This window comes from Parasteatoda tepidariorum, chromosome 7, assembly GCF_043381705.1.
Source record: "Parasteatoda tepidariorum isolate YZ-2023 chromosome 7, CAS_Ptep_4.0, whole genome shotgun sequence".
In the NCBI taxonomy this organism is placed as follows: Eukaryota; Metazoa; Arthropoda; class Arachnida; order Araneae; family Theridiidae; genus Parasteatoda; species Parasteatoda tepidariorum.
In genome coordinates, this window is record NC_092210.1 from 25054220 (window position 1) to 25126308 (window position 72089).

At 27.6% G+C, this 72089-nt stretch overlaps 2 protein-coding genes, 1 long non-coding RNA gene and 1 other non-coding gene across 5 annotated transcripts in view; 1 reads left to right on the forward strand and 3 right to left on the reverse strand.

The window, feature by feature from the left end:
• Window positions 1-246: 246 nt before the first annotated feature.
• LOC107450555 (pescadillo homolog) lies at window positions 247-27339 on the reverse strand. Its single transcript, XM_043046434.2, has 15 exons — window positions 27186-27339; window positions 26111-26190; window positions 23857-24010; window positions 18100-18209; window positions 16834-16961; window positions 15195-15328; window positions 14024-14140; window positions 11121-11177; window positions 9618-9701; window positions 9403-9536; window positions 9183-9308; window positions 6961-7145; window positions 5408-5491; window positions 2500-2738; window positions 247-457 (listed from the first exon to the last, which is right to left on the reverse strand). The coding sequence occupies exons 1-15, from the start codon at window positions 27207-27209 to the stop codon at window positions 380-382; spliced, it is 1734 nt and encodes a 577-aa protein (XP_042902368.1). The 5' UTR covers window positions 27210-27339; the 3' UTR covers window positions 247-379.
• A 4237-nt stretch (window positions 27340-31576) lies between these two features.
• LOC107450554 (zinc finger protein 850-like) lies at window positions 31577-39181 on the forward strand. The gene has a single exon (XM_016066378.4). The coding sequence runs from the start codon at window positions 33892-33894 to the stop codon at window positions 36181-36183; it is 2292 nt and encodes a 763-aa protein (XP_015921864.2). The 5' UTR covers window positions 31577-33891; the 3' UTR covers window positions 36184-39181.
• A 20428-nt stretch (window positions 39182-59609) lies between these two features.
• Window positions 59610-61882, reverse strand: LOC139425998 (uncharacterized). The gene is made up of 2 exons (XR_011637231.1): window positions 61576-61882; window positions 59610-60135 (listed from the first exon to the last, which is right to left on the reverse strand). It is a non-coding gene; the product is annotated as an uncharacterized lncRNA (long non-coding RNA).
• Window positions 61883-67531: 5649 nt separating this feature from the next.
• The window catches only part of LOC107450549 (uncharacterized), a 6054-nt gene continuing 1496 nt past the window's right edge, over window positions 67532-72089 (reverse strand). Inside the window, exons 1-3 of one of the 2 annotated variants that reach the window (XR_006225629.2) lie at window positions 71548-72089; window positions 71238-71343; window positions 67532-70454 (exon numbers count right to left, since the gene is read on the reverse strand). The exon at window positions 71548-72089 is cut by the window's right edge and continues 1496 nt beyond it. This is a non-coding gene — a transcript (uncharacterized protein). Of the gene's footprint in view, window positions 71344-71547 lie in introns of both variants that reach the window. The other variant, XR_006225630.2, reaches the window with a different exon arrangement.

Sequence of the window (72089 nt, forward strand, 5' to 3'; positions counted from 1 at the left end):
TTAAAAATTTTACAACTGAAAGTGTTTTATTCAATTTACTAATTTTATATAAATTTCTTCAGAACCCTTTAAAATAGCAGAAAAATATACATCGCAGTGTCAGAAAAAAAATAATAAAATGGTGCATTTACGCACTTTTGGTAGAAAAAATGGTTTAACTAATAAGTGATTTTTTCAAAGAATTGGGCTGGGTTTTTCCAGGTTGAGTTCAAATCTGAAAGCAACAATGGACACCTAAGACAAATGTAAAAACGTTTTCAGTTTATTTTAACATGAATTAGTCCACTATTGTTCCCAGAGTTACATATAATGACACAAAAAATTTGTCTTAACAGCATTAATATAATACATTTTTATTATACATGAAATAATAACAATTTTAAAGATGCTTTGCAAGTTTTTTCTGTAGTCTCTGTTGCTTTTCATATTCTTGACGCTTTTCTTTCAATTTCAATACCTAAAAGTACAACATTTTATTTAAAAACAGATTAATATAGATGTGTACACTATTTCAGAAAACTTTCAATTCCATGAAAAGTATATAAATAAGCATATGTAATAAAAGTAAGGAGAGTTAATGTGTTCTTAAATTTTCATGGTTATCAGTAGGCTATTTCAGGATTATTAATGTGGTGTTCACATTTAAAATTATATTCTTTAATATCTTAATATTTTATCATCACAAATTTTACCAGAAATACGTAATTTTTTAGATTAAATAGATAACAGCCCATGGTGGGTCTTGGCCTACTGTGCCCACACCAATTTTCTTGACCTTGGATTCTGGGGTTCAGGTACAGATGACACAGTTAGGAAACTAAACAGAAACCTCTAGTGTTTAGTACCAAAGCATGCTTACTCATTCAAAGTACTCATTTTATTGACCCACTGAAGGTATAAAAGGCTGAGTCAACCAACACTTAAGAGTAGGCAAAAATTTAAGATGTAAGCAAAATAAATAAATGAAATTTTATATTATGTACCCAAAGATTCAGTTCAACTGGTTAAGCAAATTGCATTTTACAATTTTAACTTAATTATAGCTAGTAACATATATGTGAATATAAACGTAAAAATTTCAAGATGTAAAAGTAAATTGATGAAGAAAATAAAAATCTTTACTTAAATAAATCAACTATATAGCTATATAATTAAATCAATTATTGCTCATTTACGTTTAGTCAAATGAAACTAATCTTTCATTAGTCGATGTTAAGTTGCCATCTCAAACCTTAAAGTCATTAAATAATTACCTATTTAAAAAAAAAAATTACATTAAAATATTTATACTGCCCTAAATTGTGTTTCAAGGGGCAACTTCCTAGAAGTTCTTAAAGCATTAGCAATAAATAATGATTACAGATAATTTAAAACATTAATTTGCTTTATTTACTAGGCATTAAATTTTTTTTTCTTCCAAACTAGTCACCAGCTTACTAAAGTTAAAAGTGTTATTTTTTCCCATTTTATATAATTCAAATGAATAATTATGCTGTTATTTATTTTTGATATTAATCCCACGGGGTGAGGTTTTGCCCTCTATTTCTCGCTCCAGTGATATTTCCGTGTTGGAGTGTTCAGTAGTAATGCGCCAATAAGAATAAAACTAATTCATTTCTTTTGCCTGAAAAACAATTTTTTTCTTATTTTACACACTAAATAGCAGTACCAGGATATTTTTAAGGTAATTGTAAATAGTTTATTTTATTTTAAACTAGATGCCAGCATTAATAAAAAAAAATCGGCATTTTTATGACCGTTTTCTTGAAAATTAACCAATCATTAAGGGGTTAAATTAACAAATATAATATATTCACTGATAAGTAAACTAATTATAATTTGCAAAAAACTTAAATGTTTGTTTAAAACGGTTAATAATTTTTTAAATCAATCAATTCAAGTGTTTAATTAAGTTACTATCAATATTTAGTACCGATATTACAATAAATTTCCTAATTACATGTTATTTTACTATGCTATAATAGTTTAACATTCTAANAAAAAAGAGAATAATCACAAATTTTCCAATCAATAATGTTTTAAACTACTAAAATGATATATTATTACATTATCATTTAATTATGATTTAATAATAATTTTGTTAATTTTTCTGTAATTATTTATATTTATAGTATATATTTCAATTTTAGGAATAATTTTGTACCGAAAATGTGTTTTTGTCCTCTCATCTTGGAAAATATAGGCTTTTGCCAATTTGCTTGGCAAAAACCTGTTTTTGCCAGGACGGTTTTTACCGGTATTTACCACCTGCGGCAAAATCTTGCCAACCCTGTTTAAAACCAATTCATGAATTGACCACTCTATTTCCTCTTCATAATCTTAAGGAATATATATTTAAATTTAGAAATTACAATTAAATTTGTGCAAATTTATACAAAATTAGGTATATTAATAATTTTTTCTCTAGAAATTTTAGGGAATTTCGTTTTATCAGAAGAGTGACAACCCTGAATTGCAGCATAACAAATCTGTACTTACTTCCTTATTTTTTCTCTTTTGACCAAAGATAATTTTTTGATAAAGGTGCTTATCTTTCTTGGACATGGCCATGATTGCCAACCTTTTTTCTTCTGTAGCCTCTTTCTGTGCAATTTTAGCAGGATCTTCTTTCAGTGACACTCCCTGTGACACTTTCATTTTTGATTTTTTACTTTCAGAGTTCATGTCTTGAGCTTTCCTTTTTTTAGAATCTTTTCTGTTCTGGTTTTTATCTGGGGCTGAAAATTAAAAATGTAATTTGATTTTTATAATGAGAACTAGAAATTTTTTCTAAAAAAAGTATATTCTTTTTTTCATTCATGTACATTTGCATGCACAATGAAACTTGTAGATTTTTTTTTTACCCGTTTAAATAGTTTAAATCCTTAATACTATTTCATCCACTATTTGAATAATACTAAACTAACCCTTATAAGAAATCTTACTATGAAATTTTTCTAAAAAAGACTAAATTTTTCTTCTTCATAACATGGAAAATCATGCTCATAAAAATAAAATCTTTAGAAATAAAACTCTTTGCGGCAAAAATCTCTGGACTCCTTGAAATTTTTTTTTAGGTAGTCTTGAACTTTCAACTTGAGAAAAAAAAGATTAATTAGTTTTGTACATACTATTAATATTTAAATCTTAAAATGACTGAGTTATATTTCAATCAGCATAACTTAATGTGTGCATGATATAATGTAAACAAGAACTTTTACAAACCAACCTTAAAATGTACACTTATATATATATTTAAATTTTAGCCGATCTACTAACAAAATTCTATCATTTCGGAAATTTTATACTTACTTTTCCATGAAAAATTTCTAAATGGCACGCACCATAAAGAGTGCCCAAAAATTCACTCAAATAGTATAAATAAAAAATACAGGTTTTTAATTAAACATAGTGAATGGGGATTTGCTGTAACATGTAAATTTTTTGTTAAAATATTCAAAGTCAGTGTTTCATAAATGTGACAGAATTATAATGAAACAGCATTCAGTTTTGTTGATCAAAGTATCGGTGGTAGTGGGCTTGTTAGGAGAGAATTTAAAGTTTATGCTAATCCAGCATTAACTTTGGATCCTTCTCTAAATGTTTAACAGGCACTCAATCATGTTCATCAGAACAAAAAATTACAGGAGCAAAGTCTTAATGGTAGTGAGTGAATAAAGGCTTGATTAGAACTCTACGTTTAATAACCCTGAATTATAATATATCTTTTACGGTTGGCTACATTTCACAAAACAAATGGTATAAAATTCAAATCAAATTTTGCATGAACTTTGGAATGCCATTCATAAACCTTAATATAATATTTTACTTCAAAAAAAAATCATTAACAGATAATAAAATTATATAATCTGTCAAGATAATTGGACCATTTTGTCACAAAAATCTATTTTAAACAGCATTTTCTCTGTGGAAGACATAAAACAAAATTAACTGAGCATGAAAGCCGTCAGAGCCTAAACTGAATTTTGGGATCAACAATTAAAGTTAAAAAATAATTATCCTTGTAATTTATATCAAGAGAATTAGTAGATTTTACACGTGTTCACAAAAATCAAAGTGCAAAGTTTATTTTATTCAGGGTGCATAGCTCAATCTTTCACCTTATAAGTACTTTTTAAGCATTATATACATTAACAAAATGCAAAATAACTTAACAAGACCTTACATGATATCATGATAAAATAAACAGTTTCTGACAAAGAACTTTTTTCTTGATTATATTAGCCAAAATAAAAAGATCGAGAGATTTTTCGGTTCAATTTCAGAGAGTGGAAAATGAAGCCTGAAATTGAGATTATCTTGCAAAAAGTAGCTGAGTTACACATGAGAATGCACCACTGAACCCAGCTCAGTATGCGCATGCGGACCCCAAAGTATTTCGTATTTCATCAAAAATTTAAAATGATTGGCACTTTTATACGCTACGGAAAGATGGAACGCCGAAATGCATTGTGTTTGAATGAATTGTAAAAACGTTAAATAAAACAATGTGAAAACCACGCTATTGCATAATGCAAGGCAAAAATTTACATGGTAAAGAAAAAACCTTTTTCGAAAAGGGAAAATTAAGCACCTTTTAAAAACATTCAATAAAAAAAAGTACCCTGAAAAAATTAAAAATAAGCCCTTTTTAAAAACGTTGCGCACCATGTTATTTATTGCCTTAAGGTTGTTGATAGTGATACTATTAATTAATCAAAAATTACCTGTATGAAAAAAAGAGAAAAATTTATAATTTAATAACACCACAGGACAATGCAAGTAATAAATAATGAAAAAAAAAACTGAGTCATGTTATTCAAATATCTGAGTGTTTAGAAACTGATAAAAGTTTTTAAAGGTTAATAAAACATCAAGAGACAACTATTGGTAATTATGTAGATAAGAAGTTAAATTAACATAAAACTTATATGATAATCAATTAAATTTATAGAATCAACTATAAAAAAAAAATGAAGAAAATGTACAAAAATTTTTCTTAGACAACTATAATTTTTGTCCTCAACATAAAAAATTCCATTAAAAAAACTTTTCTAAAAACCTTGGAATGTATGTTTTAAAATACAGACTTAATTCACACATTATTTGACACAAAATTCTAATTGTATGTGTGACAGGGGTAAAATAAGAAGAAAAATCAGTTTGCTGAGCATAAAAGTAAGCAGTTAGATATGGCAATGACAGCTGGCTATTCATAAAATTGTAAAAACTTTTGAAACAGAAGTATTGGTAACCATGAATATAAAAATTTATATTCAAGAAAAAAGTTGACATGACAAAATGACTCAATATAAAAAAATTATAATAAGAGAAAAAAAAGTAATTTATAAATAAACAAAAAAAAGTATACAACAATCATCAAAATAGTAAAAGCCACTACTCTTACATTCCGATTTCTCTTCCACTGTTTCTTTATCTGATTCGGAATCCGATTCGTCTTCATCATTGAAATCTTCAACACGTGAAAGAGCTAAAGAAAAACAAGATTTATACATTAATAAATTTTTATGAAAATGCGATTTTTATTTTTTGTAATTAATGAACAATTAAACAATATAAACAATGAACAATATAAACAATTTTATTAGTGTAATTGTCCTTTGTAGTTTAGTTTGTAATTTAAATGAATATTAAATATTACAAAATTTATTTTTATTATCCTAATCTAGGTTACGTTATGAAAAACTGAATACTAAATATACTCTTTCGATTTTTTAACAAATAAATAATATAAAATGCAAAATAAATAAATAACAGATAGTTTGAAGACATTTATAGCAAAAATTTAAAATAAAAGGTATAACATACAATGACAGAAATAAAAAAAATATTGAAGATAAGAACCCCCCCCCCNCCCCCCCCCCCCCGAGATATAATACAAGTATGAATTTAAAAACTATATGAACTATGCAACCAAAAAGTTACTTAAGGTTTCAAAAAGAGAATAAGATGTTTTCTTTTGAAAATGTTCTTTTTATAAATATGCATTTTAAATGCTTTAATTTCTAATTGAAAATAATAAAATTTAAAAATAATACATAAAAATAAAATAAAAAAAACAGCAACATTGCATTGGTTATGAAAAACTTTTCCAAAGTTTTTATTGATATCTTTTCATCAAATAACTTTACCACAATCTAAATTTTTATTAAAATAGTATTTAACCGAGCAAGTGAAAAATGTATAAGAAATATCAGAGATGCCAGCAGGTATTAAGATAATTGGTTTTATTTTTAANCTAAAAAAGTTCACTACATCCGAGTGTTCACTATATCCCAGGTTCACTATAGCGGGGTTCGACTGTAGTTGTAAAATACATTTCTCGCATTAAAAAAGTGAAATAAAAATCAACCTATAAGGGAACCTGACATTGGTAAACTGTTTTGAAACTAGGGTCTGTTTAGATATAGATTTACTTTCTTTTTAAATATCAAAACCTAAAAAATTCTAATCAATCTTTGCATACCTGCCAACATTGGAGAAATAAAATAATGGAGATTTTACCAGCGACATATTTTAGGCTCATCACATATAATCAAGTAAGTCAAAAAGATAAATTAAAAATTGGAAATATTATAAGCACTTACAGTTAGTGAAGTAAAAAATATGTATATAATTCTTAATCTCTAAATAAGATTTTTTTAAAGCTTTATTTATAATTACTTAAAATATAAACACTCAATATACTGCCTGGCAATAGCACCATCTGTTGAGGAATAAGAGAAGTATTTTTGCCATTATTTTATCAGCAAAATTTTTTTTTAAAAATTTCTTCAACAAATACAGAGAAATTTGAGAATATACAGGTAAACAGGAGATAGTTGCAAAATACAGGATTCTTTGTTAAAAAAAAACAGGAGACTTGGCAGGTATGATCTTTGGCTACAGAGATAAATTAAAAAATTTCACTAAACATAGTAAAATAAAAAAAGAACATACTTCGAGTTCTTCCACTCTGGAAATCTAATAGAGCCTGTTTTTCAGGAGGAATGTAATCACCCTCTTTCTCCTCAACAAATGGTGAGAGATGAGGTGGAAGTAATTCCCCAGGAAAGTAGAGTTCAACAGGAAGAAGCATCTGGGCATTGACTGAATCATAAATCCACTGGGGCTGAACATAGTACCTAATTTATAAATGATTCATTAATCGAAAGGAGAAATCAGAAATATATGTTAGGTACAATGATAACTACTATGTTAGGTACTATTGGAGCATAGCTCACTTTGAAAACCACACTTTTAGCAAGCAATATTTTTGTGATTCACAAAATTTACAATTAGTCCCACCACTCCAGTTCATCCTTTCATAGTGAAAAATGCATAAAAATATCTCTTTGATGTTTACTTGGGTTGATGAATTCGCTCAATGTTTTTTGGGTTGTGAGCCTTATTCAAAGAACAATAACACAACAAAGAGAGAGCACAAAGCCAATTAACTATTTAAACAAAAAATAATAAAACAATTGTATTTGTTTGCATGCGTGAACTTTTAAGATTTTTCATGAACCCACTTTTTACAAACACTCAGATGTGATAAGCAAATATTGTGGTCTCTTTGCACTTATTATAAGCAAGTTTAAATGTACATGCTAGGTAAATAGTAAAACGACTACAAAATCTAGGTCATAATTATATCAGCATGAAAATGCATGTTAAAGATTAAAACAAGATAATGAAAAACAAAGTAATAATATACAAATTATGAGTCGTCGACATTAAGATTACATGTTGTCATCACTAAAAAGCAATATAGGAAAATAAAATTAAATCACTATCAACAATTCAAAACACAATTTTTTTTTGCAAATATTCAACAAAAGATTATTATGAGATATTAAGATATTATAAATCCTGTAGATTCCTTTACCAAATAATTGGAAAAATTTAATTATGTATATTATATAGTTTATAAGACCACTTTAAAAAATTATCGAGATCACTTAAAAAAATTATTTTTTTTGTTCACTAATAAAAGTGAATTTTGAAACAAAAAGAAAATATCAACCTAGTTAAATTATAAGCAAATAACACTAAACATAAATCAAAATCACTAAAAAAGCATACAATTTTTCAATATAAATTATATTGATTTTTGTGTATTATGGTAGAAGAGCCAAAAGGAGCATTGTGGTGCAAAACCTAAATGATACAGCAATTTACCACAATGATGTACATGAAGTAAAGAAATATGTAAAGCAAAGGAATAGAGTCGAAAGAGAGCATGAAAAAATAACAAATAGATAAAAGTGGAGATCACTGGGAATTGTTATGGTGGAAACTATATTTATCTGAAGAAAGTGAAACCCCTTAAAGGTTATTTTATTTTATAACCGTCGTTGAACAGCCGACCCAATTTCATGGGTTTACGACTACTTACGTTCAACTCCGTAGCCTTGCAATTTTGAACCAATCCAGAAGACAAGGAAACTCCTGGATCAGTACCCCCAGAGGTATTGATTTGTTGTGGGAACATGGAGGACTTTGAGACTCGACAGATTTAACGTGCATCAGTCACCATTTACTACACGGGGAGTCTTCGGCCGGCGAGGATCGAACCCACGACCTCTTGGATATGGGCCCAGCGCCCTACCGACCAGGCTATCCCGGCCCCCCTTAAAGGTTAGTATAACTTAGACTTTTACAACAAAGATAAAAGTATTCAGAGGAAAAGGAACAGGATAGCCTGGTTGGTAGAGTGCTGGGCCTACGCCCAAAAGGCTGTGAAATCGAAAACTCTACGTGTAGGAAATGGTGACTGATGCATGTTAAATCTGTTGGGTCACAAAGTCCTCCATGTCACCTCAACAAATCATACCCCTCGGGGTACTGAATAAGAAATTGATTGTTTTCTGGATTATGTCAAAATTACAACATGTAAAAGAATGGGTCCGCGATAATAACAGGCTGAGACCTGTGCGCGGCTGAAGTCATATTCTTGGCCATAAATGGCGCCACTGTAAAACACAGCCTATGCCTAACATTTGCTCGGTCCAACCAAGCAGGCTCGCCGCTATTGGTAAGTGGCCTTAGAAGCAACAACACAAACAGAACAACAAAAATTACAAATATAATATTCAAGCAGTTAAAAATAAATATGATGTTACAAATTTTAAAGTAGGATAATGTGTGAGTAAAATTCTGACTTAAAAGATCAGTTTTACCTATTAATGTACTGTTTGGTTCCTAATGGCCTGTCAATAATATGATGTGTAATTGTCAGATCATTTTCATCAAATGTTGCACCAAGTGATATTGTTTTATCAAAAGACACTTCTCCTCCGAAACATCTAAAACAAAAGTAAAGGCAGTAGTGCAATTAAAATAAATAAGTTAAAGTGGGGGGAAAAACGAATATATCTGTTTGAAAAATCCAATGCAAACCTTATAATAAACAGAAGAGATTCCTTAGGAACTTCCCGGTTGAGGAAAATTTTGCAACCACTAAAAAGGTTTTTGAATTTTTTAATTTCTTCAGATTTAGCTTTTTGTTCCTGAATATTTTCATCGTTGGACATCTACAGTGAAAATAATATTTAGAAATACAATTCAGTGTAAATGAATTAAAATGCAATTTAAAATAAAGAAAAATAAGTTACTTCAGGGAATTCGTCAATTTCCTCCTCTTCTTCCACATTGTTGCCCAAAGTGGATTTAAGACTTAAATTGAGAGCAGCAATAAACTATAAATAAACACAAGCAATTATTAAAAAAGAAAACAATTATAAAAGCAACTTAAAAAAAACAAACTCCATGAGGTGTATAGTGATCTACGTTGAAATATTAGATAAATAGAACCTGCTTTATTTATATTTCTTGACAGAAACTCTGATAGAATCTAACAATGAAATTATGCAAACAGTTGAACTATTTGTCGACAAAATTTTTTGACTCTTAAATTGAATACTTTTCCAGGCATTAAATGGCCAGGTATAATTCAAATTGTAGTTTATAAATAAAGAAGCAATTATATCATGTTACTAATGGCACTAGCAATAACTTCATACACACACATCAAGAAAGTTCCCACACATAATTTAACTTGAAAATGTTTGAATTGAAATGCTTGGATTGAACTGAATTGAAATAGAATTAAACAGTTACGAATCAGTATACGATGCAAGAAAATTCCCAAACTGATAACTCCACACTTTGGAGGGAAAAAAATGGTAAGATGACTAGCAATCACTATACTTGCCAACATTGGAGAAATAAAATAAGGGAGATTTTACTAGCGAGATTTTTTAGGCTACAAGTAAAGTTTTGATACATCATGCATATAAGAGAAATTCGAAATATTATAAACACTTACATTTAATTAAGTAAAAAAATATGTATATACATAAATCTTAATTTGAAGAAGTTTCCTTAAAACCATTATCTATAATTCAGGGGTCTGTCCAGGCCGAATTTACTACCGGTACCTTCACAAATTCAACTTTAGGAAAAACGGTAGTTTTACAAATTCAACTTTAGGAAAAATGGTAGTTTCACAAAATACATTTTCTTAAAATTTTATTTTTGTATCCCTTAAGAAACGGTAAATCCATATTTTGAGCATATTTTTGTGTTGATTTTTTAATATAATTTTTCACAAATTATTCAAAATTTTCAAAAAATAGGTACCTCTCTGAAAAACCTAGACAGATCCATGTAATTACTCAAACAATTAACACTCAACATACTGCTGTACTGGCAATGGCACTATCTGTTGAGGAATAAGAGAAGAATTTTTGCCATCAGAGGATATTTTATCGGCAAAAATTTTCATTATTTTTAATTTCTTCAACAAATACGGAGAAACGTGAGAATAAACGAGTAAACAGGAATAGTCATAAAATACGGGAGTCTTCGTTAAAAAAACAGGATACTTGGCAGGTATGCAACACCTGCAGAGTTTCCAAAACAAGACAAAAGAGGTAGATACAAGCGTAAAAAACAAGTCCAAAGATAGCTGCAATGTTATGAATTTTAAAACTAATATTTTAAAGCAAGATCATATTTCCCCATTCAAGAATAACCATTTTTTTCAATTATCTGGAACAGGTTGGATCTCAATTTAATTTCAATAATTGACTAAATAACATAAAGACATATCTTACCTCCGTGCTGTCCTCTTCCCCATTCATCAATTCTTCAGACGAACAACTAACAGCAAGCTATGTGAAATAAAACATTATGCGTAAGTATAACAAATAATTAATAAAATAGCTTTAAACCCTTTACTACCTTATATTACAGATCAATTACTACCTCATATTAACAACTGGTCAGGTCAACTGGTCAGATTTCCTTGATATAATCAGGAATGTCAACTATATAATATTACTATGATAAAGTATTAAAAACTATGTTTTGCAGGCTTCTGCAAAGTTTTACCAATATCTTATTAGTTAAAATTCTTAGTGGTCGATGGATCGTGGATTAGAGTCCCCTTACCGTCAGGCTAACCGTTGGAGGTTTCTGTAATTTTCCTCTCCAACCAAAGCAAATTCGGGTTAGTTTCGATAAAAAGGCCTCGAAGTCGTAAACTCAGAATTAGGTCTGATGTACAAAGTTCTAGATAAAAATAGTTATAGATAAAGTTTTGAATTAAAATTATCCACGATGACGGCTGTTCAATGTTGGTTACTTATAAAATAAAATATTTTAATATGGTCAATCCAAGATAACTGGAACAAAGTTGCATTTTATATGAACTTTAGAATTAATTTTAAAGCTTTGTGGGCTGAATAACTTTAATTCGAGTCCACTAAATCAAAAATCATACTTTAAAATAAGACTTTTGCTTCTGCTAGAAAAATCACCCCCTAAAGAGGAGCAAGTTGTCATTCCTTCATAATTATATGAATTCATCTTTAAATTTTTTTAGAGGGTAGTACATGGAATTAAAATATAATTTATACCTTTGACAATGCATTATTTTTTTTTATTTACTTTCTAGTAAAACCAGTGAACTGGAAAGAATTTACATTTTAAATATAATTTACACTTTCGACAATGTATTATTTTTTTTATTTACTTTCTAGTAAAAACCAGTGAACTGGAAAGAATGATAAATAAAATCATGGAATTAATAAAATTACATTTTTACTACAAAATAAAGCATAGTAAATAGGCGAGAGCTGGACAAAATATGGGTCTGGATTTATTCGGCATCATTCATCATTCTGTAATCATTAATCGCATGAAACTGGTTGCAGATAGTCACTATGCTATTTAGAGGTGAATGAAAGACAGTGTAGGCTACTTGTTTTTCAATGCCAATGTTTTGCAAAATTTGATCAGAAAAGCTTTAATTTTTTCACCGCCAATTTTTCTTTGTACTTCCTAATGGCTTCAAGAATTATTCATGGTAAATTTAGCATCAGATAACACCTTATTTAGCTGTTATTTTAAATTATTAAATCACCTAATTTTCAACATTATTGTATAAAACCTCAGGTGGTTTGAACATGTTAGCAATGCAGAGAAGCATGATCAAAGCATGAGCATGAAAGAAGCATGATTTCTGTTCTAAAATCTGATTCTACTGCTACCTAAATCTACTAAATGTTACAAACATATTAAGTTCAAAACTTCGATACTGCTTGATTTTAAAATCTCTGTAAGTTATATAGTGTATAAAATTAATTTAATCAATTTAATGCGATTAACAAATATTTTAGTAATAAAAAAAAATTTCTTACTCATTATTTAACTGGTTACCCAATTTCAATTACATTAAACTAGATTGGATAAAACCAGGTGGTAGTATACTACCAAAAAATAATTGTTTACACCTCACAATATTTTTTTTAATTTATTTTGAAATTAAAGGACAAAATTATTATTAATTAAAAAAAGATATTTTATNTATTTTAGTAATAAAAAAAAATTTCTTACTCATTATTTAACTGGTTACCCAATTTCAATTACATTAAACTAGATTGGATAAAACCAGGTGGTAGTATACTACCAAAAAATAATTGTTTACACCTCACAATATTTTTTTGAATTTATTTTGAAATTAAAGGACAAAATTATTATTAATTAAAAAAAAACTCAGTGACTCAGTTTTTTCCAACATCCTGTTACTGAAATAAAGTTTCATTTTGAATTTTTTTAAAAATTGATTGGTGTGTAAAATGATATTTTTGTACATCTACAAAGAAACTTAAGTTATGTTTGTTTAATTTCAATAAGCATAACACACCTAAATATACTGGATTATTATAAATACAGCAGAACCTCAAATATTCAACATCTACTAAACCAGGGGGACATGAGAACATCGAAATTATCAAATAATCAAGGGGGGATGTAAACTGATTTTGTGAGTATATAAATGCTAAAATATGAGTAAAACTACTGAAAACAAATAGAAACAACAAAAAAAAGTTTAATAAAAACAGGCATTTTACTTTTCTATTTTGAATAACCATAAAATACACTGGTTATCATAAATTAAGGAAAAATCACAAAAATCGCGATAACTCAAGAAATTACACATGGAATTTTANTTTGTGATTTTTCCTTAATTTATGATAACCAGTGTATTAATAATAATAAAATAAAAAAAAACAGAGAATTTGTTTTCTGTTTAACAACTATGTTCTAACCAGATGCTAAACTCTTATAACTTGACTATTATCAACCACTCAAATGCCAGAATATTGTGTTTGTTAATGGCTATTAGCTGTTTGCATTATTTTACTTCAAAAGGAAATTAAACTATTTTACTTAGAAAGCCTATTATTTTGATGTTATAGATTAAACTAAAGCAGTAAGTTACTTATTGCTTCTAAAATCATTTTGCCTTTTTATTGCAAATGCTCACAATACACAAGAAATTTGAAAGAAAAAAAAAGGGGGGAAGGCATGATACATTATGAAATTCATGTGGAAAAACCATACTCCTGTATTATTATTAACAATATCAACTTGCTCAGGCTTCCAAACTTTGCAAGTGTTTAATTTTTTAAAAACAAACAAACCATGATCTAAGTAAAAATTATTTCCTTACCGCTGGAGGATATTTCAAGTTTATTGAACTGTACAGCTTATAATTAACGAAACCCAACATGGTACTGTAGAACTGAGCAAATGTAACCATGATTTTAAAGTCTACGTCTGTAGGTCTCTGAAAGAGAATGAAGTATTAGCTAGCTGCCTTTGTTTTTGAAACATAGTTAATATTTTCCTTTCATTGTCTATGTTTATAAATGCTTATAAAAGTTTTTAATGCAATAAAAAATTTTATAGAACTAGAATTAACTATAAGCATTTTGAGCAGTAACTCTAACAATACTACACTATTATGAATACATTTTAAAATGGAATATATCACACACTGCTATAAAATAATAGTATAAAGTAAAATAACTAAATTTAATATTTTGAGGACATAGTAACTTTTAGGCAAATGAAATACTTTATGAATAAAGTTTTACAATTTTACAGAAAGCAAAAACTTTTATAACTGCATTATACATCTAAAGGTATAGTAAACATTTAATTAACATGAATAACATCCTCCTAATTAGTATATAGATCTTTTATGCACTAGCTCAGTGCATTTCAAAATTCTTTTATTTTCAAAAATAGTTAATGTTGGAAGAATTCTTTCTAAAATCTAGAACATTCATGTTTTCAACAGTATATTTTTTTTAAAATTCGATAATAAGAATAATTATCACTTCTTTGTTTTAACAAAAAAGAGAAGAGCTTTTCAGTCAAAAATCTACTGCAAAACTAATCAAATTTTAATGTCTGTTTCGTTGACAAAGGTAAAAAAAAAATAATAATAATAATATATGAATCAGCAAAAAAATAATGAAGTTTTTTCTCCATAAAGTTGCAGAACTGATCACACAGTTTTTTTTCTTTTTTTCAAAGTACTGTAAAAGACAACTGTTGGTAATTTTTATTTTCATTTTAACACAATGATATTGTAAGAACCTTGTCTATTACTGAGCAAAAATTAAAAATAGTTTCCAGTTTTTAAAAACATATTATTTTAAATAGAAAAAATAGCAAGTTCTAAGTTAATTATTTGAAGGGAAAAATTACAATAATAAATAAATAAAATAAAGGCTCAATTTTGAAACTAAAATAACTACCTCCCACTTATAGTTGATTGCATATTGTTAAAATAAAACACATGTGATGAAAGTATAACAAAAAGCATAACTTACATTAAAACCAAAAGTATGAGGTACAACCCAAGTTATTGTTTGTCCCATTATTTCAGCTTGATAGTAAATTCCTTTGATAGACACGAAAACTTTACGCAAGGCCTTTGTCTCTACGATGTAGTGCAAGAATTCAACTAAAACCAATAAAGATGAATAATTGAATTACATTAAGCAAATAAACAAAATAAACAGAAAGTTGTTAAAAAAATTTTTTAAAATAACATGTTTTTTTTCCCAATTAACATTCCTAAATGATTGTGCTTTCAATTAAGATGTAATGAATCAAGTTCTATGCTACTTTGCATAAATAAAACGTAGTGCTTTTTTTTAATTTTTTTTTTAAGTGGTGTTTTTTTAATGGCGTAGTAGTGTTTTTTTTTTTTTATGTATATATAGGTTAACTTTGAGCATTAACACAAAACGTCAGAAATCTGTTTTACAAATTAAACATTAACTACAAANATTTAGTGGTAAAAAATGGTTTTTATATACATGAATATTCAGTAATTTCACTTTAAGTTTGATTAAGTTAAGTTTGATGAGTTCACTTTAAGATGACTTTTCTTTAAGTTGCTACAAAATGTCATTGTTAAAAATAAAAAAAATGTCAACAAAATGTAATTGTTTAATAATCTCTCTTGCGGAATCAAAGAATATCTGATGATTTAATATTCATTCTGAAGATTTCTAGACTATCTAATCTACTTGTGCCTATAAAAACACGAAAAGTATTTGTATATGGAAGTTGATGTATTTTTCTTAAAATAATATTCAATCTGAACACTAATATTCATTTTAAAACAGGTAAATAATTTTTAATCAAAGCTTAATGTTTTATTTAAAGTAATTTAGAATTAAACTAATCACTACTGTATTGCAACTAAATATTATTTATACGATTGCAACTAAACAATATTTATAAAACTCTCACTTAACTGTTTTTAAAAAAAAATCTGTAATTACTGAACTGTTAATTGGATTAAAATCACTTGAAATAATTTGTACAAAGAGATCAATTAAAAGATTTTATTTTAACTTTTAAAATGAGTAACTTAATACAGTACCCCTAAATCACACTAGTAAAATATCATGGCAACAACATAAATATTTTTTTTTCCTTTCATAATCCCTCAGTTTAATATATAAATGATTGTAACATTGAAAATTTTAATTCAGTATTACAAAAATTATACCCAAACAAAAGTAATTTGGAGATGGTGAGGACGCTCAACTTTTTGCATAACATTTAACAATTTCTTGACAAATTCAGATGCACCATACAACTTAGACATTAATAAATACTTTTTTAAATGACTTATATTTTTACTCAGTACCTTATAATAAAATTATAGTTGAGCTATAACCCAGAAAAAATAAAATAAAGTTAATAAAAAAATGCTTCCAATAATATCAGAACTGCCTGAAGCACGGCTTAAAATCATCCAATGTGCCAGTGCTCTAGTGAGTAATGAGATCAATTAGGAATATATGGATATGTATGTAAATTCATTTGACAGAAAAACAAAAATTTAAAACAAATTTAAATAATAAAAAAAAATTTATTTTATTAAGTAACATTTATGTGTATATAATTGAAAAAGCAATAATTTGAAACAATAAAACTTGTTGTATTACTAACCAGTAAGTCTCCTACATAAATGTATTAACTCCACTTTAATGCTATGTGATTTTGGAAATGAACTGAATAGAAAGCACATAGAAATCACATCATCTAAATCTCTTAAAGCATCAACAAATGTGGGGTACCTAGTAAAAAATTTTTTAACTATCACTTCAAAGGAAACAGTATAGTACCCAATAATGGGTACTATACTGTTAATACAAACTTGAAAAAAAATTTACAAATACAATAATACAAACTTTAAAAAAAAAAATACAAACTTGAAAAAAAATTGAAACTTTTAAATACAAACTTGAAAAAAAATTATATTCATATTTACATTATACATTAGTTTTTACACAATTACTATTGAAAATTTAGTTATAATAAATTATAACTCAAATAATAATCGAAATAAAAAATTGACTTCCACAAATACAAACAATCATATTTCGAAAATAAACTAAAGTTGGCAGGATTGAATATTGAGTAATTAAAAACTTGAAAATGAAAATGTTTCGCATGAGAGAACAAACATGCAATTCAATGAGAAAAAAATAGATAAAGATATATAAATAAACAAAAAAAATTGTTGCTTTAAAAGTATTTTGTGGATCCCCCCCAAAGTTTTATATTGAGTTTGTCTTTTGATCCTGTCTCAAACTTAGTTATGGATAGAATTGCAATAACAACAGACAAATGAGAGCAAGTTAAAATAAATTTCTTCAGAAAATAGTTCATTTATTTTTTATTCCGGTGGCTTGGGTGGACATCGTTTAGATGTTGCCAAAATTCTTCTCAAATCGTAATTCTTTCTAAACAAAAAAATTGACATGTATATGAGAATTGTGTCAAATACAAAAATTTCTTCAGATTATCAAAAAAACTTACTTCTTTTTTAAAGCTAAGATGGATGCTTTGGCAAGGATTACAAAATTATCACAAAGAAAAAAAATCAATTTAAAGAGGGTCAGGTTAGAGATGTTAGACATTATATTACAAAATAAATTCTAGGATACATAAACTTAAAGGCATATTTTCAGATTTTTTGTTTCTTTTTACTGATTACAGGCACTGTTGGCAATGTACTAGTATTATGCGCTTAAAACTAAATCTTGGGTTTAAGAACTCAAGTAATCAAGGGACTTAAAATACTTTTTATTCTATTTATTATCATGATAATGTCACTCCTAAAAATTCTTGTGAGACTTTCTGAAATACTTCTGGATTTTAAACATGTTAACAAATATAGAATGGAGTTTTATTATACATTCTGGAATTTACCTTTCTTTAACAACATGGTCTAGCTTAAAAATGGGTTGATTTTCACGAAGTCTTTGGCTAGTGTCTTGATCTTGTTTACCAATAGCCTTCTTCAAGCGTCTCACAAACACCTAAAGAATTTCAAGTAAAAATTACAGAGACAAAACAAAACTGTTTAAATGCATTGAAAACCATTTTAAAAAATTAACTAAACTAACTAAAATTAAACTAAAATTTAAGTTAATCTGTTGTAATGTAAAGTTTTAAAATGAAAAAAAAGTATTTCAAATAGTCATTCATCAATCATTAAACAAATTTGTAAGTAGAATTTAACAAGTAACTAGTACAAGTATATATGGTACAATGAGTTTTTTACTTGGTCAGATATATACACAAAGATATATTAAAATCTAAATTAAATTCTTCAACATAAAACAAATAGTATTTTTATTTAAAAGTACATACTTACTCAATCAATTGATAACACCTTTTATGTAAATAAGAAAAATTGCAGAAAAAAGTTTAATCATAGTTTAGACTAATATTAAATTTCTGGAACTGATTTGTTATGTGTCTGCACACGGTTTCCGGGATTTCTTTTCTCCAAAACATTGNATCAATTCAAGACCTCTCACATACCTCTCAGAAGATCTGGATGACTTAATACCTCTTTCTCCGTCCATGTTTTTACAAGAGATCTCGACGGTGGGAGTACCTGATTTAGATCAGCTGTTTACAATAGATTTATCGGAAGCACGAAACAACAGCTACGGCCAATGTGGTTTTTGGATTTTACTTGTTTGTTGAGATTAATGTGATGTAATGATTGATAGTGTGTGCGGAACAGAAGTTTTGTAATACTTGCACAGTTTTTTTCTCTCTCTCTTCTTTTTCCCCCAATTTTATGTGCAATTGCCTGTATAAATTTATAAGGAATTCACTACACTGCTTTTTAACATCAGGGCTTAATCCAGGTTTTCAATCCTAGTACCTATTTTTGTGAAAAAAATTATTTTTGTGAAATTTTTTTTTATTTTTGTGAAAATTAAGTATTGCTAAAAAAAAATTACATATGTATACAAAAAGTACAATACTATAAAAAACATACACATATTGCGCAAGGAATTGCTTATAAGACAGCTTGCAGATTAATTCCATTTATTAATCCAATGTAAATTATACAGCCAGCCAGCATAGAAATTTTTAAACTTATTTACTAATAAAATTTATTGAACTTATTATGATTAAGAGATTATTATTTTGATATTGTGTTAACTTTACTTTTGAATTAATGGTTGAAAAAATAATAGAAATACAGAATACATAGATAAAATTATATCAATCACAGAGATATTTTGCGATTTTTAGTATTTTTAAAGATAGTAATTATGTTTTGAGCCTGTTCATCAGATAATAATTTTGATCCATTGAAAATTATGTTTAGATGACAATTTAAAGACTTCTGTGAAATGCTGCATCTCAGTTTGGTACAGACTAAATTCATCTTAGAAAACAATCTTTCCACAGATGCTGTAGAGGAAGGAACAATCACACATAAAGTTAACAGTCTCATTAAATTAGGAAAATCATTCCACACTGTAGCTTTTCTTTCCATAATTGATATTAAATCTGATGGTGTAATTTTGTGTCCCATACACACTTTAGCTTCATCTTTTTCATTTTTTCTAATCAACAATTTTGCTGCTTCTAATTTTTCTATATCAAAGGTTAATTTTGATTCTTGCATTTCTAATTCAAATTTAATAAGTTCTTCTTTTGCTGATATTTCTTGAATAAATGGTGCAGACTCTGTTGTTTGTCCTTGAAAATGATTAGTTTGCTTTTGGCCATAGAACAACATTAAATCTGACCATTTTTTTTCAATTAATTCTGCTTGATAGACATCTCTTCTTTCATGGTCTTGGACAAAAACGTCAAATGCAGCCAAGGGAGACTTGTCGCTTACTTCAAATGCAATTTTCATCTCATTTTTAAAATCATCTAAAAATGGATAGATAAAATTGTTCTCAAAATCTAACAATATTTTATGCGAATCACTTTTTTTGTTCTTACGAAGCTTGCGGTTTAAACAAGTTACTTCTTCAGCAAACTCTAGAAAATCCAAGCTTTTAGAAAAAAAAGTTGCTTCTCTCAAATTTTTACCAAAGTTCTCAATGTCTTTTAAAGTGTCTTGTACTTTATCATTGATAGAACTAAAGTTAATTGATTGTTTTTGCAGCCACAAATTTAATCTATCAACAATTTTTAGCATATCAGCTAGAAACAACATAGTTAAAAAAACTTCTGGGTTTAAGAGCTGATCTCTCACACCCTTTACTTCTGGTTCTTTTGTGTTATTGAAAACTGCATCTAGAGTTTCAATCATCTCTTTAAATCGAGATGCCACTCTAACACATGCATGCCCATGTGATAACCATCGTGTTGTAGAAACTTTTAACATTTTTAGTGTTTCTATATTGTATACATTTTCTTGTATATTTTTCAAAATATTATATTTTTTTGCACTATAGTGAAACATTTTCCACAAACTAATCAACAAAGTGTCCACACTTTTTAAATAGCTATGTTTCTTTAGCAAATGTGCAAACACAAGAGCTAACCGATGGTTGCGACAATTTATATAAATGCAATGAGGAGATATGTGCTTCATTCTTCTTTGTAACCCTGTTACTTCTCCACTCATCACGTTGGTTCCATCTAATGACACAAATAGACATTTTTTTATATCTATGCCTTTTGCAAGCATAAAGTGCTCAATTGTGCTCATTATAGTTGCAGCATCAGTAGCTGCTAAATTTATAAGTCCTAAAAAATTCTCTTGAACTTTTCCATTAGGAACTTTAAATCTGGCTAATAAGCCTAGTTGCTCTCTTTGTGCTTTGTCCATGCTTTCATCTGCAAACAAAGCAAAAGCATCACACACTTTTAATTGTGATAACATACTTTCTTCAATGTATTCGGAAATACATTCCAAAAGGTTTTGTACAGAAACTCGTGATAAATATGTTGCATTTTTTGCACAAGTTTCTAAGTGTCTCCTAATGTCTGTATCTTGAAGATCATTGCCCAAAAATTGTATTAAACTCTCAAAATTTTCTAAAACAGCCCATTGCTTTTGTAACATAAAGTTTAAAACTTTAACAAATTTCTTCATTACAATGTTATTTTTTTCTTTATCATTTTCGGCTCCTTTTTGAATTTGCTCAGAAACATTGAGTTTTTTAACTGAATTGATACTGCTTGTTGCATTAATATGCATTCTACAGTCTTCATGTTTCTTCATGCATCTAGTTGGATGCCCAAGAAAATTTACCCCTTCAGTTATCCAAGGTCCTTTATTATTTACAACAGAACACACTCTGCATAAAAACCCTCCAGCTGAAGGACTATAGTAAATCCATTCTTTACATTTTTCATACTTTGTGACATTGGTTAATTTATTTTCCTTATCGATGTTTTCAGGCTTTTTGCTACTGATGAAATTGACTTCGCTTTCGACATTTTCCTCTATCGCAGGAACAGCATCGCTTTTTTCTGTAACAAAACAATCATGTAACTCTTCAATCATTGGTTCCGTAGCATTTTTAATGCACTGTGCCTCGTTATCAACGGTTTTTTCAGACGGCGACTGTTGTGACAGTTTCTCCTCAGTTTTTTCAGACTGAAAAAATGTTTTAATTGATTTAGTTCCTATACTATCGATCGTGCGTAAACACTTCACGTAATAATCGCTATTCCGTGAGCCACCCGCTCCACTTAAATTTCTTCCTCGCTTCATTATAAAAACTTTTCATATATCTTGTTAAAAAATACGAATGGAACACGTTTTACGCTAAATCATAACAAAAACACTTGTCGTCTGGGAAAATGAGGTGAGTTGTTTATGCGCTGGCTCAATTTAGCCGGTTGCTTAGTATAAAAACTTCACCACTCACTCCGATTGAATGGCGTATTTAGGAGAAGTGACGTCAGCATATCAAGCCTGTTTTCGAGCCTGATGGCGTACCATACGGCGTTCACTGTGAATCCACTTTTCCGTGAACCGCTCGGAAAACTATTCAGCACTTTAATTCCTTCTAACTTTCTTTCTTATTTTCGTGAAGATGCGTTTTTTTTGTGAAGGTACCGATTTTTTTTTTTAATTTTGTGAAGGTACCGAAAAACGGTACCAAAATCGCCCTGGATTAAGCCCTGAACATTAAATAATCATCCAGGTGTTTTTTTTTTTTTCAATCCATCTACATAGTCAAAATAAATTAAGAATGCTTAAATTAATTTTTGAAGAGATGTGTAGAATCTTAGCATGTGGGTGTGAGAATAATTTTTTTGCAAGTTTTTTGCTTTAAATAATGCTGGGGAATGTTAACTTTACTGCTTTATAAAATAACTAATGATTTGATCAATTTTCTTAACTAATTATTTAACTAATGATTTGATCATCTGCTGAACGATGATTAAAGACATGCTGAATTTTAAGGTGTTGTGACGGAAAGAAAGAGGATACATGCTCTATAAGCGAGTATCTCCAATGTGTTTATGTTTTTATTAACATATCTTTCTATATGATATGCAAGTTTTAGTTTAGCATCATTAAATAATAACAATGCATATATGTATTGCAATATTTTTATGAAACTCGAGGCAGAGTAGTAACAAATCATGTTTAGCGCTGTAAAATAGTTTTGTGCGTGTATATTGCTATATTTTTTGAAATTTTCAATAGAGTAGCAAAAAAGTTACACAGAGTTTAATATTTGATACAGGTCTGTAATTTTTTCATTTATGAAATGCATCTTTAATTTTATTTAATTTTAGTTTTCTGAGTATATATCGTTAGATTTTTATGAAATTCACAGCAAAGTAGTAATGAAACATTGGCCTGGGAGATAATATTTGATATAAATCTGCCACTTTTTTATTTTACTTAAGAAATGCTTGCTTTGTACTGTTAAAATGGCATAAAAACATTAGAATATAGAATTTAACAGGATTTCACTATTCGATTCTGATTTTGGCATGTAACAAAAAGAACAGCAATAAAACTGCACCAAAAGTAGTTGGCAAGAAAAAATTACCAAACATCATATGAGGGCACAATTAATCAGAATATATAATAAGTCAAATCCATACATACATATATATATATATATTTAATATAAACTTTTTAGAACACCACACGCATCAATCTTTTATTGACCCTGAACTGAGTAAGTATAGAATTAGCTTGTTTATCTGCACAAAAAATCAGTTTTCTGGTGTTATTGAAAAGGTATGTTGTTAAAGGTATGTTTAAATCTTTCTATACATTAAAAAACAAATCTGCACATATTTCTTTTTCTGAGCAGAAAACAAAATAGATTGTAACACAAACTGAGCATAGAGTTAACAGTAAGATTAGACTATAATAAAAAAAAAATCTTTTGTCCTAACCTTTTTTTTTTTTTTTTTAATAAAACTGGAAATAAAGAACAAAGAGTTAATGCATTATTTAACATAATAAAGCATAATGTAAAATGCTAGCAAAATGTTGGCTCTAATGTTGCTGAAGATTCATAAACAAAAAATGATATCTTGGAAGAAAATAAATAACTTCAGCCATAATTATTTTAATAATAGAATAAGGAAAAAATATTTTATTCCTTTTAGGTTCATTTTTAAAGCAATAGGTAAGGGACAAAAATTTAGTTAATATTGCGTACGATAAAAATTAAATAAAATAAATAAAGACAAAGCAATATAAGCGTAATAAATATTTACCCTGAAATCACGAAACTTATTGATTAATGGTTCGTGAGACAGAAATTGAATGTCTTTCAAGAAGTAATATGTTTTGTTGGTTGAGCTTTTCTTATTGGCTTTTCTTTTATTAGGTGGTTCCACAGGATATATTCCTTTTAAAATGCATAATCTCCTGTAAACCCAAAAATACATTTGTTATTATAGGTGTCAACATATTTAATCCATAATGTCATTAAATATCTAATAAAATTTAAAATTTTTTTTAAATAAAATTCAAAAATGACATTTTAAAAATTGTTAGTGTGAATTTACTGTAAGAAAAAAAAACATCATTACTTCAAATGGTGTCAATATCTTTTCCATATAATTTAAACATTTGATTCTTTGATTATGTCATCTTTCCTTTCTTATGCATCTCTCGATGCTATGACCTCTGTTAATATTTTTAGCTCTTCCAGATTCCCACATACTGCAAGATTTTTGTCCACTATATTTACTTCATCATCTTTAATTCCTTTTGTAATTATTAAATATATTATTTTGTATTATGAGTTTTTTCTAATCTTAGAGTGGATATTCTTAGTGCATGCATATTTAACATGTCTAATTTTTGAAAAAAGAGCAACTTAAACAACTTTTTTCCAAAAATGACAATATTTATTTTAGCTTCAGAATTCAAAGGTCACCAGGAAATTTTTTTGGCTAAAAGATTTCCATTTTTCTATTATCATTATAGCAAATGTGTAGGTAATACAGATTTTTTATGGTTTCTAAGTGTTTGAGTCATTAAAGTTCTTGAAATAAAAGTTTTCATTGGGCAAAACATTGTAATAATTATCAAATATTATTTTACTGATTCCTTGAAATACTTAACCAACATAAAAAAAAAATTGCAAATCTTTAAATAAAGAGGATATAAACATGTTATCTGATTAATAGGGATTGATAAAATATGTCACAGGAATTTATGAATACAAATGAATTTATGAATAATACAACCTACGGTCCACTGGCCTTCAAAGTTTATGACTTGGCTCCCGAGCAGTTATTAATTATTTAAAGAAACTATAAAAGTCTTTTTGAATAAAAAAAAATTAAATTAAGATAAAATTTTCTTTTATATCCTTGGGGGAAAAAAGCCATAGTAGGAAGTTGGCCTCTTTTCTTATATTTTTTTACTGGTCATTTACTCCTATGATTACTAAATGTTTTCATGTAAGCTAGGACCATTTTCTTGTGTTTAGTGCTTTCAAAAAAATATTATTTCATAAAAATGTTAGACATTATTACGATTAGGATTTTGCATGTCACTTTCGATTAGGATTCAATTGCACGTTGAATTTTCACGAATAAAGTTTTACCTTCCTATGTTGTTCTCCGACATAGCATTTTTTAGTTTTTGTGGTCCCTTATCAAAAAAAGGTTTTGCATCTCTGATAACCATTAGATAGATACAAATAGCACTAGATCACATATATTTAATAGTGTATTGATCATATTCTTTTGATATTATTTAAACACATATTCAGAAATAAAAAGACATAAATTGATTAAAATGTTCAGAAACTAATCTAAGAAAAAAAAATTATGACAGAAGGAATACAATTCAACAGTAACTTTCGGATCAGAAATTTATAAGTAGATTTTTCATAAAATATGATAAACAAGAATTTAAAAGCTACTCAAAAAGAAACTGAAAGAGAAAGTTTATATTATAAAAGATATAATACCCCTTTGGTGAAAATTAAAAAAAGGTTTGTTAGATTTTGTGTGGCACTTATATCTAAATATGATGATTATGATTCCGTTATTTGTATTTTTTTAAAATTACATTTTGTTATGTTTATTAACAGCTATGATTAATGTGTTTTCATTATGACTTTCATTTCAAATTTTTTATTCAGGATCTTTTTTAAAACCTGCATACTTTCAACAATTTCATTAACTATTTCTCAAAAACAAAATTGACCAAATAATATTTTTTTTTAAAAATAAAAGTTGGATCTTGCTTTCTGTTAATACAAATATCAGTTAAGAGATTTACCAACCAAAGTTTTAATAAAAAACATTATTAATATCCAAACACAATATTATAGTAAAAATAATAATGTTTTTAATTAATAAGGTTCGACCTATTAATTAATAACTAACCACTGAAAAAAATCTTTGTAATTTGTATTGAACTTGTATGAAATCATATTTAAAACACAAAATTGAAAAAGAATATCACAACATTCAGAATATATGTACTGTTAAAATTTTTATTTTATACCTGAAATCTTTTAAGGAGAGTCCTAATTTTTTCAGTGCTTGTTTCCTACTAACATAGGAAGTAGCTATACCTCTTTCCCCCTGAAAAAAATTAGATAATGACTGTTAGAACCAAGGCATATAAATTGACACTTAACAATTCCTGGAAGGTTTAAACTATAGTCACATTCACTAAATACCAACCATCATAAATTGCCAAATATGTACATACGATCTTATCAAATGTAATATTTTGTTATGGTTTGTAAACTTGGTTTTATTTCGTTAGCAAAAATGTCGGAGGTCTCAGTATTGTGATAATCGTCAAGTTTCAGTAACTTAAGGGCTGTGGCCCACAAGAAACTAAAAAAAATATCACAGAAAGGACAAACTCGAAAGGTTTAACTCGTAGCCATTCCCGTGCAAATTTGACGAATGTAGTTGACGCGACAGATCACGATACGGAAATATCCCCCAAAAAAGTATGATACTAAATAGATTGATTTATAACTAAGAACATTATCTTGATTTCTTCAATAGTCAAATATAATAATAACATGAAATAGTAAAAAATTATCTTATGAAGAAAACAATTTAGAACTATATTACAGAGATACACAATTTAAGACCAAATGAAAAGTTACAAGAACTGAGAAAAATGAACAGTAACAAATTTAAACAAGCCTAATCCATTTCTTTTCAAAATCATTCCATGAGCGTTCACTTACAATTAATCAAATACATCACAGAAACAATAAATCTGGCACTTTAGAATGTCTTTTAAATATTTGTTTTCGCCTCAGATATTTGCATCAAATTTCATTTCACACAGTGACAACTTTCTATTTTCATAGTTCATTGTCAAAAAAAATAAATAAAAAGTCGCACTAGTTTACATAATTATGCTCATATAAATAATACAATGAACACACTTAAACATCAATAAAATCATTATCTATTTATCCAACTAATTTAGCAATACTAAAATGCTTTTCACACATCGCAATTGAAAAAAAATTATTCGATTTGAAAAAGATCAAGCTAATCAAATTTAAAAAAAGATATAGACTTTAAAAAGAAGTTTGTTTAATCAATACCTTCCTAAATAAAATGCGACCCATTCTAGTTTTTCCTTCAAATTATTAAATTTAGATATATGAAATCGAAAAGCCAGGACAAATTTATAAATACAAAACAACGTGCACAATGTGTTTTGTTGCCACCAGATATTTCACACTTGAAATTTTTAATAATAAACTATTGAGCAAATATGTCTTGGAATACACAAAAAAAACTTCAACTTCTAACTAACGCTTTATTCCGAACGCTTTACTGCTGAATGAAATGAATGGATAAATATTAATTCTATTTTACCCAGAGCCGTTTTTAAGGATGGGCCAAGTGGGCCCTGGCCCAGGGCCCCGAGTTCTAATGGGGCCCCCAAAAGTCTAAAATCTCATTGCATTAATTGTTTTTTTTTTTAAATTTTAACTCAATTATTATTTATAACTTAAGAGGGCCCCCAAACCCCACTTTTTTCTTCTTTTTTTTAAAGTTTTATTCAGAGCTGAGGCCCTCTGAAGCCCATAATATACATATTTTTTTCTTTCTTAAACTGTTGGATTCTTTTCAAAATCTAATCGCAGTGCTTATAGATATAAAATTGTTACTCTTCACTTTTCTAACTAAAAGAGCAATAAAAAGATCTTTCCACTAATGAAAATATCCCCACTTTCATAGCTACCACCCACAGAGTTGTCAAATAGCCTTCTCACCTTACACTGTGGGAAAATGTCTTTAGCTTCTTTATATTGCCTCCGGGTTCTTTTTTCCTAACTTCGAAAATATCAGATATCCACAGCAACACCCCTTTGTCTGATTTCTGCTCATAAATTTCTAGGAAGAAAAATTTCTTGGGCTGTAAATAGGGGGAGAGCCTTCTTAGAATTCCATTGGGTCACTCTGTCTTGAGATTTCCATAGTGCCTTTAAATTGGGCCTCGTTCAATTCTAAATTTTCTTTCATAGAAAATGTATATATATATTTTTTTTTTATAAAAGCATTTTTTTTTTAATCATCTTAAATATTTCAACTAGCCTAATAGTTTTATTTGCTTAACTTTTGTAGTTGATTTTATTTTGTTATTTTTCAAATTAATCGTAAGAGAATCCGTGAATTGGAATTTCTACATCAAATTTTCGTTGGATATTAAGAAGACATAAATCTTTCACGTTGGAGGTAAGCAAATGTTTTTATTATATCAATTTTGGTTGTGGTTAGGGAAAACGTGAAAGGTTTGCGCAGTTTTTTATATATACATTGTGAATTTTTTTGTTTATTTATTTAAATTTCGGGCCACTATTCAATTCCTTCTTTGACTGGCCTATCTGCCAANAAAGATCAATCACTCGACCAAACGGACGTCACGGTGAACGTTGACATCACTGGTCTAGTAACTAGTTTGTACTCTATATCCACGCCCTCTAGTGAACTGCGGTGCTTGTTTATTGCAGCTGTACATAATTTGTTCTTTTTTTATTTGATTTTTATAAGTTGTAATGATTAATAATAATTGATAACATTCAGTCTCTTTGCCAGAAAAATCTGAAATTCGCAAATTTTATGACACATTTTTTTCAGATTTTATAATTCGTAAATTTTAAAATTAGAAAAAAAAACTGATATGATCTTAAAATTTAATTCTTTATATCATTCTGAAATTCAAATATTTGAAATAAAATAAAACACACAATTTATGTACTTAAAATAAATAAATAAATAAATAAAATAGAGAACATTTTAGTAAACATTCCAAGCTAGCCTGTTAGCGTACAATTAGTTTGCTAGTAAAGCGTTTTCTTGGTTTTCATTTGTGTGTAATGGAAATTCTAATTATTTTCATTCAAAATTTCATTATTTTCATTTCATTTACTCCTCTATTTCAACAATTACAAGGTACTTTGATATCTGGGTCATGTTAAAAGTTAAAAATATAGGAAAGTGTTTCACAACATCCACTAAGATGACAAATTGTCTGTCAAGTATGATAAAAAATATTAATGGTCAAAAAAACAATTCATTTCGATAATGAACATTTAACTGTAATGCAATTATTGTTCAGTTATCTAAAAGACCTTTTCGTTGTTTTCCTTTGCATTTAACGCAACATTTGTTTTGTCTAAATTTTAATTTAATTTTAAATAATATATAGGTTACTACAAAAGCTTTTATAAACATGATTTTTCTCTGATATTTAAATTGCAAGTTACTTTGATTTCTGGGTCGTGTTAGAAGTTAAAAATATAAGAAAAGTATATCACAACATCCACTAAGATCTAAGATGACAAATTGTCTGTCAAGGATGATAAAAAAATTAATGGTTAAAAAAATAATTCATTGCGATAATGAACATTTAGCTGAATGTTATTATTGTTAAGTTATCTAAAAGACTTTTTTGCGGTTTTGCCTTGCATGTAACGCAAAATTTGATTATTTCTATTTAGTCTTAATTGAAATAAGTTACTTTCATAACTTTAATGCTTATATGATTGTACTCCAAGTAACTTATGAGTAATTTTGATTTCTGGGTTGAATTAAAAATAATAAGGACGTTTCCTTATATTCACAAAAATGATAAGCCATCTATCATGGATGGGGAAAAAATTATTGATTATTTAAAAATAACTTCTTTAGATAATGAACATTTAGCTGGAATACCTATTACCGATAAAAACAATCTGAAAAACGCATTTGTAGTTTTCTTTAGCATGATAACGCAAAATTTGATAATTTAATTATATTTAAAATAGGTTATTTTTTTAACTTTCATAAGTACATAATTGTATTTCGATCCTTAAATTGTGGCTTATTTTGTTTCACTGGTTGAGTTAAAAAGAAGAGCTTTTCGTTTATATTCAGCAAGTTGATATCTTATCTATTTCATAATTTTATAACCGTCGTCGAAGAGCCGACCTAATTATGTGTTTACGTTTACTCATATTCAACTCCGGAAATTCAATTTTAAATCATATCCAGAAGACAGGGAGAGTTCTGGATCAAGTATTGAGAGAAATTTGCCTCCGTGGTGGACTTCTTGATGGAACTAACCCGCATTTGCGTTACATGGAGAGGAAAACCACGAAAACATTCCACGGTTAGCCTGACTTCAAGGAGACTTCTGATACAACGGCTAGGCCTTATTAATAATAAAAATGGGTGCTTATAAGAAAATAATTTCATTGAGATAAAGATGAACATTTAGTTGCAATCCTATTGTCGCCAAGCAATCTGAAAGACATTTTCATGGTTTTCCTTTGCGTGTAACGCAAAATTTGATTACTTTAATTTCAACTTAATTTTGGTTAAAATAAATTATTTTTATGACTTTTATAAACACTGTTTTACGCCGATATTTAAATTGCACGTTACTTTGATTTTTGGAATGAGTTTAAAATTACAAAAAATATGTAGAGCATCTCGCTATATCCACCGAAACAATTGACTGTCTGTCAAAGACGCTAAAAAAATGATTTATTATATAAAAAAAACTCATTACGATTACTGAGCATTTCGCTGGAACTTCTTAAGCGTCAAACAATCTGAATGATATGATTATAATAATTTGAATAATTATTTGTGCAAAAGCATTAATAAAGATCGGAAATTAATAGATAATACAATCGAATTCATAATAAATGCTACGAATAATTATTTTCATGAAAAAGATTTTTATTTTTAATTCTCATCTGAAAATTTAATAAATTTACGGTTGCATGGCTTATATTTTGTTAAAAAAAAATGTGTCATTAGTGTGTATTTTTAATTATAACGATTTTAAAACAATAATAGTAAACTTATAAAATTCGAAGGATTTTAGTTTTGAACTCGTTCTGTTAAATCATATTTTTAAATATAAAAAAATGCTAATATAAGCATCTATACTTCAGCTATAATAGAACCAGACGCTTCAAACTAATAACTATGGTTGAATAAGCAAATATCCTTCCTTTGGTTTGAATTAACCTAAGTTCTGAGAACCGAAACTACAGTATATAATTGATCGTAATCTGAATGATCTCTGCATTTAAAACTTCAATAAGCAAACAAATAAATTATGAGTAATGAATAGACATCTTTAAGCAATATACAAAATAATATACTGGTTTACGGAAATGAAAAAGTTTTAGAATTTAAATTAAATTGCTTTTTAATGATCTGATTACGCGCAATGCCTAGGTTGTTGTTAATTTACGTCGCATTAGAGCTGCACATAGGGCTATTGGCGACGGTCTGGGAAACATCCCGGAGGATGATCCGAAGACGTGCCATCACAATTTTGATCCTCTGCGGAGGGGATGGCACCCCCGCTTTGGTAGCCCGACGACCTGCGCGCGAAGTCGAGCACTTTACGGTAGCACAATTTAACGAGGACCAATACCGTACGTCCTCGGTCCCTACGTAGACTGATCCAAGTGGTCACCCACCCGCACACTGACCGTAACCAGTGATGCTTGACTTTGGTGATCTGCAATGCCAAGGTACGGCGGGGATATCAGAAAATAATCCCTAGGACGATGCGAACGCCACTCTTTGTGCGTGAAACCAGTCTGTCAAAAGCGTGCGACGTAAATGAACTACAACTTCAACTATAGCTTTCCATTCAAATTTCTAGAGAGGGAAAGTAAACTGTCTGTCAAAAATCTGCTAAGACAACTTTTACCACAATTAATAAATGTCCTTGTGTGTGTTATTAGAATTCATTACTAAAAACTATTTCAAATAATATTATGTTGCTTAAACTGAAGAAAACTTTTGCAACTTAATATATGTACTTGAGTTCGAGATGTAATAAAACTTTTATTCTCAAATTTATATGACCAAAACCTTTATATCCAAAACCTTTGTTAATGAAAGTGAATTGGACTCAGAGTAATGGAAAATCTATAGGAAGTGCTTTAAAAGAGTTATTTTCATGCGGATCGTATTCATATGATATTATCTTCTTTATATTGAAAACAAAAATCGATTCAATGATAAAATAACATTTTCTTCCTGCTGATAGTAAATAAAATTCATGCTGTGCTTGCCTGAATATTGGCAAAAAAAAAAAAAAGGTTTTCTGTTCGATTCATGTAATTAATAAACTATTCATGCAGTGTGTGTTAAATGCTTCCTGACCGAAGAAGATATTATTGAAGGCAATAACATTCTTTGACACTAAGTATCTGGGCAAAGTTGGACATATAGTTGAAATGATGTTCTAAGAGAAAAATATTTTCAAAGAAATTTAATGTTTGCACTTTGCTTAAAACTTTCCAAGTGTAGTTAATAAGTGTTCTAAATAAAAAGCATGCAATAAGAAATAATTTCATTTAAATGTTTTGTGTTCATAATATAGGAATAATTTATTTAGGATAAATCGATTGTAAAGAATGGAATTAATTTGGTTTTATTTAACAAAGATTTTAGATGAACTTTTCCATGTAGTGCATTTTTAAACAGTTGTAAATAGATTGAAATTGCAGGTAATGAAACTGTCTCTTACATTCATAAAGCACATGTGATTTGATATTTATGTACACGTAATTGAGATTGTGAGTTTCTTGTTAGCACTGAGAAAATATATTTTATATGCATTTTGTACAATTTAAAATTTGTAGAGAAAATTAAATTTTCTTGACCTTCTCACATTTATGTTTATTTATAAGAGCATGCATTTATAGTGTATTATAAAACATTGATACAAAAATTAGCAGTTTAATTTTTAAATATATATATATTTGTAATGTCAAACTTTTTAAATCAAAGTAAAAAAAAAATATTGTCTGACTTAAACAAATATTGAACCATATTTTTGCAATGTATGTGTAAAATAAATTGTAAATGAAATTTAATTTGATAATTTCATGTTCATAACAGTAAATAGTATTTCTGTTTATTCATATTCATTTTGTAAGAAGCTTTACTAATAACAAATAGCATAAATTTTGCAGTGTATCTAAAAATGCCTTCGTTCATAGTTTATTGAATTTAAAGGAATCTGTTACATAAAGAGGTTCATGTGTAAAAAAAAAACAAAGTGAAATAATTTAATTTAGTTTTGTATCTTTATATGTATGATAAAATAGAAATATTATTAAAGTGAAGTTTGTGGGGAAAAATTTTTGCACCTCTATATAAATTAAATTAATCCTTTCATTGATGCACCTATTAATAAATCATATTCCTGTTATAAAGTGATCATATTTCTACAGTATTTTATTTTGCGTATTTAAAGCATTTAGTCAATGTAATTAATTTGTATGCCTTAATGAGTTACTTTTGCAGTGAAAATTATTTTTAATTATTGCCTTCACTTTAATTAAGGACTATTTTTTATATTTTCTAAATATAGCTACTATTTGTATCACATAAAGAAAAAGCAATAATTGGATTTTGAATAGAAAATCTATATTTTTTCTAATATCTATGCATTTCTATTTTAATATCATTGCAAAGTGGATTTATATCTTCATTTCTTACAACATATTTATGATTGTTATTCTAAAAATCTTACTCAACTGCACACAATTTATCTAGCCTTATGAAACCCTCAATTTATCTACCCTCAGAAAAGTAAACATATACTGTAACAGTGTTTTTCATCCTGTAAGATAACCTTATTCTTGTAATACATGTAACTAGATATTTTCGAAAAGAAACAGCCGTACTAAACGCTGCAGAATTCATACTAGTGAGAAATCCTATTCTTGCAGTGTAAGAGTTTTTTCGCAAAGAGATCTGACTAAATACAACTGTGTTCATATGGGTAAGAGGCCTTATTCTTGCAGTATATGTAATAAGAGTTTCTCACAAAAAATTGCACTTACTGGACACAGTCGTGCTCATGCTGTTGAGAAACCTTATTCTTGTACTATATGTAATAAAAGTTTTTCACAAATAGGCCTACTGACTGAACACGGTCGTGTTCATGCAGTTGAGAAGCTTTATTCTTGTAGCATATGCAATAAGAGTTTCTCACAAAAAAGTGCACTGTCTAAACATAATCGTGTTCATACTGGTGAGAAGCCTTATTCTTGTAGTACATGTAATAAAAGTTTCTCACATAAAAATTCACTGACTGCACACTTCTTTGTTCATACTGGTGAGAAGAAACCTTATTCTTGTAGTGTATGTAATAAGGGTTTTACACAAAGATGTAATCTGACTAAACATAGTCATCTTCATACTAGTGAGAAGCCTTATTCTTGTAATAAATGTGATAAGAAATTTTCAAGAAGAGATTATTTAACGCTACATAGTCGAATTCATACCGGTGAAAAACCTTATTCATGTAGTATATGTAATAAGAGTTATTCACGAAAAGATCAACTGTCTAAACACAATCGTGTTCATACTGGTGAGAAGCCTTATTCTTGTAGTACATGTAATAAAATATTTTCAAATAGAGCTTATTTGACTGCACATAGTCATGTTCATACTGGAGAGAAACCTTATTCTTGTACTATATGTAATAAGAGATTTTCAAATAGAACTGATCTAAAGATACATATTCGAGTTCATACTGGTGAGAAACCTTATTCTTGTACTATATGTAATAAAAGTTTTTCACGGAGAGGTTTACTGACTAAACACAATCGCGTTCATACCGGTGAGAAGCCTTATTCTTGTAGTACATGTAATAAGAGTTTCTCACAAAAAAAATCACTGACTGCACACTTTTTTGTTCATACTGGTGAGAAGAAACCTTATTCTTGTAGTGTATGTAATAAGGGTTTTACACAAAGATGTAATCTGACTAAACATAGTCATCTTCATACTGGTGAGAAGCCTTATTCTTGTAGTATATGTAATAAGAGATTTTCAGTTAGAGGTTATTTGACTCAACATAGTCATCTTCATAGTGGTGAGAAACCTTATTCTTGTAGTATATGTAATAAGAAATTTTTTACAAGAGATTATTTAATGCGACATAGCACACTTCATACTGGAGAGAAACCTTATTCTTGTAGTATATGTTATACGAGATTTTCATTAAAAAGTACTTTGTATCAACATAGGCGTGTTCATACTGGTGAGAAACCTTATTCTTGTAGTAAATGTAATAAGAGATTTTCGAGTAAAGCTCATTTAACGATCCATGGCCGAGTTCATACCGGTGAGAAACCTTATTCTTGTACTATATGTAATAAGAGTTATGCACGGAAAAGTCGACTGACTGAACACAATCGTGTTCATACAGGTGAGAAGCCTTATTCTTGTAGTATATGTAATGAGAGTTTCTCACAAAAAAGTTCACTGACTGCACACTTTTATGAACATAAAGGTGAGAAGAAACCTTATTCTTGTAGTGTATGTAATAAAAGATTTTCATCAAAAGGTAATTTAACTGTACATAGTTATGTTCATACAGGTGAGAAGCCTTATTCTTGTAGTATATGTTGTAAGAGATTTTCATTAAAAAGTACTTTGTATCAACATAGGCGTGTTCATACTGGTGAGAAACCTTATTCTTGTAGTAAATGTAATAAGAGATTTTCAAATAAAGCTTATTTGAAGATACATAGTCGAGTTCATACCGGTGAGAAACCTTATTCCTGTACTGAATGTAATAAGAGTTTTTCACGAAGAAGTCAACTGACTGGACACAATCGTGTTCATACTGGTGAGAAGCCTTTTTCTTGTAGTACATGTAATAAGAGTTTCTCACATAAACAATCACTGACTAGACACTTTTTTGTTCATACTGGTGAGAAGAAACCTTATTCTTGTAGTGTATGTAATAAGAGATTTTCATCTAAAGGTAAATTGACTGAACACAATCGTGTTCATACAGGTGAGAAGCCTTATTCTTGTAGTATATGTAGTAAGAGATTTTCAGTAAAAGGTAATTTGATTCAACATAGTCGTGTTCATACAGGTGAGAAACCTTATTCTTGTTGCAAATGTAATAAGAGATTTTCAAGCGGAGCTTATTTGACGATACATAGTCGAGTTCATACTGGTGAGAAACCTTATTCTTGTAGTACATGTGATAAGAGTTTCTCACAAAAAGGTTTACTGGCTAGACACAGACATGTTCATATAGAGGAATAAACCTTATTTTTGTAGTATATGTTATAAGAGTTTCTCACAAATAGTTCTTCTAAATAAGCACATTTGTGTTCATACTGGAGAGAAACCTTTTTCATGTAATAAGACTTTTTCAATTACTCATCACATTTTTGTTCACACTGTTTAGAAGCCATTTTCTTGTGTACATAAAAAGAGTCTCTTTTTTCACTTCAGGACCGTCCTACTTTTCATGATTTTATTCATACTGGTTAAAAACCTCATTCTTATAATGTATGTGTAAGAGTTTTTTTCTTCATAAGACTGACTTTTATGTTTGTGTTTGCACTGGTGAGAAACTTTTTTGTTGTACCATAATGTAATAAGAGTTTTTCTCGGAAATGTCATCTGACTAAATACAGTGTTTTTCCTTCTAGTGACAGCATTTTTTAAAAAAATAATAGTGATCTAAATACAGTCAAACCCTGCTGTAGTGAACGCGGTTTATTGGGAACTCCCGGATAAAGTGAACGATATGTTTGCTCCCGTGCCTTGCTGCACACATATAGTGTTATTTTTTGTCGATATAGTGAATCGAAAAAAAGAGGAAGTTTTATATTTTGAATTTTTTTCTGTCTTCGACTGATCTATTTTCTTCATTTTTTAATTAATAATTTTGAAATTTCTACTTTAAAATAAATACATATACCAATTTTTAAAACCATCTATACCATGGAATATAGCAATAAGCATTTTTTCTTGTTTGCTGTATTTTTGAATTGGTTCAGCATTCAAAGAAGTCACAAATGTTTCCATATCTGATGTGGAGGATTGCTCATCAGCTAAAGATTAAAATTTTTTTTTCATACTCAAGAGGAAGAGTAATAAAAAATAAAAGTAAAAATAATTCAGTAATTTTTGTATTTCATTTTATTGGTCATTTATTTAAATAATTTGTAATAAAAAGGGGGAGTTTGAAATCATTAATTAAAATTGGTCGTGGATCGGATATAGTGAAGTCCCAGTCCCTTGACTGTATTTACATTAGTGTTCATACTGGTTGCAAAACCATATTCTTGTAGCATTTGTAATAAGTCTTTCTTACCAAGTGCTAATCACAGCTTTGTTGACAGGTGCGACAATTCTTGTCCCACTCAAAATAATTTTTCAACTCACATTCTGATTTTATATGGATGCATTTATTTTTGCAGCATATGCAGGGTATCTGCACACCTGGAAAGTCATGAATTTCGGTATAGAACAAAATCTGTCATGATTTTAACTATTAAAACAAATAAATCATGGATTTAGGTCGCCAAAAAACATAATTTTTAAAAGGGAATTTACATCCCCCCCAATTTCATGATGTTCCGAATATCTGAATTTGTAACAAAATCCCTACTCAGAGTCATATTTTATTAAAATATAAAATTATGTTCTTTCCAAAAATGAAAGAAAAAATATTGTTTCTAGAGCGAATTATCTTTTAAACTTCTGTGGTTTCAGAATTTTTATTATTTTTTTTTTGTTTTATTAATTTAAAATTCTAACTGAAGCAAGCCAGTCATTTGTGAATTTTTTTCATTCTGAAATGAGAATAGAAAAATCAGGAGCATTTCTTTCCAATGAAGAAAAGTATCTTTAGAATATAATTCTGCAGAAAAAAAAATTATTTTCATTTGTATTATTTTCAGATATTTTATTGCTTCAACTCTTTCTTTACTGTTTTTAATATCTATAAATATGAAGATGCAGAGTATAGCAGTTTTAGTTATACCTATCATTTCAATTAATGTTATTACTATAATGCTTTTTTAAATTTATTGATGTGTTTTTGTCAGAGAAAATAGTAACTTCGTTAAGTCATGGAAATTTCTTGGAATGTCATGAATTTGAAAATCTAAAATGTAGCAGATACCCTGCATATGTAAAAAGTGACTGACTGAACACAGACCATTTCTCACTGAGGAAAAACTTTCTTCTTGCTTCCGTTATAAGTAAAAAATTTCACAGAAGAGTCATTAGACTTTATACAATTTAATGAAGCTGAATTTTTTTTAATTTTCAAAATATTTTATATTGCAGATTTCTATGTATTTTTCTGTTTTTATGCATATGTAAAATAAGCTCCAGTATTGAAAAGTTGTGAATTAAAATACATTCTTGTAAACACATCTTAGTCGAAGTTGTAACCTTAGTTACTGGTCATAAATTGTTTTTTATTCTGTCAGCATTAGAATCCTGAGTTGTATGCAATATTTTTTAATAATAATAATAAAAAAATACTTCAATAGCAGCTTTTAATTAAAATTCCATGTAACATCTTTTATTTAATGAATTTGTTAAGTAAATTCAGTTTAATTGCAAGTATGAAACATATAGATAAAGTAATATAAATTGATTCATAATATAAATTTCTTGTACTTAAATCTAAACTTTTTCTAGGCTTTCATCATTTTATAAATCTCTACATTTATGTTACCGAAATATTATTGTAATGAATGTTACGACAGTTTTTTTTATTTGATTACTCCATATAAATTTTGTTAATAACATTTGAATGTCTTAGATTGTACAATTTATCAAACTTTTCAAAAAGTAAACAAAAGGTTATTCATTCTAACTATTAAAAAATCGAAATTAATAAACTATTATTAAAGTTTTTTTTAAAATTCTAAATACTATATTTTGCTAATTTATTATATTAAATAGTGAAATATTAAAATAATTTTAATGTGTCATTTGTAATAACTTGATAGTTCGTGAATTTTTTTTAATATTATGAGATGTTTATATATGTGTAAGTGTACGGGTGAGATATTTATTTACTATAGTCCTTTTCTTATAATTGTTCAGTGAAATTTAAATATCTTGCACAAATTATTGCATTTTATTATTCTGTGTGTGGTATATGTTATTCTGTATATTGTATTATTCTGTATAAGGTTAAAAGAAAAGGCACTTCATTTAATGTTAGACTTTGTATTATAACATAATGGTTAAAAAGTAAGAAATAAACTTTTGAAAATATTTCATAATTAAATGTTCTGTGATGTAATTTAAATATCTCCTTTCCTGAAAATTAGAGCTGCTTCTTTTGAAAGATAAAATGTCTGCATACAATTTTGGCATATTATACTAAACTATTCAAATTCAGCGACTTGCTCTGCTTATGGATTATTTATAATGCAGTAGCCCTATATAGGGATGAAAAATAATATTCTTTTTTTGGGAGGTGGTCTACCTTACTGCTCACCTGCATAAGTTAATATCATATTATTTATAAAGCATAAATAAGTGATAGTAATAAGAGTAAAAATTGGGAATAAAAATGTTATGACATTTTTCTAAAAAAGGAGTTCGTTCAATTTTTCACAAAAAATTAGTAGGCTTTATTTTGAAATTCTAATAAACTTTTTAAATGTTATAATAAAATAATATAGTGTTATACAGTTTATCTTGAATCTCACGGGAAAGGCGAAAAATTCGAGATAAAGAGGTTTCGAGTTATACAGGTACTTTAAAAAATTAATTTTAATTAAGATATTCTATTAAAAGTGCTTTAATTGTTTTTAGTAGAAAAATATATACATTTCTTTAAATTAATTATACCACATACATCTATTTACATAACAGTTTTTTAACATACATTAAACACTGAAAATTTTTTTGTGAAGATTTTTGACGTATAACCTTATTTGTTTCGATCATTCTTTTGAAGTTAGAAAGATCGCAAATTCCTCATAGCCAGCATTTTCCTGGGATTCAAGAGTAGTTTATAAGAACAGGGTTCCCACAAGTCAGGGAGAACAGGGAAAACCTGGAATCGTCAGGGAATTTTATTTCAACTCCAAAAATCAGGGAATTGTCAGGGAAAGTTGCAATTTTCTTACAAAAACCTGGAAAATTCCTTCATTATTCCCGGAAAAAAACCAGTCTTAAAATTGTCAATAACAATACTCAGTTATTGAGATTAGAGTTAAATAATTCTAACATCTATTACAATTATTTATTGTAAAAATTTTACATTTTAGACATGCTGAATTGCTTCCTTCCTCATATAATGATATATATTTTACACAAAAAATCTAATACTTGGCATAGCAAATAAAAAAATCCGAACTTTCTAATGAAAAATTTCGTAGTATAGATAAAATAAGGTATGGATTTTCATTGAAATTTACCAGGAAAAGTCGGAATATTTTCTCTGAAATTGTGTGGGAACCCTGTAAGAATTCTACAGCCTTTCTACTTTTGCATTCACTTTTGATTCATCAATATGATCTTCAGCTTCTTCCTCTTTGACATTACTTATGATTTCCGCATGCTGCCAGGCAGTTGTCCACTTGTAAAAATCATCAAAATTAATGTCAACATTAAATCCAATCCAGATTTTATTGCATTCCATTCTGGCAAATCTGGCACTGCATTTCCAGCATTAAAATTTTCTTCTTTTCTGATGCGTTCATCCTCTTCTTCATCATCTTTACAGCTATTCTTAAAACCAGCTTTTTAAAACCCTTTTGGATAGTTTTTGGAGACACATTTCTCCAGGCAAAACAGTAATTCTGATAGCGTCGAACTTGTTTCATCGATGGCATCTACAAGTTTGCATACCAACTGTTTTCTATAGCTTTCTTATCTATGTTGAAAAGCTAACCCCTGATGGTCAATACTCATTAACCCCTCACTCACTGCCAGAATCATTGTATTCCTTTCTAGTTAAGGAAGTGCAGGGATAGTGATTGAAATTCCAAGAAGCATCTCCTACCTGGTCATCCCTACTTCCTATGGATTCACGGAATTCATATCTGTCTAGGAGTTCTACTGATAAAGAAAGTTTTGGCATTTGTGCTCCATTATTAGAAATTCGAGAAACGGAGGTTTTGAAGAAAAAAATTCGACATAAACATGGAAAATAACATTGATTTTAGACAGTAAATGTAGAGAATTTTAGAAATTTCGAGATAAACAGGTTCAACTGTATTATAAATCACATATTGTATTCACCATTGCAAATAGCATACTAATTTTCCTATGAAATGCTCCTAATTATGAATACTCAAAATTATTAGATAGTATACTAAAGATACTTATCAGCCGATATTTTTAATACAAATGTCATTTCTCTCGTGCCTAATAATAAAATAAGTTAGTTATAAATCAGAAAATAAACCTAATAAATTTTTTATTGAGAATGTTTATTAACAGATTACTGAATTTTCAAATCAATAATCAATTTAACATACATAAATGTTTCAGCACTCACATCTAAAACAGTTATTAGTTAAGTAGCAACTGAGCCACACTAGAGAAAAATTAATAATAACGAAAATTTCCTTCATCTAGTCTTAAAAACTTCAAATAAAAGGAGTTGTCTAACTAAAGTTCATTTTAATTTCCAATTTAACTTGGCTTTTAAATATGCACAGATTGAATTTGATATTTACTTGGAAGTTTCGCATAAATGTAATTCGATATTTTTCAAAATCAAACAAGCCTAGTTTGTAGCCATAATTGATTTCATATTTAATCATCATTTTATTCATATTGTATAATTTTAACCTCCATATCTCCAATAACAATTCATATTCTATATTGCAATTCATACTAAAACCTAATTTATTGGTTAAAAAGTTTAACAAAAATGTTTGTTTCATTTCAGTATATTAAAACACTAAATGGTTGAAAATTTATAATCGCATAAAAAATATACATATGTTATTTAAATTTTTAAAGAAATTTCTACCTAGATTCTAATAAATATTCAAATACATTTTCAATCTGAACTTATGCTTCCAAATTGAATCGTCAGTTGAATTGACCAAAATGTTTAAACCTCACATAATAATTTCATGTTTCAGCTTTGTATCGCAGTATTAAAAGAAGTCTTTCATTTTTGTCTTCTTTTTTCTTCTCTTCATATTTTTTTTGTTATTAAATAATTTTTTAAAAAGAACTTGTTGATAAGTTTAGTCATAAGTCAATTTCCCGTCATTAGATACATTATAATAATTATTATTTTTATAATAATTATTATTATAATAATTATTATGTGCAGAAACTTCTTGATTTGCTTAGCAATTTCCAGAAATAATGGTGAAAAACCAAAAAAGTGAAATTAACATGTGGGGCTCCAAACTTTTAATCGCTCTCCTGTATAAATTATAGGGACCATATTTTCCAGATTCCTTATTTCTAGGTTGAGAATATCAAAACTGTCTAAAATTTTTTTTAAAAATATATATTTTACTGAGAAAGTACTTTTTTGTGTCTGATATCATACCTTAAAACATCATCATTAATTTGAACGATTTATATTTAAGGTTACGTCTTTGAATTATTAAGGTTGAGTACCGTAAACCGGGGCGCCCATTTTTTCAGTTTGTCAACTTTCAAGTGGTCAAACTTTTGTAAATATTAAAGAAAAAAGGCTTTTAATAGGTGTTTCGGAATCGCTATTTATCCCTCTTTAAAGCTGTGAAATCGATTTTAGAAAATATTAACAGTTACGCTGTTACTGTATATTTTTATAGAACTGCTGACAAATCTCTCGTATGGGGCGAGTCTACCCATTCTACTAAAATGAATGTTAACATTGTAAATAATCAAATTTTACTATTAAATTGTTATTTTAGTTACTATATAGGATATTTATGAAGTAAAATTCATAACTTTATTATATATTCCATTTTTTTATTCATAAAATAACACAAATTGAGTATTTGATCGATTATCACATTTTGATCACAGTTTTGTTTTTATAATCATTAACATTATAAAATAACATTTTTTTCTGATTATTGTTGATAAAAATAAATTAAAATTAATATAAATTTACAATTAAATAATTAATAAATAATAATAATTAAAGATTATTAACAAAATCGAAATTCAAACATTGGGAATCATGAAAAATCCTTTTCCCATTCTTTTGGGAGGTAATAATAATTTATAAATAATAATTTATTTAACTTGCATTAAATAAAAAAAGTTAATTTTGTAATATAAAAATTGAAAAAATAGGTAAAATAAACATATTTTATATTTACATTTATATTTAACCTATAAATTTTCTTATTAATGATAAATTTATCAATGCAGAATTAAAATAATATACTCAAATTCATTTAAAATGACTTAATTTTAATATAAACAAAGTTCTAAATTATATTATTATGCTTTATTAAAACTAAATACGAATGGGTAGACTCGCCCCGCGAATTCTGGCTTTTTGTTTACAACAGCAAAACTTACATTCTTTTTGTTTTTTTTCATATAAAATTAATGTAATCTTAGTCTTAGATAAGTTTATCACTTAACCAAAGTGAAAATAGTAATAATAATAATATACTTACGGAGCACCAACTAAAAGTTTGCTGATTTTCAATACAAATCTCTCAAAAGACGTTTGAACAGGTCGGTTAAAAAGACACCAAATAAATAAAAACGGATCAAACTACTACAGCGCCATCTTCATTAGAGTCTGAACTAAGTCCTCCGTCGGTAAAAATTTTTTTATTTGCAATTTAAAATAGTGAAAATTAAATAAAACTAAAATGGGTAGACTCGCCCCGGTTTACGGTATGTGAAAATCCGATCATTAGATTAGATTAAAAGTTATTATGAGTGTTCACTTTTTATTTTGCTCAAAGTATATCAAATTTTGCCATCTTAACGAATTATTCATTTGGTCTAAAATAAACTAAACTCATATTACATTATAAAATATGCCTACTTTTTCCACATTAATTTTGAATCTAATTAAATTTTTCCATTGACAAGTATACATAATTTCATCTGAAATATTCCATTTAAAATCAATTAATTAAAGTGACTTATCTCATGATAAATAAAAAATCCCATTATGTTGTTACAACATTTTCAATTAATAAAAATAAATTGTTATTTTTTAAGTCAGTCGTGAATCTTCAAAGAATCTCTGAGGGATTCTTTTTATAGCCTCGTTGAATTATTAAATCTTAAAAAAGATACTTTTAAAATTAAGCTAAGCAAGGGCGCCAGCAGCGGGGTGCACTTGCACCCCCTGTTTTTTTAAAAAACAATTAAAGAGATACAGAAAAACAATTTTGTTAAAGTTTTTTATTGAACAAACTTGGCAGATATCTAAGCTATATTTTTAAATTTCATTTAATAAAATATTAAACTAAACTCAGAGGCATGACAGCCCATAGAGGGCCAAGGCCTACTGTGCCCATCTCAGTTTTCTTGACCTTGGGCTCTGGGGTGCCAGTTAAGTGGTCAGCCGAACGCGAAACCTCCAGTGTTTAGTTCCCAAGCACGCTTGTTACTCATTTATCGACCCACTGAAGGGATGAAAGGCTGAGTCAACCTTGCCCAGCCCGAGGATTTAATAAAATATAAGTAATATTATATTTTCTATTAGTTATTTAGTTTAACAAAGGTGTATAACACAAACTGATTTCTCACAACTGTAAAACTTCATCAACACAATAAATACCAATGTTAAGCGTTAGTATACAAAACTACTGTTTGTAGTTATTTGTGTTTCAAAGTCAGTAGCTATGCCAGCGCCATCAATACAAAATTCGCAAGTACAAGAAATTCGTACTTTTTTTTAAAAATATCTTGAAAAAAATTAACAGATGAAAGCACATGTAATAACAAAACAAAATGTAATAACAGAATATTAAAAAAAAAAAAAAAATTGGGGAGGGGGTAGTTTGTAAGAGGGTTCCAACCCCCTTTTATATTAATCTGCCAGCGCCCTTGAAGCTAAGTCTCCTCAAACATGGAATAAAACAAAACACACATTTAGTGAATATCAAGTTGCACTCTAAAATCTGTTTAAGTTTTAAATGTTCAATTAACAAGTCTATACTGAAAAATAGAAAATTGAGGTAGCTCCTAATCATGTAATTGGTTTTAAAGAATATGTCAGTCAAAGAACCTCTCTTTTATTCGCCCTCCCACTTTTTTGTCACAGAAGTTCCCACAAAGGAGGAAAATTTAAAAGTCTCAACCTTATCTTCCGTATATAGAGAAACAGTAATATTCACTTAAAGAAAGAATATTCACTGATTTAACGGTCCCCAAAATGTTTCAGAGATAAAAAAGATGCTTTGACTTTGCATGTCAGTGAAGAAAATCAATTTGTTACACTTGTTTGCACAAAGCTTCTTCCCAACTGTAGTTTTGTATTTGAGGTCTCAGCTATTCACTGACTATTTAGGTGGTCTGTTAGGAAAAAACATCGATCATTTATGAGATTGGATACTGTCAATACACAACTTTCTATTTCGTGTCCGTGTGATTGAAATAATTGTAACAAAATATCAAATTAGTTAAAACCATGCATGAACTTAAAAATCTAATTAAAATGTGTAGAAAAATATTTCTAGTAGAAAGATTTTTTTTCATTGGTGCTTCGTGGTGCCATACGCAGGTGCTTAATCCGGCCTTGGGTTTAAAATCGAACTAAAAAACTTCTCATGCATAAAATAAAGCATTTTTAAGATATGCAGTAATTTTAAAAAACTTATTTTTATTACCCCCAAACACAATGCACATAAAATAAAGCATTTTTAAACTATGCATGATTTAAAAAAAATAAAGATGCTAGCCAGTTGCAATTCTCAAATAATAAAATAATTCTTGAAACCCCAAGAAGCTAATTAAAATAATTAAATTAAAAGAACATAAGGGTATAAAAAAATTCAAAAGCTATGATTTATTTCGTCAAACTATTATAGTCAGTAATTAAAACATCTTTCAATGCACATCAAACATAATTAGTTTTACAGTTGCTGTCCCATAGTGCTTTGTAATTCTAAACTCTTTCAACTATTACTTTATTTAACTAATTATAAATACTAAATGGAGTTAGTAGTGGTCAAGCATAGTTACAGAAATTAGTAGAGTACCTAAAACCTTCATTTTGGTTGACTTTTTAAGTTTTCCTGATGATTAACTATTCAAATTATTGTTGTTGACACACACATGACACATCCCGTTTAACAGGGCGGACCCATTCATTCTTCATTCACAGATAGCAATTTTTACCTGAACCAGAGAATAAATCTCCAATTCAGTACCTAAGGCACTGATTTGTTATGGGAACTTTGAGACCTTCACAGATTTTACCTGCATCTGTCACCATTTAATGCACCATTCTTCGGCCATGACCCAGTCTCCATTCTCAGTCGAAGTTCTTCCTTTTTTTCAAGTTTGATTCATAATCCATACACGTCAATAAACAGCATGTAAAAATTTACTGTTGTCTAATCGGAATACCTGGCGACTACTCTGTTAGATTAAATCACCTACAGAGGTTATTGAGAGGGTGGCTGACCACTTAGATTAGCCGACGAAGGGATCGAGGGTGCTCCGTATTAGTATTTGTTTTAACAAAAAGTGCAGGATTTCGTGGGCAGGTTATCCGGTTATCAAAGCGGGAGGAGCACTCACCTCTGCAGAAGATCAAAATTATGATGGCATGTCAGCTGATTATCTGCAATGATGCTCCCCCATCAGTCGCCATTAGCCCATTTAAAGCTCTGCATCTGCAGTGCAAATAAAGTACTACTAATACTTATTTTGGATAAAATTTGGACTAATTTTAGTTTGATTACATGTGCTTTTGGTTTGATTACATGTGCCGTGTCATCTTTTTTTAACATGTTTGACCAGTATACTTTCAGATAAATTAGTTTTAGAAAAATCTGGAAAAACAAAAATAAAGAAATAAAATAATTCTATTCTTTCAAATAAAACCAGTTATATAAAAATATAGCATTGCAGAATAATTTAACCCTCTAAGCGTTGAGTCTCAGGGTTAAATTGTACAAAAATTTCCCCTCTATGTACTGCTTTCAAATTGAATAACATGGGGCAAAGGCAGTGTTTTAATACAGAAAAAGTCAAGAAGTTTTGGAAGAAGCAGCAGCTAAAGCTCTAAAGGTTTATTTTAGCAAAAAAAATGTTTTTTTCTTAGTTTTAAGAGGTTAAGACTAAAGGTCAATCTAGTAATAATAATGATAAAAAAAACAAGAAAGGCTTTTTCTTTCTTTTAAATACCAGATGATCTTTAGTTTTAATAACTCAAAAACTTTAAAAAAATTATAATTTTTTTTGCAAAGAAGAAGAAAAAAAAGTGTTCAATAGTTAAAATAAAGAAAAATATTAACGAAATAAAATTAGCAAAACAGATTGAAATGTTTAACTCGCAATAATTCATGTCACAATTTTCAAAATATCTAAAGGGGCAAAATAGTTTAAAAAATATTAAGCTTAATTATTTTCCAATCCCAACACTTGAATCATAGAACACAGGTTCCATGTCTTGAGCCTTTTAATTTCCACAGATGCATGAGAATCTATTATGATGTTTCCTCCTCCCATAATACTTTTAGATAGACAAAAATATTTTTTTAAAAATTTCACGCCACTTACATTAAGAACTAGGTTTAATACAGTTTTAAGCAGATAATTCAATAAATCAGAGAGTGGTGATGCTTCTTTAAATAATGCACACACTTTTGAAGTATCATTTTATTCGGCTTAATCATTGTGCGTCTTAGGCACAACCTTCCAGAAAAAAAATAATTCCAAAAAATAAATCAAAATAAATTAATGTTGCTGAAAAGGTAATTTTATTTTTTAAATTCAGTAGCAAAATTTGTTAGTGTTAAAAAGTGTAGTAGTAAAACCAGGGTTCATATATTAGCATTTCTTAAAGTGGTATCACAATACATTTTGCATACCTGCCAACCTAGGAGAGAAAAAATAATGGAGATTTTTACTAGCGGCATTTTTGGGCTAGGCGTACAGTTTTTATACACCATGCAAACACCGGAACATCAAAAAGAGAAATGCAAAACAGAAAATAATAGAAGCACAAACATTTAACATAGAAAAAATATGTATATAAGCCTTAAAGAAACTTTTTAAACCAGTTATCATAGTTATATAAACTAAACACTCAATATTTAGATAATTTCTATAATTATTAGTAATAAATTTTTTTTTTATTATCTATAATAGCAAAATAAAGTGAATTTTTTTTCCCTTTTATTTTAGAAAAAATTTCCTCTCGCTCTGCAACGCTAGTATCTTATACTTTTTAACTGTTTATAATACAATCCATTTTCTAGTTGCCCAATAAAGAGAAATCTTTTTGCCACAAGCGTAAATTTTATTGCTAAAGAAAGTTTATTTTTTAATTTCTTCAGAAAATATGGTGAAATTTGAGAATATATGGGTGAAAAAGAGATAATTATAAAATACAGTAGGCTGCATTATAAATAAGGAGATTTAAACAGGTCTGATTTCGTGATGCAGGAACATATTGCAATAAAACGGTTGCTGAATGGTTAATAATAGATATTTATATATACTCGTATGAATGTTCAAATAACACTGTTTTATACTATTTTCATGCAGAAGATATCAATATATGTTTCAATACATCTAAAAGATACCTTTTGCTTGAATTTAAAAAAAAGGTGCACATTACACGATGATAATTGGCCATATATTACTAACAAATTTTGAAAACCTGTATTCAAAAGAAAACTAGACATTCATACATCCCAGAGATTAAACATTTAAAACAATGTCCATGAATTCAATGGACTGCCGAAGACAAACATGCATTAAATAAAAAAAATTTGATGACAGTCTTTTATTATTTTGTGAAAACAACATTTGCATTCTTGAGGAATGAATACTAATAAATACCCAAACCAGCACCATTTTTCTTTTTTGACAGACAGTGTCTTATCAATAGAATACTTAGGATCAATAGAATTCAAGTGTATAATAATCTTATATTTCATACTCTGTTCTTATTCGACAAAAAAGTTTAGGTATTTTATATAATGTTGATGTTTCAAACATTTCTGCTATGCTAACATATGTATAAACAAAATAATTTTACAAATTTTAAAGCATTTGCTTTGCAAATTCGTATTTGTACCATAGGCCCGAAAAACAAGATGGATTTTAACGGAATTGGGAAAAAGGAAAATAGAAGATGCAAGGTAATAGAAAGCAAAAAAGAGGATTTAAATTTAAAATTTTTTTTTTCCTTACAATTAAAATAATATAATATGGTAACTGTGTGATTGTTTACTTTTTTCATTGTCAAATAACACCATCATAAAGTAGACTTAACTATAGATTATACATTATTTATTGATAATCACGTTTTTACAATCAGAAATTATGGCAGATGCGCCAACACGAAAAAATTGATGAACATAAATATGGATTAGTATTAAATTATACATTAAATTTGCAGTATTAAGCAAATCAGTTCAAGTTAATGAATTAAATATTTGTTCTAATGTATATTACTAATTCAAATTCTCATATAATATGTGGTGCTTCACCAGTATGAATAATTCTATGACGACTTAAATTTACTTAGGGATTTGAATCCGCTATCACAAATATTGCTATGTGGAGGATAGGGTTGATGCACTTGCATATGGGCTTGTAAATTTGAACTTTAACAATGGTAATATTATCATTGAAAATCCTTTTACAACTAATATTACCATATTATCAACTCACATTCTCATATAATATGGTGTCATAATGTGTTGAGCTTCACCGGTATGAATAATTCTATGGCGACTCAAATTACTGAGGGATTTGAACCTGCTACCACAAATATTGCAAGGATGTGGAGGATATGGTTGATGTACTTGCATATGGGCTTGTAAATTTGAACTGACATTTGTTGCATATGGACATTTTTCGCAATTATAGCGACATGGTGGACATTCAGACTTATGGTGCCACTTCCTATGCTTCATAAGGTTGTTGTCAGTTGAAAACCATTTGTCACAATGTTGGCACAAATAGCCTATTAAAAATACATAAAAAAGTCATTAAAATGGGTGCTTGCTAGTCAATCTCTACTATTAAATATATAATTTTACAGGATCAAATAAAATAATGCCAGATATGTAACAAGTGTGTGCCACTGCCTGGATTTTAGAAAAATAGCCACTATTTATGTGAATTTAACTGCCACTCACATAAGCTTTTACATTGAATATTTTCTATTTTTATCAACTAATTATAATTTTTGAACGATTGAACTAGGGGAAAATAACACTGTGATAAGTTTAAAAGTGATTGTTACAAAGCATATACACGATATAGAGCATATGTATAAATAGTTATTTCTGTAATATATATATATATATGCTCAAAATTTTACTATAATTTATCAACACACTTGTCTATAATCTGCCTCCCAAACATTAAATACATCTTGAAATGTTTCGTTATAAACATAATTTCCAATTTAAAGTAAAGTGATTCAATTTAAAAAGTACACATTTTAAATAAAAGAAGCCTGCATTTTCAAAGCTAAACTTGAATGCTGCCAACAGACTAATGTCAATTACTTAGTAGAATAATTTGATATGTTTTTGTTGAGTATACTTAAGAATTTTATAAATATTTTCTATCATAAGAATAAAGAAGCCATTTAAATTAATTTAATTTTACAAATCTGGGGAACCTTTTATCTGCCTTTAATTGAAATGTTCATTTCAGTTTCAATATAATTTTAAATTACCATAATTCATTAAATTACATCTTGAAATATTAAGATACAACAATATGGATCATTTTCTTTTTTGACAAAATAAAGGTATAAATGGTTATGGTCAGGGCCGGATTAACCTATAGGCACACTAGGCACGTGCCTAGGGCCTACGAAATTCAGGGGCCTACGAAAAACTGTAATTTGTTGTTGACTATAATTTATGATCCTGAAAAATATATGTAAAAAACATTGGTCAATTGCTAAAATGACTCATTTGAAAGAACGTGACTAACATTTTATTAAAATAATATTAAATCATTTTTTTTCTGTTAGTAAACATTTAACCTACCTTGCAAATTTATTTATAAATAATTTCAAAAGATTTACTTTTGACAATGTTAATTTCCTTCACTTAGTTATCATAGTAGTATCATGAAAACTATGAAGCTATTTGTAGTATAAATATTTCTTGTAATTAATCTTACTATCAATTTCACTGTTTTCTTTGCTGGTTTGTTGTTGTATTGTTGATGTGAAGTGTTTACATAGTTATCGATCGAACTAATCATAATGGTATTATCGATATCAACTGCAATATCGGCAGTATGTCGGTATTGCAGATAAAGTTCGATAAACAAATTTGTAAATTAAAATCCATATTAATAAAAATGTAAAAAAAAAATATGCAAGAAAATTTTAGCATATATTTTGAAAAGAGGGGAGGAGTGGGGGAAGGAGGGGAGGGCCCAAAAAACGGCTATGCCTAGGGCCTATGAAAGGTATAATCCGGCTCTGGTTATGGTAAATAACTATAACTGGTAAGAGATAATTATTAGATGATACAAGTAAATAACTGCAAAAGAGTAAGAAAATAGAGCAGCAAAATAAAATTGATGCAGAAAAAGACGAAATAAATGAGGTTTATTAGGAAAATTTATTACATTATTATAAATTTCAAGATTTAAAAATAATTAGCTTCTAACAATGTAACACATGTAAAAATTCCTGTTTATTTCAAGTTGATTTAAAAAAATTATAATATAATACAAAGTTAGCTTATTTTATGGATAAAAGGTTCGTACACTAAAATGAACAAAAATCACATAGTTTCTAAGGGGAAGAATTAAAATTTTAATTGATGGTTTTTCCAATTAGACTTAGTAAGTAAAGCATGGTCTATTTATTCCATAAATATACATAAGCGTACAATAATCAAGAAATAAAAATTATACATACTTTCAATTAAAAAGAGCTTGCAGTTAAGAGTTACTTGAGACGGGATTAATATATCTATAACAGTATCATATGTTTCTTGATTAAAAAACTTCAGTGGCTTCAAAAATATGCAGATGGAAAGTTATTGACAAGTTTCAAATGCTCAAAAATAATCAAGAATGCCTTGTATTAGTATCTGATTTTCGAGTGCTAGAAAAATGCCAAATATTATCTCTATCTGCATATGTTTGAAGAAAATGAAACCGAGTATATTATAAATAATATTTTTTAACTGTGTATATCTTATCGCTTCAGTTTCCAGGGATTATTTATTTAGTATCGTATGTTATTTCAAAAGATTACATTTTTGTTTTAGATAAGAAGGAGTTGCTTGGTTAAATGTAGAATTTAATAGCAGAAGAATAATTTTCTCATTACACTATTTCAAACCCAAAATTATTATATACTTAATGCAAAAAAATTTAAAGGGTTATAAACTAAAAATGAATGGGAAATAGAAAAATAAAAAAGGAAGATCAAGTGGGACTTGATAGAAAGTGTATTTTAAATTTTACTTTCTTTGTGAGACAATCAAGCATCCTAAAATAAAACATATACTTATCATATTAAAACCAAATATTTTACAATATGTTATATTATATAAGCTAACAGCACGATTAATGTATGCTATGGCATAAGCTAGAGCGGCATGATATATCTTAAACTGTAGGGCTCTTCTCCAGTATGGATTAAATAATGATTATGAAGAGTATTTAAAGCTTTAAATCTATTCCCACAAACTTTACAAACACAGGATCGAGTCTCGTCATGCACAACAGCATGAGTTTTGAAATTAGTCCCTTCATTGGTTGCATAAGGGCACTGTGGGCAGTTAAACCTGAATCTTCCCAGCTCTGACTTATGATGCCAGATTCTGTGTCTCATCAGAGTTGTTTGTGCAGAAAACCACTTCATACAAGTCTTGCACTGTGCACCCATCAATGGCTGAGCTCCTGTTAATAAAAAGACTTACAGTATACACATGATTATATAATAGGAAACTTACAGCGTACACTTCTTTGTTACTCAACAGGAAAAATTACAGTCTAACAAAACATCTTACTATCATAGTTAAGAAAGTAAAATATTAAAAGAATTAACAGAAGCTATTTTAATTTGTATTATTAAAGTTTATCTTATAAGTATTTTGGTGAAGAAATTAATGAATCAACATAACTGGCTGGTTTAAAATTTTTTTTTTATAAAAATTTGTGTTACAAAAAATATTTAATGTTACCTAAAGTTTTTAAGATGAGAAGTAACTGTAAATAATGAATTAACAAATATTTTTGGTACTTTTAAATAAATTTAACAATTGAAATTAACAACTTGAAAATAACAATACACATTTTTCAAATTTTAAGCTACATAGCTGCCAACTAGTATAACTGGTACATAATATAACTTATGCATAATATACTTCCCATTTTACAAACAGGGAATTTTAATGATTTTATAGTCATCAAAATACCAAAACTTCATTAATTATATATTTGTAATACTTATTTAAATATTCAAGTAAAGAATAAACTGCACAAAAATTATATTTCAATAAGGATTTTTTTTCAAAAAATTTTAGAGAATTTTCTAAAATGTACAAAAATCAGGAGATTTTTTATTAAACCAGCAGACCAAGAAAAACTGGCAAAATCTAGTAGAGTTGGCAACTATGTAAATTGTAAAGAAAGGCATTAAGTCAGAATAAACAAACATTTTCAACAATAATATTCAGTACTATGTTATAAATAAAAGTAACAATAAGACAACAGGCTGTATGAAAAATTTCATTTAATGTTTAGCAACTGCATAATTTTAAGAGAAATGGAACTTATAAAGGGTGAAGTATAGCAATTAGTTATGGCTTTTGATAGCCTAATGTTAAAATACAAGTCTACATAATATTTACAATTCTTTCATAAGCTTCCAATTTTAACATATGTAATTGATGTAAGATAAGCCTTCATACATAATATAAATGCTATAATTTTTTGAAAGCTATTTTAATGAATGTTACATTTTTTGAACTTTCTAATTATAATTTTAAACAATTGGTAAGATAAAACTATAGCTAGGAATTCTAATACTGCAATAGTAAGACATTTAGAAACTATTTGAATAAGTGTCTAAAAGAAATTATAAATGTCACATTTGCCAATGCTATAGCATTAGGGAAATCTAGTAGAATATATATTCTAAATAGTAACTGATTTAGGAAAAATAGTAAACCATATGCCACTTGCCATATGCTTACTTGCAAAACCACCATCTCCAAAACATGAAACTTTCAGGGAAAGTTTATTTTCTACAACACTAAACCAAAAGAAGATAGGATCTATCTTGGTTTAAGACACTGTTTTAAAAGAGTAAACAAGTAAGAAAAAGTGAAAGAAAGAAGTTATTAAACTTTTATTTTGGATTTGGCCAGTTTTGCAACTCACTTTGGGTTGACGTGGTTTTGCCACAGAGCAAAACTTAAATTTCATTAAAATTAATGTAAATATTATATTTTTTAAATTTCAAATAGACAAAAATGTTTAGATGTCTAAATTGCATTGAACAAAAGTTAAAATTATATTTTAAGCGAAATATATTTTATATTATAATACTAGAACTTCAGAAAAGTGTTCAACGAAAAATAATTATGGAAATCAAAGCACACTTTGAAATTGATTTTAAAATAATGAATCTCATAATCTCAGTAATTATAGAATTTTTGACTTAATTCATGTGTTTATTGAATTTGATGTGCGTAATCATATGCTACTAAAATATCAATGGGTAATGTCTGTATAAGTTTACTTATCAAATGTTTAAATAATGCCCAACTATAACTGCTGTAAATTTTGATTTAAAAAGAACTTAAAACAAATTCTGAAACCAAATATAGATATCGTAAACATATCACAAAGTGAGGACTTTTAACTTTCTTATTTTCTGTGATGTAGGCTCACTTTTTTTCCTTTCTTGATTTATTAGGAGACACTGTCTTAAAATTTCTTTGGAAAAAAATAGAACTTTAAATTTATCTTCAAAGAAAGGAAATACAGAATAATATTTTAAAAATGTTTAATATAAATTATTAAATAAGATAAAAAATATATAGTGATCATTAAAATTGGGAATGAGGAAATTGTTCGGGAAAGACAAAACAAAATAATTGATAATATGACGTTAAAATATGGGTTGTAATTTAATTATTAAAATAAAAAAAAGCACGCTTTTTGATTGTATATAAATAAAAGGTCTTTATTTAAACAAATACTTGCTAAGAATTTGCTTAATTTTTTTTGTTTATTTCCGGTATTTATTCGCTATTTTTCACTTTAATGCCAGATTTCAGTAATAAAAAAACGTAATTACTAAAGTAAGCAATAAAATTCTAAAATTAAACAATTCGAAACTTCAATAAATGTAGAAAGAATTACATGTAAACTAGAGGAATTTTTTTTTTTAGAATAAATAATTCAAAGAAAGAATTTCGATATACTTGACATATACAATCAAACCTTGATATCACAAACTAGAAGAGAGACATTAAACATTTTGAGACCATATTTTTTACCAATTCAGTCAAAATAGTAACTGTACTGACATTTTAAAAGTTGTATAATGTGTATCCATTTCAAAAAGTGCTAATATTTTGCTTTTTCATTTGATTTGATGCTTTACTGAAGTTCCGTTTCATTTCCTTACTGATATGTAATTAAATGTTGTAGCCTTTTTAAATATTTCTGATTCTTCAAAATCACTACACACTGAAATTTTTTTTTCCAGACAAAATAAATTTTTTATAAACAGTTTGCGTAGGATTCTTTAAATCAGAAAACTCTTATCTATTTACAAGCAAATATTCTTATCTATATATACATCGTGCATATCTACTTCCTTACGAATGGATAATTCACAAAATTTCTTTTCTAACTTGGTAATCTCTTTCTTATTAGGATTTCAAGAAATGATCTATAAAAAAATTTTAAATTCTTCAGAAATCCGTAAAATTTTTTTTTTGTCATCAATAATATTTTGTGAAATTGAAGGTCACTAAGAAATGTATTCAGTTAATAGAGATTATTTTCTATTAGCAGCATAGCAAATATGCAGGGAATTGAGATTTTTTCATGATATCAAAAACTAGTATTCAAGTATCAAGTTCATGATATCAAGGTTCAACTGTATATTTCATACACTCGACTGGACGTACATATTAAATTAAAAATAAAACATAACTGAGTATTTTTGTAGAAACACGTGAAAATGATGAATTTATTTATTAACCAACTGAGCATTGGTCTCAGCTTTCTGAAAAGTTTAAGCAAGTACATCAAAAATCTGGTTTTCCTTTCAGTGTTCAAAGGAAAATATTGCATAGCAGAGAAATTTCTGCACAATTAGGCTTCCTGCTAGTAGGATTAAACCGAAATTAGTTTTGCATATAAAGTAAATTTAGATAAAAAATCAAGTCATACTTCAACCTTGTATTGATAAAACAAAGAAAAAATTTTGTACACACTTCGCTTGAAAACAAAAGAGCACAATTCTTAATCAGAAATTTTTCTATCACATGACTATTACATTATGTAGTCAAATTATTTTTTTTTCAATCAAATCCTTTTTAATATAGTTTTGTCAAAATTTAGTTGGGTTTTTGTTTTCAGTAATAATGTATAAGAAAAATTAAGTAACACATGTTGAAATTTTGTTAAAAATAAACTTTATTTTTTTCAGAAAATATGTTTTAAATTTAAAAGGATAGTACTAATCTAAAAATTGGAGCTTTGAAAATCTAAACTATGTTTTAAATCAGTGTTTCCCAAAGTGTGGTACGCGTACCCCCAGGGGTACGGGAACTGTTTAGTGGGGGTACGCTTTCTTAAGCGAAATATCTTGCAACAAATGAAAATTTCAAAAAAAAATATTTGAAAACAAAGCTAGCCATGAAAATTTACGAATGCGTATTTTTCTATTGGCTATTTTTTGCAGAGTTAACAGCTAATAATTAGTGGGTGATGTCAACAGATAGTTGTGATTTTTATTTTTGTGCAATTTCTTCATAGTAAAGATTTGTAATAAATTCTACTTATTTTGATTATTTTTATAAAATATAATATTTATCCCTAACATAGAATATGGATGGCTTATTAGTATCTAAAAAACTTTTGAACCAAAAACGAAAAAAGTCTTTAAAAGAATACATTAATTTTTTTATTAGTGGTACACTGAGTTACGAAAAATTTAGAAAGGGTACGCAAAAGTCATAAGTTTGGGAAACACTGCTTTAAATAATTAATACCTTATTTACATATATACACATATTAAATTATATGAAGAAAATACTGAGTATTCTTCCCAAGAGTATCTTGGAAATTTAGTTGATTTAAAGTACAGAATTCATTTATATATTTGTTAAATGTTATGAATAAAAAATATCTACAATAAATACTATATGTTTGTAAACTTAATTTCATAAAGCATACAAATATAGCATCCCTAAAAATTGATTTAGTTGTTTTAAAGAAAGAAAATTTATTTTCTTAGAAGTTCTTGATACTCTTAGTTTCAAAATAAAATAGAAAAATTGTTCTATGAAAATCTGAAACTGATATCCTACAAATGTCTGCTATTACACAATAAACATTTCTCCCGTATGAATGACTTTATGTGAATTAAATACATTTAGGGCTTTAAATCTATTTCCACAAGTTTTACAGACATAAGGACGATCTGGTAAATGTACTTGTAAATGAGTTAGCAAATTGGAACTAATATTTGATGCATAAGGACACTCCTTGCAATTATAGCGTAATGGCGGACACTCTTCTTTATGATGCCACATCCGATGTTTGGTTAATATGGTACTTGACGTAAAAAACTTGCTGCAGGTTTTGCAAAAGTATCCTATAATAAAGAAACTTGTAAAAATCACAGTCAATGTAAAAGATTATTTTAAATACAAAGAAATGAACAAGTATTTAAAAAAGATAATAAATTAGAATTTATTTTTTAAACTTAAGAATAAAAAATTTATTTATGAGTAAAATAATGTGAATACCTAAAGTTCAGACGAATTTAAAAATTTATTTTGTTTTGATGTACTGGAAAAAACAGAAGTGCAACTTCTGAAGTGATTCTTGTTTTGGAATGTTAAAACTAAGTCAAAATTAAACTGAGATTGCACATAGTTCATTTCACAAAAATTATTTACCTAAACTTCTTTTTAATTTGTTATAATTTTAACTTAAGAAAACATAATAGTATTGTCTATTATGACAATAATAGCATCTATTTTTTTAAACTTAAGAATAAAAAACTTATTATGATACTGTGAATACTGTAAGTTCAGATATATATAAAATTTATTTTGTTTTGTTGCATTAGAAAAAAAAAAAAAAAAAACAGAAGTGCAACTTTTGAAGTTAGTCTTGTTTTCCAATGTTAAAACTAAGTCAAAATTAAACTGAGATTACACATAGTTCATTTCGCAAAAATTATTGAAACTTATTTTTAATTTGTTATAATTGTAAATTAAGAAAAAAAAAATTTCAGGAAAATTTTTTTTTTTTGAACATTGAAAATTTAGATGTATATCAAAATTTATTTCATTTTGATGTATTGCAAAAGAACAGAAGTGCAACTTTTGTAAGGAATATTGTTTCCCAATGTTAAAACTAAATCAAAATTAAATTAAGACTATACATGGTTTATTTCATATAAATTATTTACCTAAACTTCTTTATACTTAGTTATTAATAAAATGTTATTAATAAAATTGTAAATTATAAAAAAATGTAAAATAAAAAATAATAAGAATATTATTTATGAGTATTACTGCAAATATGGAAAATTCAAATAGGTATCAAATTTATTGAGTTTTGATGTATTGTAAAATATCAGAATTAGTACTTTTGAAATGAACTCTATTTTTCAGTGTTACTATAACTTTAGCCATTTTGTTTTTCTGTAGTATTCAAACAATGACAAGTAAGTTATTGCCATTATCATATATATCATAAAAGCTATCGAGAAACTAAAAAACAGAATTACCTTAGATGTTAATTCTGAACAAACTATTTGGCACTGAGGCAATTATTCGGCGAAATACAAAACAAAAAGTAGAAATCGGAAAAAAACTACCTGTTTAATAATTAGAGATTTCACTCGATAAAAACATAAGCAGGGCAAAAAATTCCGAAAATTATAATTAAATGTTTGAGGGGAAAAAATCAAACTACCATAATTATTCAACAATATAAATTAAGAATAGCAATTTAAAAAAAATTTAATGAAATAATGTTATACAAAATCTTGTTTTTTTTACAAGAGCGTTGAGATTTTGTAGCAATGCTAATTATAAGATATAAATTAAAAATAAATAACCAAATATGACACATTTAAATGCTTTCAGATTAATTCTTAAAATAAAAATCAATTACAACTGTTAGCAGTTTAATAAAATTAGTTAATTCTGATATAAATCATGCAATTTCAAAATGAAAAAAATACACATATTTTTAAAATAGTGATAAGAAATTTTCTATTATTTTAATACAATTTGAAAACAAAACAAAAGCCAGTCAGAGATACTCATTCAAATAATTTTTTCTTCTTAACCTTCAACCAAAAGTTAAGATTTATAAACACAAAGAGCCAAGTATATGGTGTGGATCTTTATTTTTATATATTTACTGAAAACCTTTCACAAGGTTTACTCGGTTTCACAAGGTTTTAATGGTGAAAAACAGAAAACAAGACACTACTGTTGTTGTCTTTTTGAATAAGGATACACAGTTTTTGTGTGTAAATCAAAGTAGAATTAGTACATAAATATAAAACTCTTTAATTTTTTTTTATGCAGAAAAACAGGCCCATTTTATTTTAATGTTGATGAACAGAAAATAGGGCCCTATTGTCTTCTCCTGTATGTATGATAACATGTTTATTTAAACTACTGGCGGTGGTAAATCCATTTCCACAAAAAGAACACCAATGGGTTCTATCGGGTCGATGAACGTAACTGTGAGTGTCAAAATTTGTCTTTTTGTTGGTACCATAGGGACAGTTGTTACACTTGTATCTGTATGATACAGATGATAAATGATGCCACATTTTATGCCGATGGAGAGTTATTCCTGATCCAAACCACTTTCCACAATCTGAACATGCAAAACTGGATAACAGATCTGCAATAAATAAACAAAATATTAATCATCAGATAATATATATTCGTAAAAAAATAAATGCCAAGGAAAAATATTTCATTTAGAGAAAAAGTACTTAATAAGTAATTTAAATATTAAAGTTTAATAAAAAGTATAAGGTTAACATCTTCAATAAATGAGGAAGTTGGTTTTAATAAAAGATATAATTACGAGATAATAAGATATAAAAAATTAAAAAATAATTAAAATTACGTATTTAACTATAACAAAGAGTATTTTTAATTGAAAAAAAGGAAGATTTTGTGGAATTCAAACATTTAATAAAAAAATATTGTAAATTTTTTTCAGGCACAAATTGAAAGAGAAACTTAGTTGATCAAGCTAACCAGTTTCCTTTAACTTAGCCAGTTTTAATTCTTGTTTTCTTAAACAATAAACTTCATTTCAATTCTGTCAAAACAAGCCTATTAATCTTTCAAAGATTGATGATACCCGATAAAATTTAATAATTTGTGATTTCTAAAATAATAAAAATAAATTGTCTAAAATAAACTTGGAATTGAGTTTTAGTTGTAAATGATAAAAATAAATAGATAAAAATGAGTGCATTTAATACAAATATATTTAACAAAGTGGCATATCTAAATGGGAATCAATAATTCCTTTAAAGTTATTATCAAAATTTTGTACATTACTATAATTGCATTTGTATTTGCACATGCAAATAACAATTCATAAGAGAATAGTCATTAAAAAGTTAGCTTTTAACACCAAGTATTTTTACATGCTAGCTTTTTCACTTCAAATACTTTATTTTTGATTCAAGAGGAACAACTTTAAATTTTAGCAAGAATATGAAAATTAAATTTTTATTTTTTAGTGAACTTCAGAAAAATAGTTCTAAAATGGGTAAAAACATTAGGAAGCTTTATCTAAACAATTTCTTATATCATACCATCTTCATATCATCCAACATCATTGTCATACAATTCTAGATAAATAATATTAATAACAATTTGAATACAAAATGAGTTAATTAAAATGCAAACATAAAAATATTTTATATCTAAATACTTTTTATTGATTTGTAAAACTTAGAAAAACTCAAGTAAACATTATAATTAATTGTAAAAGAGATTTACAAAAAAATTTTTCTTCTCAGAAACAGACACTAAAAAATTATACAAATAATAAAATAATATAAAACTACTGGTGGAAGCTATTTTATTATTTTTCAGACATGCAGAATGCCTTTTTTAAAAATCAAATTAATACATATAAAAATTATCCCCCAAACAAAGGGTTCAACATAATAACCTTAACAGAAGCCTACATCAGTTAAATTAACAAATGCTTGCTTATTCTAACCCTTACTCACAATATTGAGTCTATATTTAATACAGTTAATATCAGTCAAAACTTATATACTTTATTAAAAAATATTTTTGAATAATCCTGTACTTATTCTATTATAAGTGATTTCACTACTAGTGTTGAATCCTGGATTATTGCCAATATTTGGTAATTGCACTTATAGTTTAAGGTTAACAATCAATTCATCACGTTCTGTTATCTAAACAAGTTGAAATATTTTAATTAGCTATGTTAACAAACAGAGGCTAGGTGGCTTAGTGCTAGCTCTTCATGCTCCTGTGTTACAAGTTCAGGGTTCAATCCTCGAGCTAAGCAAGGCTTTCATCCAGTCAGTGAGTTGATAAAATAAGAACCAAGCATGATTGGGGTGTAAACACTGTGATTTCTGCATTCAGCTCACCTTCCAACTAGAACATCTGCTTCTGCACCACAGAGATCAAGAAAACTGCGAAAGGTTGGCTCTTCATGGGCTATCACATCACTGTTATAAGTTTAGTTTTGTATCAGTAAACATGTTAACTTCTTCAGTTTAGATGGAAATTTTTTTCTTAGCAACTAAAGTGGAAAGGAATTTTACTATGATTACAATTTTCATGCATTATTATTCATGTACAGCTTAACTGTGATGTCAGCAACTAAACCAAATATGGTAATGCAAAACAAATTTAAATGTTGCTATTTAAACAAGTTTAAATGTATTAGGTTTATCAATGAGAAGGCCCGTTTTTTTTTTATAAATTATGCATTACTGGCATTTGTAAGATGGTAAATCATAGATGGCAGCAGTAGCAGTAGTTCATTCATAGCGGCGACGGTCTGGGAAACATCCCTGAGGATGATCCGAAGACATGCCATCACAATTTTGATCCTCTGCAGAGGGGATAGCACCCCCGCTTCGGTAGCCCGACGACCTGCATGCGAAGCGGAGAACTTTACAGTAGAACAGATTAACGAGGACCAATACCGCACACCCTCGGTCCCTAAGCAGACTAATCCAAGTGGTCACCCACCCGCACACTGACCGCAACCAGTAAAAATCATGGATGGAAAAGAGCATCTATAGTCCTTTTTGCAAATACTGATGGGTAGATTTTAAAGCAAATGCATGTTTTAATTTATTTTTGCATATTACAAATGCAAACTTTTTTTATTAATTTAAACACTTTAGTTAATTTTACCAATTATAAGATACCATCGTAAAGTATACTCTTCAAGAGCAAGAAGTTAAGCACATGCCCCGTTTTGCAAAAACTTATGACATTAATTTAGATGCATAATATACTCTTTTTATAAATTGCAAATGTGTATTTTACTGTTATCTCATTAGCAACATTAATCTGAATAAAAAGTATAAAAAACAAATAAACAGCAGTCTAACTTACTGAAATTTAAAGATTAAAAGCTCTTCATTAATCTCCAGTGTGAATAACTTTATGACCACGTAAGCCATTTAAAGTGTTAAAACTATTTCCACACTCCGGGCAAACAAATGAATTTTCAGGATTATGAGCTTTTAAATGGTTATAGTAATCACAATATCTGTTTGAAGAATATGGACACAGATTACAGTTATGTCGATATTTAGCATGTGGAGATTTGTGATGATAGAGCTCATGTCTTGTAAGTGTAACTTTACTTGTGAACCTTTTATTGCAAACAGTGCAATACGAATGGAGCCTAAAATATCCTGAGGAGGAAAAATGCAGGTTTAATAAGCATGCATAAGAAAGCAACTACATTAATATATAATAACTACTTGGACATGCAATTAATGTAGTTAATTACTATTATGTTAAGCACAATAATTTATAATTCATTCATACAGTGTGCAAAAATAAGCAAACACATTACTAACTTTTGATACAAAAATCATATTTTCACATACAAAAACAAATCTTAATGGTTTGAGAGCCTAACATGACATATGATAATTAATAAGTGCATAAGTTTTTTTTTAAGTTACTTAATCAGGCACAAAATGTACTTTGTCTAGACAAACAAACCCCCTTTTTTTTACTATATTTAGATTCTTGACCCTCAAAATATGGAAGGTAATCACAATCTGGATAATATGGTTTGAACAATTTCAATACTCTAGACAACAAATGGAATATACACTAGAAATTTAAGTATGTGGAAATTTTTTTTGCATAAAAGATAATTCCATGTAGAAAATATATTTTAATAATTGAGTATTATTTTATTTTATGCAGACAATTATAAAATTCATTAATTAAAAGATCATTCCACCAAAAATACATTTTACTAATCATGCATAATTTTTTTTATTATTTTATTTAATGATTAAAAAAATTTTTTTTTTAATTATTTAGAATACAAATTTATACCTCAACTTAATCTGCAGAATTTCAAATGACCAAATCCTAAACATAAAGAGAAAGAATTGAATTGTTCTCAAGATGAAAAACAAAATTTCTTTCAGATGGGGACAGATGAAAAAACAAATTTAACATTAAGGGTCTAAAAAGGTTTGACCACTATTCTGGCTAAAAAAATATTAGAACCATTATTTCAAAATTGCAGCTATCAATTGATTTTTTGAGGGGTAAGAATCCAAATCTATTAAAAAAAAAAATGAATGCTTATTGAGAGAAAGTACCTTTTGTGCCTAATTTTCTAACTTAAAATATTATCTGCACTAATGAATTAGCATATTCAAGGTCAGCTCCTTGAAGTATTAATATTGAGTCCTAATATATGAAAATCCAATCATTAGAAGAAAAAAAATTAAGGTATTTATGCATACAGTACATTTTACTTTTATCTTATTATAAACACTAATTTGAAAGCAAAATACAAAAACAAAAACTAACACTTTAACTTACAGAAACTGAAAAAAAATCATAGTTCTTAATCTCCAGTGTGAATAACTTCATGGCTATGTAAACCATTTAAAGTACTAAAACGATTCCCACACACAGGACACATGAAAGAATTTTCAGGATTATGAGCTTTTAAATGGTTATGGTAATCACAACTTCTGTTTGAAGAATATGGACACCGATTACAGTTATGACGATATTTAGCATGAGGAGGTTTGTGATGATAGAGTTGATGTCTTGATAATGTAACCTTACTTGTGAACTTTATATTGCAAACAGAGCAATATGAATAGAGCCTAAAAAATCCTGAGGAGGAAAAGTGGTGGATTAATAAACATGCCCAAAAAATAAATATATTTATGAATTCTCCGTATTTAGACACACAATGAATTTTGTTAATTATAATACCAGATACAATCACTTATAAAGGACTTTGAATTAGAAACTTCATTTACTGAGAAATGGGAAGGGTGTAAAATATATTTGATATTATTTCAATTGTTTAATGTTAAATGGTAGCAACTCAATAATCATATGGTATGCCATATTGTTTTGTTTTTTCTCGTTAACTTAATTTTAAGCAACATGCTGCAAAATTTGCTAACATTAAAAGTAATTTTTGACATTTAGTACTCTTGTGTGACAATGGTTGATAATAAAAAAAGTGCAACAAATGAACAGAATAAGTTTGGAAAAAAATATCACTAGGTACTGTTTAAATGAATGGGTATGTAGAATTTTAAAATATATTTTGCATATAAATGACAATATGACATTTATAAAAAAAATTTCGAATTAAGAGAAGAAAAAAAAGCTTAACATTCAAGCTTAAAGAGATAATTCCACACAAGGAACACAATTAAATTATCAAAGTTATAAGAGAAAATCAAGTTGTATCTTGAGATTTTCTTTAATCGTAAAAAATATTATTCTTTAGTCAGCAAGTAAGAATATTTTTACTAATATGGAAGTTAATCCAAAAATTTAGTAAGTTAGTCCAAAATTGTTTTCTTTTTCTTTAAAAGCACTTTTTTGTGCCTGAATTATCATCAATAAAGTATTTGATAATAATCATCAATAAATTTTCTGAGCCTTAAATACTGTATTATTATTATTTTATATTTAATTTGAAGTCAGAGAATATACACTTTTGTCGAGAGATAATTCAAGCTGAGGTTTGTGATTTGCACAACATATTTTAAACTATAGTTTTCTTCAGTTGAAATATTCAATGCTTTCTATTTGTATTTGTGCGTTAAATTACATAATTTAATTATAAAAAATAAACTTATGTCTTAATTTATTTCTGTTAATTGCAACAGTGCAAACAGCTATACTATTCTTGACACGTCTATTCTGCCCCAGTTGGTGAAATTTTACAACAAATGTAATGAAAATGCTTTTTAATATTTTATGAATCACTAAATTGTAGATTAAATAATAATCATGCATTATTTGGATAGAAGTACTAAGAAAAGTATGCAACATTATTCAATTTTAGATTAGAGCATTATTATGCCTTTTATTATGAAATGAAATACACACATAAGCAGGGAAAAAAACTTAATAGCAGAAGTCAACTTGTTTTAACATTATGTTCTATTAATTATACTGAAATACAAATAAATTAATAAACAGATATTGTGAAATTTTGCACAATAAAATATAAATTATACAAAGGAATAATGTAAACTATAATAATTTTTTAAAAATAAGATAGATTAGTCTAGGTTCATCTCTAGTATGAATAATCGTGATTATTTTAACTAGTAAGACTATTGAATCTGTTATTGTAAACAGTAAAAACAGTTTCAATCCTCCTTGTGAACAAAAACATGACGTTCTAATAAACAAAGGAATATTGCATACAAAAATAAAACTTTTACATAGGACAGATTAGTCTAGGTTATTCTTCAACATAAATAATTATGATTATTTAAACTCGTAAGACTATTAAACCTGTTGTGGCAAGCAGTGAAAACAAACTTTTAATCTATAGTGCGGCTTTCAGGAGAACTCCTCCAGACACCCGTCTCGCGTCGTGGCGGGTACTATGGCTACGAGGAAAGGTCACTTCGAAAAGGGGTTTGGGATGAATAGTTTTGTCTTAATCTTAGCATAGGTCGTCCTGAGTAAACCAATCGACACCTTCTTTCCTCCATTTCACCCTCTTAGAAATGTGCTCTCGCTTGTTACCACAGCAGCAGACAGCCAAAGACTTTCAGTCTGGAGGAGTTCTCCTCAAAGCCGCACTATATCTTGTGAACAAAAACATGATGTTTCAATAAACAAAAGAATATTGCATACAAAAATAAAACTTTTACATAGGACAGATTAGTCTAGGTTCTTCTCCAGTATGAATAATCATATGATTATTTAAACTTGTAAGACTATTGAATCTGTTATTGCAGACAGTGCAAACAAACTTTCGATCCTCCTTGTGAACAAAAACATGACGCTCTAAGTTGCATTTAATGTTTGTGGAATAAGGACATAGATCACAGCTGTATCTGTATTTTCCAAAGGAATCATGGTGCCACATTGCATGCCTTGATAAGGTTGTTGAGGTGGCAAACCATAGATTACAAAGTCTGCAAGGGAATCCACTATGGCAACCTAAGAAAACATTATTCATGATTAATTACAATATTAAAATCACTGGATATAAAGATAATTACAACTTGTAATATTTTAATTACTTTTGTACTTTAATAAATTATGTAATAAAAGAGAACTAAATAACAAAATTTCTCAAATGACAAAATAGTTTTCCTTTAAAAGAATGTGATTTTAATATTAAACATATAATAACAATTCAAGACATATTTAACATTTTCTTTTGTGTAAAAAGTTCTTATCCTTAAAAATTATTTGAATGTAAAACACTTCTCTCCTTAGGAAACTATAAAATAATCGGTAATCCTTTTATAAATTACAAATGATTAGAAAATAGAAGATAGAATGTTATTTTTACATAAAGTATTTTCTTTTTAAGGAGAAGTTTGAAAGTTTTGGTAAAAATAAAATTTTTAGGAGTAAGGAAGCATATAAAACAAGGGGCGTCTGAAAAATTGAGAGAATTAGTACCTAAGTTATTGAATTAAAACTATATAATAGAGCTTTTCTGTTTAAAAGAATATTCTAAGGCTATCAAAAGCAAGTTCGAGGTGACCATAGTGTTTTAATTAATTACAACTATGTAAAATCTGCATCTTATAAATATTTAAAAAAAAAACTTTATTGATCCATGTATTTATTTCAAATTTACAACTTAAATAAATACATTAATACAGGTTCATGATAACACCTTTACAAAAAATAGATAAATAACATCAATATAATTGCAAGTGTAAAAAATCAAGAATCAAAATTGAATGCATATTTAGATCAATATATAAATTGTGAAGTCAAAAGTTTACATTTTCAAGAAAAATATTAAAGAAATTTAAAGTTTAAGAATTAAAAAAAAACTCAATTTTGTCTGCCCCTAATTTCAAAATTGTACAAAAAAACTTTACATAGAGATACAACTGAAAAAAAAAACTGAAATACGTTAATTATGTATAAGCAACAAATAAATTTTAGAATTTTACAAGAAAAACCACTTATAGTTTAATTGCATACATAGTACATAAAAGGAAAACAAGCAATGTTTAATTATAAAACCTAAACAAAAAATTACCATAAACTGTCACAATTTGTAACTCTTTAGAAAAATCAAAAAAATTTAACTCATTTCATAACATTAAGTTAAAAATTTTTATTAATTGTACATACAGTATACAGTGCCAATGTGAAGTTAAAATTTACCAATACAAAAGTTAAAAATAGACAATAGCTACTTGATAAATATGTGTGTGTAAATTTCTATTTTTTTTCTTTTCCTTTTTTAAATGTGGTGATAAATAAAAGCTCACTCAAACATTTTTTTCTGTCTATATTATTTGATAAAGAACATTTTAAAGTTTTAAAATGAAAAGGTTATGTAAGTACTTTAATTCCTTCTAGTAAAAAAAAAAAAATTGTCAACATTAAATTATGTGTGTAAGGTAGTCATATATGCTAAAAGAGTCATATTAATGAAGTAAAACTTAAAGAAAAATCATATGTATACATGATTAATCTTATTTTTCTGACTAATGTATTAAAATATTGTTACTAAAAAGTAATCAATAAATTTAGTCACTGTAAACACATATTTTGCTTTTATTGACAAATCACAGGTTGTCCAAAAACTTTAGCATACCAGTATAAATATGATGCTAGAAAGATAAGATTAATTATTAAAACAGCTTTTATTGAAGTTGTTCAAAAAACAATCCCAATGAAAATATTAATGTTAAAAACATAAAACAAACAATTGTGAAAACTAAAAGGCAAAATTATATAAAAGGTTAAAGTTGTACATTTTATGCTAATAACACAATAAAATAACAAATATGTATGGGAAGCTGAAACAAATCATAATGAAATGAAATGGATTATAACTTACAAATAAAGAAATCCCATAAGCCCACATCAATGTTTTAAATAAATTCGAAATATAAATTTCTGTTAAAATACAACATAGGCTTAGATATTTACAGAAAAAAATAGTTCAATCATTGCCCAATTTTATATAGCTCAACTGATAAGGAATTAGGACAGCACATCTACCATTCAAGCACATGAAACACAAATTGAAAGTAATTATTCATAATCAAAAATTATAATTTTCATAAATTTATTATCAATTAATCAATAGAAATTAAAAATTTTAATTTAAAAAAAAAATCTTTCTTTTAGTGCATGTAATAATCTAGCACTTCTCATAAAAATATATTTGCCCATTTTCATTATCACTTTTTAAAATTAAATAGCTAGAAGCCTCTTTTTACAAGTAAAAGATATTAATTTTTAGAACAAAATCAAAGGTAAAAAATGTATAAATTCTGTTCTAATTGAGTTTTTCTTATGTAATACTACACATCAGCTGTTTTACAACACAAAAATTATTGCTTTGTACTTGTGCAAAGAGATACCCATTCTTTTAATGACCCTAACCAGAAAAAGCACATTTTAAACTTGTAAATTATTTTTTTTTTAATAATTATAATAGCCTTAGATAGTAAAGAATACTAAACAAATATTTTAATAAAATTAAAAATGCATACAGTTGTCTTATTTTCTATTTGAGAAGTCAGCAGCAAAATTTCTATTTATACAGTAGGGAACAGATTATTCGGAACGATCGGGACCATCGATATTCCGGATAACTGATTTTTCCGGTGTTCTGAATCGCTACAAAAAGCCGTTTTTTTTTATAGCAAACCTAACAAAAAANGCCGTTTTTTTAATTGTTAAGCCCAACAAAAAAAAAAAAAAAATTGGAAATAATCTTAAAAAGAAGAAAAAATGATGAAGAACACTAATGATTATTTCCAAAATGATGGTAAGGTAAACAACCTTCAAAAAAGAAAGAAAAATCCTAAAATCTTATGAGGAAAAAAAAAAAATGTTTTTCAAAAAATGGCGGGAAAACTAATCGAATTTCGTTCCGGTTTTTTGATTTCCGGATAACAGGTTCTGTACTGTATATATAAAATAATCAGAATATAAAATCTAGAGTTTCAAATTCAATTTTTGAAATTAACATTTCTAAGCTTTTACCAGTCTTATAAATAATTTCTAAGCCAGTCTTATAAATACATAGATTATAATCTGAAAACTTAAAAATATCAAGTGTCAAATATGTGAAAGGTAAAAACATCTTACACAATATGCCATTATTAAAGTCATGAATTATTTTATAGTATCAAGCAAAAACGTTTTAAACAAGTTTTTATATATTCGCCTAAGATAAAGTCATTGTTTCTCCTGTATGGATTATCAGATGGCTACCCAAGCTTTGACTAGAACAAAACCTATTACCACAAATATGACACAGATAAGGTCTTCTAGCATCATGCACAGATGCATGCTTTTTAAAATTTGTTCCATTGTGAGTTGAATATGGACAAAGCTCACAGTTGAATTTGAAGAATGGGAAGTATTCTTTATGATGCCACATTCTATGTTTTGAAAGGGTAACTTGGGAGGGAAAACACAAGGAACAGTTTTTACATCGTAGTCTCTGTAGTAGTCCTAAAGAAATCAATAATAGCAATGTTAGTAATCAACAAATACTTTTATTAGAAGACTGAAAAGTTAATAGAATATAGTTCAAAAATATTAACTTTTCAAAAATGATAAAAACTAAAGAAATAAATTTTTTTTTATTTCATGCATTGTATAATAGCTCAATGTATTTGAACTTACAGATGTAAAAGCTTTTCTTATCATTATTATGCAGATTCAATAACATCAATAAAATATTTTAAATGTTCTTCAAAACCTGCGCGAGTATACAATTGAGAGAAGCAGATTTTTTTAACTTCAGTAAAAATATGTTTTCTCCAAATAATTTTATAAAAATCTACAACAAAAAGATCTAACTACAACTCTACAACTAAAAGATTATAAATATCTAACAGTTAAATGATTATGAAAAAAAATATAGTCAAGACAATTACTTTATTTATTAATTTATATATTAACTCAATTTATCATCTGAACTGATCATGATGAACATTTGAAACTTCTGATGCGAAAATTTGCCTTAAAATTGAGGCTTAATATTTAAATGCATTTGCGCTGAGTATTAAATTCCATAGCACAAAAAGCACTTTATCAAAAAACATTTTTTACAATGTTGCAGACATGATAAAACTACAGCTTCAACACATGTGGCCTATTTTGAATAGATCACATATTTTCAATGCTGAACACTTTCAATGATTTGGGGAAGAGGAAAAGAAAAGTGTAGTAGTTGGGAATTAGAATATTTGGCAACAATACTAGTCAAGTAATATAATGGTCATTGATTACTTAAAAAGAGGGAAATTTTTTTTATCCATAACATTTGATGATTTTAGGTTGTTCTAAAGTCAGAGATATATTTTCAAAAATTCTGTAGTTGATATCTGTTTCATCCCTGAAATATTATAAAACATTAAAATTATACAATTATACAAGATTTGACTACATTGACTGTCAGTACATAATAAAAGTTTTATTTATTCACATTAATATTAAATAATTATTAAGAGGGTTTAAGAAATAAATTTAAAAAACTTGAATGGTTATGCCAATTAAATAAAATTTAAACAAAACATAGAATTACACTAATCAAACTTACATTTGATTAGTTTAGTAATATAGTATGGGCATCAGTCGCAGGTTTGCTTCCATGATTTTTTTTTTAGCAATACAAAAATAAATATTCATACTACAAAAATCTCGATCGCACTCTTTAAATGCAACTACAAGTGATAAGTTATGAAAGAAAAAAGGAAGTTTTAAAAATAAAAAAGTCACAAGACTTAAATCATTATGATTAAATGAGACCAGTTGATAATAATGAAAATAAAGCTTAACACATATATTTGAGTATCTATGTTATTTGACAAAAAATTTTTAGGCTTTGACAAAATTTGATAGTTTTTATACTAAGCAAATGAAAAAAAAAAACTGTTAAAAAAAGGTTAAAAGCTGATGATGTTGTCAAGACAAAGCTGCAGAAACAAAGAAGTCAAACCACAAAAAATGCATATTCTAAGATAAGTATTATTTTTAAAAATATTTATACATATTAAAATAGATAACAAAAAATATTGATGGAAATTTTTTTTACAAAAATAAATGCATAAATTCAGACACATAATTTCAAGTAAAAGCATT

Excerpts from the sequence above, each read along its gene's own strand:
- LOC107450555 (XM_043046434.2), bottom strand. The coding sequence starts at position 27,209 with ATGGGTCGCATTTTATTTAGGAAG. Across the intron at positions 5,492-6,960 it reads CCAGAGTGGAAGAACTCGAA|CTCTTTCACGTGTTGAAGAT; the intron begins GTATGTTCTTTT and ends GTTTTTCTTTAG. Across the intron at positions 458-2,499 it reads AAAAGAGAAAAAATAAGGAA|GTATTGAAATTGAAAGAAAA; the intron begins GTAAGTACAGAT and ends TTGTACTTTTAG.
- LOC107450554 (XM_016066378.4), top strand. The coding sequence starts at position 33,892 with ATGGGTAAGAGGCCTTATTCTTGCAGTATATGTAATAAGAGTTTCTCA.